Raw genomic sequence first — 72,089 nt, forward strand, 5'->3', positions numbered from 1 at the left:
TTTGTTTCATCTTGTGTTCTGGTACATACTCAACCAGCAGTCACTGTTTAGGACATTTCTGTTTCAAGTTCCTTTCTCCACTAATTACTTGACAATCTGTCAACAAAAACTTTAGAAGATGCTACTCAGTCTTCGTGACCTTTTTAAATGTGGGAAATCCATTTGCAGCATTAATTATTTCAGCCTCTAATTTTTCTATTTGCAAACAAGATGCTCAGTTACTGGTGTTTGGTGTTCTGTGAAGTAATATTGAAAGCAGTCCCACAGAGAGAGAAGAGGGAAAGGATAAAGGTCCAGAAATATGTACGCAATTTATCTCCCCCTCCCACCCCTCCATGATATATTTCTATAAGATCCCCGACAGTCCTAGGAGTTTGATAAAGGGGTAAATGAAGCCCTCAATGGTGATAGGCTAGTTCTGACACAACACCCACCGATTGTCACCTGTGGCAGCTGAAGACTGGCTGTGGAAGAGAAGTGAGTGTGTGCGCAAAGTGCCCACCTCTGGAAAGATGGCCAAGGTTAGCCTCTTGGAAGTTGAGTGGAGCTGAAGCACTTGTCACCCTCTCCTTGGACACAACATGGTGTGGTTAGAGGCAAGGGAAGGAGCCAAGGGAGTTAAGAAACTTCTCCACTGATACTCACCCCTTACTGGCTGTGAGGTCTTAGACATGGCCCTTAACTTTTCCCAGATTCGATTTTCCTGTTTTCCAATATGAGGAGACTGGCTACAACTCCCTCGAGGGTCCCACTGAGCCTCCATTCTATAAATGTATGGGTCTGGGAAGGTCTGGGAAGGCAGCCGAGTTCCTCCTTGGGGGATTAATCGTGAGTGGAGGGCATCGATGCTGCATTTGGGCTCAGCTGAAGAGTGTCATCTTGATCAGAGGGATCTGCTGTGGGAAAGATAAGTGACCACAGGGATACAGACAGTTAACCCTGGTTAGCCTGAAGCAGGGAGAGAGATCCTAACACTTACGTGTGAGAATGGCTAATGCACTTGAAGAAGGAGAGAGGGTATGAACTGTTCGAAAATCCTGCACAAGGTGACACTACCTTTAATTCCTACTTTGGCTCCCAGCTTCCCTTACCTCAGCCCCAGACATTGCTATTCCCAAAACTCACCTCATGCTTTCTTGCCTCAAATCATTTGATCTGTAATGGCACACTACTCTCAAATCTCCCAGTGAAATTCAAGGTAATCTTTAGGAAGCATTTTAAATATTACTTTCTCTGTGATCTCTTTCCTAAATCTTTCCAAAAAGATGTGTTTTCCTCTTCTGCTCAACACCCACCCCTTTTTATTTATATGTACTATGAACACTTTTTATGTAATGTTTTGACTTGAATATGTATAAATTATATACTAATCTTAGCATCACATGTACATTCCCTGATGAAAGGAGCTGTTTCACCCTCATCATATATGCATGTGTTTATCATCTACCCCCCTATACTAGCCAAACGCATATTATATCCACTCTATGAATATGGAAAAGCAAATGAATGCCTAAATGAATGAGTGAATGATTTATCAATGAATGAGTTAAACTGAATGATAAACCCACAGTTAGACATTTTGGCTTAACAGTCTGAATCGATGAAGTTTCAAGATGCTTTGTGAACTAGTCCTTCTTTTCAAGTTCAGGTTGATGCTTGTCTTCTCTAAGTAGCTCTTTCTGTTTATCCAACCACATGCATTATCTTTGAAGACCTATGCTGACATCATCCACACCTGTAAGAGGCCCAGCTACCTGTGTGTATGTGTGTGTGTGTGTGTGTGTGTGTGTGTGTGCATGTACAAGGGGGACTTCTTTATAGCCAGCCAAACTACAAGCTTCCCAGGGGCAGAAAGGATGTTGAGGACAGAACTTCTACCCTGGTAAGAACTGGTGCTAGTGAATACACTAGCTAGTTGGTGAGTGGGTGGTCCAATTACTAAAGGAGGATGCTGTTGAGTGAGTGAGTCAGGAAGTGAGTGAAAGAAGGAGGGTGAGTAATGACCTGACAAATTAGCTGACTGCCTAGCTGGTACACTAAAAAACTGACTAACTGTCTGGTTGAGTGGTTGACCAGTTGATTTCCTGATCATTTGGCTGACTGGTTGTCTGATGGCTAATTTGAAAGGCAAATCCTGGTACAGTATAACAAAGAAAGCCCCCTTTGGGACATGGGGTTAATGGTATAGAAAAAAAAGAATGCTCTGGATAGGAGTTCCTAAGAAGTGTATCCTATGAGTTGGACAACCATCTCTTAATTTGCTTGCTTTATATCACTTAGGGGTTCACTGTGATTTCCATCCCTGGTCAACTGAGCTTACTGGACACAGCCTCAAGTGAAGTCCAGACAGAGGCTACCATGGTGGAACAGTAGCTTTCTTCCTGGCAGAAGGTGGTTGGGGCAAAAGGACATTTCCATTTATGGAACTACACACTGAGGAACCTGATTTTTCCCTGAGCTTTGGGCCCTGGGGGCAAGGAGCTGGGGCTCAAATTATCCCTCAGGCCAGAGAAAGGGGTCTCTCAGATGGTGGCTGAGATAGGGAACCAAACCAAACAGACAAATTAGCAGATACCACAAGTTGGGCCACTTTGCCTGGTTGATGCCCTACACTCTGACCGCAGAGAATTTCCTTGAAGAAGTGGCTGAAGAAGGAACAAGCAAGCAAGGGCTGCCAGCCTCAGCTCAGACAGTACCTGGTGATGACTGACACCCCAAGGTAGGACCAGGGCTCACAGAGCTCTGGGCTGCCACCCTGAGCTGTGGCTGGCCTTGCACATACTCAGTAGAATGGTATACAAATACACCACCCTGCCCCAGACATCCCTCCAGAGTGGGAATAAAGGGGAGGGGTGGGACAATACCTCATATCCATAGTAACCAAGCCACTTGGTGCCCAAAGCCTTCAGTAATTTCCCACAGGCTTCAGGATAAAGTCCACAGTTGTTGACATGGTTTCAAAGGGCCTTCACACTCTAGACCCCTGGGAAGGCTTCCAGTCTCATCTCTGCCATCACCCCACCTTCCTTTCTCTCTGTACAAGTGCTCTACTGTTCCAGCCATAAGCCTTGATGAACTACTTAACAGATTGTTTTCTTAACAATGCGCTGTTTTCTCATTCTTCTGCCAATAAGCCACTCCCTTTGCCTGGAGGGCCTATCCCTAATCTGTGCTTGACTAATCTTAGAATCTGACACTAGTTCATTTCTTCTCTGAACATCCCTCATTCTGTGACCTTGGCCGCCTTTGGTGTCAGTGTTTGTACAGGAAGCTCCTGTCTTAGCACCCACTCTGTGGTTTGGGGATAGACTATCCCCTGGTCTGTCCTGTATTAGCTGTGAGACAGTTAAGGGTAGGAACATTCCCTACTTTCCTTCAACTCCTGTTTGTAGTAGTATGGTACTTCATTCATAATAGATACATGATGAATGTGTGTTCAGACAAACCATATGTGGTCAGTCCAGGGTCTATATAGATGTGGGCTCTCCCAGTGTGTGGCTGGGAAGGGCACCAACAGCCTTTGTCTGATGCAGCAGAGCCCAGTCCTTCCACACCATCAGGGCTCGCCCTTCCTGGTGCCTTTCCTCCCCCTTTGCTGGCATATGTCAAGCACGCCTTCCATGTGCTTTGTTTTCAGCTGTGCCTGCTTCCTTGCTGGATCACGAGTCTGTGAATAGCAGGAATCTGTTTTTCTCCATCTTGTTTCCTTCCTCCAGCTCAGGGCCTTAGTCATCCTTTGCATATAGGAGAACTTGATAAAGGTTGGCTTTTCTGGGATGATATTCACAACTCAAAAGAAGACAACATTGGCATCAGTAATTCCAAAGTGTTGAAAGCCAAGAATCACTTTACGTGGGTAGAATAGACTGCACTGTGCTCGTAAAGATTTTGCTGCCTCTGTTCCTCTCCCCCAGGAAGTATCCTACTCTGCCCATTGGTGATAGCAGCTGTGGCCATGGACTTGCTTTGCCCATAAAGTGTAAACTTTAGGAGCTGCAGCTCAGTACACTGTCTTGCCTCTCTGCCGTAAGGACTGACCATGCTCCAGATTGAGGCTGCTCTGTCAGCTTTTTGCATCCCAAAGTCAAATTAATGTGTGGCAGGGCTGTGGCTGACCCTCAATGGACATCTAAGGTGAGGGAGAAGTAAAACTTTGTTGTTTTGAGCCCCTGAGATCGAGGGCTCATTGGTTATTGAAGAGTGACTTGGTCTACCCTGACCAATACACTGGGATATGCAAGAGATGACTTCTTTCTCTTAAGGAGGTTCTATTCCTACTTCTGCTTGACTCTGCCCAAAGAGAAAGTAAATGCTGAAGTATACTAACTGGTAGCCAACACCGTGACTCAGATGTGTGTGGATGTGGATGTGTGTGTGGTGTGTGGTGTGTGTCCACATGTGCATGTGCAAATGTGACTGCAGAGGTAGGATGGAAAAGAACGGAAGGAGAGGGAAATGAAGGAGCAATGTGGGCTTACACAGTACACAACAAGGACTATCTGCTTGTGGGCAACTGATATTTGCCTACAAATGACTTTTTGTCTGCAGTTGGGGAACAAAATAAACCATCTCTTTCCTCACTCTGACCACAGGACCTTGTGCCAAACCACATCCCAAGTCAGCCCCTAGGCAGTTGAGGCAGAGTGCCACCTGCTGGTCCTGCCAAGCTAGTACAACGGTTTCCAATTTCAAGAGTGCCTCCCTCAGGAGGCTGGTACAGACCAGGAAGCAGGGAGACCTCAGATGCAGAGGAGACCTTAGTGATTCCTCCCCCTCACTTTATAGGCGAAAACTCTAAGGACCTCAGCTGGGACTCTTCTCAACCCAGTGGCCTCTCAAGCTGGATCATGCTATCTCCAGAGGGAGAGACCAGCTACTTCCCACTGGAGTCAGTGCCTTTCCAAAGTTCCCTTCCTTGCTGGCTCAAGATGGTGGTGGGGTTTGATGAAGACAGAATGACTGGAGTCAGTGCATGGGAAATGGGGGAAGGACTCAGTGGGATTCAGGGAAGCCAAACTGAATGGAGAGCAAGAGAAACTCTCACTGCAAAGGCTTCCATTTACTGAGCAGCTACTGCATAAAATGCAAGGCTCTCTACATTGTTGCCCCTAATCCCTGCAGGAGGAGAAGCACCACTGGTGTTTGACCGATGAGGAGACTGAAACCCAGAGAGGTTAAGTAACTGGTCCCAAGTCATAAAGCTGGTAAATAGTTGGACCAGAATCCAAGCCTACATCAGTCTGGTTCTAAGACAACTCTGCATGGCATCACGCTGCCTCTTCCCAAACGATATGCTCCCCAAGTCTCCTCAACCCTCCAGCACAGGCCATGTGGACAGGCCACACTATGCAGTTCTTTTAGAGGTCAATAGACTGCAACATGAGGGGTTGCTGAGCAGACATAGACACAATGTTTTGAACAGCAGTACAGCATTGGCTCATGGGGGATTTAGCATCGCCAAGCCCTGTGGTGAACAAACAGGCCATGTGAGGCAGGAAGACTGTTGGCACAATAGAGTGTGACAATCTCGAGGCCCCCAAGTGCAGCACACTAGGGAAACTGTGGGACATTTTAGTCTCCCCTGGGGGTTCACCAGAAGCTTTTGGGCAAAGTGATATCTGAGCAGAGACCCCTGCCATCTTTTCCCTTTTAAGAATCACTAGTCTAACAAACCACTGTTACTGAAGGAGCAGGGGAGATGCTGTGAAGCACAGGCCTAACTTGTGGAAAGCTTGCACATGCTGGAGTGTGTTCCTGGCTGGTGAGGCTGTGCAGCCTCTGCGGCATGGAGGCAGGGCAGGGGCTGGCCAGGGAGGCACTCTCGTAGTGGGACCCATGCTGAGAATGTGAACCAGCTTTATTGAATAGGTAATCTGGTGGCATGCCACCCTGGTGTCTGTTAACCTTTGGTTGTAATCCAGCTGTTAGCACGGTCCTGTCTAAAGGCTGCTCTGGCTTCATTTGAGTAAGAGAGGAGGCCCCAATTAGCAAAGCTCTCCAGATGGAAAGTGAATCTTGAGATATAAGAATTGGGCTGAAGGTCCATACATTCTGTTTCAGGGGTTATTCCCATTGATGACCTCACAGGATTGTCTCTAATTTCAAGTGGTGGAAATTTCTCACAGAGGATGCTTTATTTACCACTCAGCTCCTACTCTTCTTCCTGCAAAAAACTTCTACTGGTCCCCATCCCTAGGGCAGACAGACCCCCTTAGGTCATTTTGGAGTAGGAGGAGCTCATAATTAGCCTGAGTCTGGGCTGCAAGGGCTCCTTTGTTGGCACCTGCAGGAGTCCTGAGTGTGTACGTGGCCTTGCTTACCTCCTTACAAGTTTACCATCCTTGTTCTCTGATCCTGTCCCTATTACTTTCCCATTTTCATGCCACCTGCCCTGCAACCACAGGTTGCCAGCCCCCTAGCATAGCAAAGCAGTCACTATTCTATTAACCGCCCCCAGTCTGTCCTAAGGAGTATTAAAATGAGCATCTCTGGAACGAAGATTCTGCATTTACAACTCTCCTCACAGCAGGCCGTCATAATATAAGACATGAAGGGAGACCAGCAGGAAACTTTATTAAGGTTATGGTGACTGGTGGCACTCTCCTGCCTGTCCACAAAGAGAATAGCATGTATACATGCATGTATGTGTGTGCGCACACACACATTTTGTCTGAAGGGAGACAAGGCACAAGCCACCACCTTGACCCAGTCTCATGCAAGGAATAAAATAAGAATATTCAGTGAAGACTTGCACTTGTGGCTGACAGCTGTTAATCAGTCTTTTTTTTTAAAAGATTTATTTATTTGAGAGAGAGCACGTGCATGAGAAAGCGAGAGAGTGAGCACGAGCAGGCACCAGCAGGCACGAGCAAGCACAACTGGGGTGGGGGAAGGGCAGAGGGAGAGAGACAAGCAGACTCCCTTCTGAGCAGGGAGCCCAACGACAATGCAGGGCTTGATCCCAGGACCCTGAGATCATGACCCGAGCTGAAAGCAGATGCTTAACCGAGTGAGCCACCTAGACGCCCTGTTACTCTGTCTTAAAAATGACAAGTCAATCTCTCTCCCTCTCCCAACAGAGAAGCTCTAGCTCCATGCGCATTTGTCTTGCCATTTCCTCTTTGTTTCCCAAAAGCCATTATAAGCAAGAAAAAGGGCTCCTGGCCAGTTAGTTCCATGGAGGTCAGAAGTTGTGACTTAGCACCCATGAGACGTCATCCAGACTTTTCTTCCACCATGTACCATATGAAATGCAGATGAGAAGAGCTCAGCCCTCACTTGCCCTGCAACAGTTTCTAGCCCAATCATCATGGGAAAGTAGAATGAGTCAAAAAGATGGGCTTGCATGAAAGACAGATCTATATATGAATCCCAGCTCTTCAGCTACTAACTGTGTAGTCTTGGGCAAAGTTTGTTTCCTCCTTGGGAAAATAAGCAAAATAAGAATTGTTATTTTTTATGGTAGTAATGAATATTAATAAGATAAGTGTTTAAATTCTAGTATAGTGCCTTGCTTATAGAAGTAACTCACTCCTTTTAAATATATATGTGTGTATATATGTATATGTGTATATGTATACATATATATAAATCCAAAACTGGCAACAATCTGTGTGTGTTACTGATTTCCTGGAGGGAGGCAGGTTAGTCCTAAGGCTGAGAGATCTTAAAATATAGATGTGGATTTTAGCTAAGCTTGCTCTGTGCCTCCACGATAAAGCCATACAAAGTGATCTGGTACCTGGGTAGCCCCACCCTGTCCCTACCTCCAAGGGTTTTCCGTGATTGTGACTACTTAGAGGATGGGGAGATTAAATAAAGATTGGAGTGAGCGAGTCACCTTCTAGTGACTCAGAACGGGAAGGAAGCTGAAGAAGAATCCAGCAAAGCCCGAGGTGGCCTTGTGCAGGTTAGGAAACTGAGGCCCAGGGATAGGAAATAACTTGCCCAGTAACACACAGAAGGCCAATGGCAGAACCAAGATAGTGACTCGGGTCTCATGACTCTCTGTCCAGCACTCTTTATTTGAAGCTGTAGTGACTCCTAAAATCCACTGAAGGTGAACCTCATGGTCCTATCAGCCCTTTGGGACAGAGGACACTCAAGCCAAAGGGCTGCCTGGAGGGCTGAGAACAAGAAGAATGGTTGCCTTTTTATTTCATCAGAGAACAAGATGGGATCAGTCCATCTGGTGCCTGATAGCTGGCATAAATACTCCATAAGACAGGACTACATGCCAGGAACCAGGAGTCGGGTATCAACAATGACTGTTCTCTGCCCCGGGCAGGACCTCCAGATGACAGTAGTCCTTCACACACACACACACACACACACACACACACACACACACACACACAGGGCCAGACGGCAACAATGACTGTTCTCTGTCCCGGGCAGGACCTCCAGATGACAGTAGCCCTTCACACGCACGCACACACACACACACACACACACACACACACACACATGGCCAGACGGCAACAATGACTGTTCTCTGCCCCGGGCAGGACCTCCAGATGACAGTAGCCCTTCACACGCACACACACACACACACACACACACACACACACACACACAGGGCCAGATGGCAACAATGACTGTTCTCTGCCCCGGGCAGGACCTCCAGATGACAGTAGCCCTTCATGCACACACACACACACACACACACACACACACACAGGGCCAGACGGCAACAATGACTGTTCTCTACCCCGGGCAGGACCTCCAGATGACAGTAGCCCTTCATTCATGCACACACACACACACACACACACACACAGGGCCAGACGGCACCATAGTGACCCAGGAGGAGTTTCAGCAGATTCAGGCACAGGCCATGCCTGCTGTGTCTTCAGTACCAGATGTGTATGATTCTCCCAGGAATGCCAGGCAGCAAGGACACATGTACAAACCTGTAGGAGAAGGTGGAGCAGGCCGCCCTGGGCTGCACCCACAGGCCGGACTCCCACTGAAGGATTCTTGGTGGCTAGAGCTGGAGCCTCACTGCTGAAATCCATCACCAGCCAGGGATACCCTGGTGTACAAAAGCTGGCAGCTGAGAGACGTCTTCACTTTCCCAGGGAGCCTGTGGAGGAAGGGAAGGGCAGACCACCACTGCCTGTCTGTTGGAATTTCTAATTTGGGCCTGGAAGTTTGAGTGGTTCTCATTTTACAGCTTAGAAAAGTTAAGTTGGCCAAAGTTACTCAGTAAGAAACAGAAGGGATTTGAACCCAGGTCTCTCAGGCTTCAAGGTAGGTAGGTGTTCTTTTTCCTATGCCACACCACCTTTCAAGGGATTTCCTTATTTGAAATATATAGCTTTATTCTTCTCTGAGGAAGACACACCCCCTACCAAGCCCTTCCCCCTGGGGTCTCAAGGCGATGGTCAAACATCCCTGCCGGAATGCGGCAGAGGCCGAGAAAAAGCTGAGAGGACAAGCTGCTAGGACATGAGAACAGAGGCTGGACTCCACACTCTGGGGCCAACACGTGAGTGGGAGAGACACCGTGAGCATGTGTGTCTGTGTGTTCAGGTGCCTATGAGTGTGTGTCGGTGTGTGGTCACATCTATGTGATAACAGCATGTGATTATGTGTCAGTGTGTGATCGCTTATGACCTCATGTGAGGGCTTATGAATGTATATGTGTGGGAATATGTGCATGAATGTGCAAGCATGAGTGAGTGTGCAAGAGTGAGTGTGTACAGGGCTGATATTCAACAGGTATATTCCAGCATACACAGGTGTTGCTGACTGAATGGTTGAAATATTAAAACCACTTCTGTAAGAGATAGCAAACAGCCAACACACTAACTTCCCTGCCCACCGGTGCTCCTGCCACCACACTGACTAACCCACAGAGTCCTCTACACCACTGGGAAACTAGGGGGACCGTAACTGTCACAGCAGGGCTTCTGGAATGCTAGTCCAGCTTCTGCTCTCAAAGCTCAATACCAATCTACAAAGTTGTAGAATGTACTTGAATAACAACCACTGTGTGTAATTTGTGTGAGTGCATGAACCCACACGAGTGCTTAATCTTGTGCAAACAAGTCTGACTGTGTGGAGGTTTGTAAACATGCTGACTTTGCCTCACTAATGGATTGATGGGCTCTACGTTCTGGAAAGACAGGATTCAGTCTTTATGCTTCTTCTAGCTACCAGCACAGTCAGGGCACTTGCTGTGTCACAGAGAATGTAAACCAGAGAGCCAGAGTGTCCTGAGTTTGCATCTCAGCTCCACCACTACAGGCTGTTATTACTGCAAGCAAGGAGGGAGCTTCTCTGAACCTCAGTTCTCTATCCCTGTTGGGAGTAGCCATACCTACTTCAGTAGGGTGGTGTCAATGTGTGCAAAAGTTGACACACCTGTGTCAGTCAGTACTTTGCCCCTGTACATGCTTCCTCAGCTTGTCAGCCTCCCTTCTTGCCTCCAGGGAGCATAGCCTGCCTCACAGAGACAGGGCTGACTGTCCCGATGATAGCTGAGAATCACCATGGGCTAGAGCTGCCAGGATTGCCTCAAGAGCAGGATCCATTTTGGGCAGGCGTTAAAACAGGGAAGATTCTGGAAGTAAAGGGCAACCACCAAATGGGATACTTATGACCTAAACTAAATCTTGTTTCCCCCTATGAACACCCACTCTGATCTTTTGCTCTACTTAATTGGTCCTGTCCTTGACCCTGAAATTCGCCCTTCCCCTTTACACCTTTGTATCACTGAAGGTCTGGAGCCCACATCTTCCAATGTGTGGGAATAAGCAAAGGGTGCTGCCTGTAGGCTTGCTGCTCAGTCAGAACTGGAGAATAACAATAAAAGCAACAGCTAACATTTATCAAACTGTTTAGTTACATTCTCATTGGACAACTCCCCCTTCCACCCCAAAAAGCAGCTAATCTTCTCCCCCACCACACAGATGAGAAAAGTGAGCCTAGGGAAGTTCTATAACTCGCTGCAAGTCACACAGTGGAAGAGGGGTGGTTCTGGAATCCAGATTCAGTGTGACGGGGACAAAAGAAAAATCAGCAAGATGGTCCACACACAAGCACATGTGCATGTGTGCTAATTATGGAAATTAGTAAAAAGAAAATTAAATGAAGCCCAGAGAGGTGAAATTCAATCTCATGTTACACTGCAGAGTGAGGAAGGGTAAGGCAAGAGGGGTAAAAGCCCAAATGAGAGAGATGTGGGGGGAAGGTGATGTATGGGGGTGAGGAGGACACATTTGGAGACTGTGCTGAAATGACAGCTCTGAATGTGGGGGTGGTAGTGAGTTCTCATTTTCAAGGTGTTCTCACTCTCTCTATCTCTGAATTCCAAGGTGTGAGGTGTTTGTCAAATGTACCACCCAAGTCATCCCTTAATTGTATGCCACCCTGTCTAAATGTTCTTTGTTTTACGAGGGTCTTCTCCTAGGGACTGTTGGGCCCAGAGGCCCAGAGTCTGTGCTGGTTTCTCTGTTCTTATAGCACCCCTCACCTTCTGCACAAACAGGAATGGAGGTGCTTACTAAGGCTGCAATGATGGATTGACAGGGTGGGGGGACAGATGGATGGGGGATGGATAGAAGGAGGGGAGACAGCTGAAAGGCACAGGAGTCTGATGGAGGAAGAGGAGCCCAGCCTTGCAGGTAAGAAATGCTCAAAACTTCGGTCTTTAGCTAACTCTGCATTCTCCAGGGTCTATAATAATGTGTTGGGGTAATCCAGACTTCTTTTTTTTTTTTAGGTTTTAAAAAATTTATTTTTTAAAAGTTAACATGTGCATAAAAGGAAACTGAAAAACACAAGAAGCAAAGAACAAAGTCATCCATAATCACAAGCAGTTTACAGTTTGACTTCTAGGTCCTATGTGTGTATCTACACAAGTAAGCATTTTAATGTAATTAAGATCGTACAGTTATGTATCATGCTTTTTTATACACCATAAATATCTACCATTTCAAAGTCCCCAAACTATGAGTATTTTGATAACCAAGAATACACTACATCAACTCCATCTGAAAGAAAAAAAATGTAATCCTGCCTTTCTTGGCGACAAAAATTTCATAAAAGACAAAAATGGCAACAGGCCTCTAGATAAAGATATTGGCAGAGTTACAATTAAAAAAAAAGTATTCCGTTAATGTTCAGTTAAAACTGGGACAAAGTAAGAGTACACAACATACAATGCTTCTAAAAGAATTCATTATCCAATCTATACTATTCAAATATTAGCAAGGAGGTATGTTTCCATTGAATCACTTAATGTATTCCTATAATACAGCCAAAGAGATACACACACATTAACAGTTATCATTACAATGTAAATATGAACACATCCGCATACATCTCTCCCTCTATACTTCCTTCTGCCCCTTTCATGATATTTTCCTCTCGGCCTCCTTCTGGGTACTTCTGCTGGCTCTCAGTGACTGCCCTGGAGCCCAGAAGCATGAAAGGGGAGGCAGGTTTAAGAAAGGAGGTTCCAATACCCCAACCTGTGGACTATTTTGTAAGGGAGGGGTTTGGTGGAGAGGGATGGAGTGGGTAGTGGAAACAATAGGAACCAGCAGTTTGGATTACCTGTACCTCTGAATCATTTGGTTACCGCAATCCTCCAGAAATTTGAATTGAAAGTAGTGGGGTTGTGGGGGAAATAGTTCAGGGAAATCCCCAACTGAGAAATAATGGGGGCTGTGATTTTAATCACATATTGATGGTGGATATCATGTGTTGAGTATACAAGGTCTGTATAGATTGTCTCCTTTTTTTAAATTTAAATTCAATTAGCCAACATACAGGAAGTACATCATTAGTTTCAGATGTAGTGTTCAATAATTTATCAGTTGCCTATAACACCCAGTGCTCATCCTCATGACACATTTCGTTAGCTTGAAGAAACTTTTGTCTTCTCTTCACCTATGGGAGAAGTTTTAAGACCTTATTCTCAACTCCTTTGGACCCAGAAGCCCTTGGAGTCTGTTCTCTGAAATATAATTTATTTGCCTCAATCCTTCTCTGCTATGTAGCTCTTGACTGGGGGATTCCCTTGCTCTTTCTCAGCCTGCAGGGATGCTTTCTCTCCCACATGTTCTCCAGATGGGCATCATCTCCCCCTGGTTCCAGTGGTGCTTTCATTTTCCGTGGGTATGGGATGTGTCTCCTCTGTACCCCAGCAGGACCACTGGGAACGACCCGCAGCTCACCAGTGCATCTGTACTGTGCCTGTTCCTCTGCCTGCACCACATGCCCAGCTGCCCTAGGGCTCTGGGGTGGGGGCGGGACAAAAAATCTGCAGGAATGTAACATTGTCCAACAACAGAAGAATCAGACTGAGACATGAGTGCCAGAGGAACTACATTTAATTGTTTGAAAAACAGGAGCAGAGGTGGAGGGTGGTAAGAAAGGTGTTCCGCATGCTGCCCAAGCTTCCCAGAAGCAAACATAGTGATGTAAATACGTCAGTAGAGATGATAAGACAGTTCAGAACCAGATCCTTGTCTGAGGTGGAAATTGCAGTTGCTAATTAATAAGTAGAGATCGAAGAAATCGCCCTCCTGGTGCTGCCTTTTCCTGAAGTGTGGCTGCAGTCAGAAGCTGGGGTGAGTGGCGTTGACAGATGGCTGAGAGAGGGGCAGTGAACTTCACGCTCTCTGTTTTCCTAGGAAGCTTGGCCTCTGGTCGAATGCTGGGGTCTTATTTCTGCTTGGACTTCTGGCACTGTTGAGGGGGTGGACATTTCTGTTGGCACTTGGGGGCACAGGGCTCCTTGCACTTGGGTGGAGGCTGACATGGCTGCTTGGTTTGCTGGGGTTGGGGGCAGCACTGCTGGGGTGGGGGGCAGCACTGCTGGGGGGGACAGCACTGCTGGGGTGGGGGGCAGCACTGCTGGGGTTGGGGGCAGCACTGCTGGGGTGGGGGGCAGCACTGCTGGGGAGGGGGGCAGCACTGCTTCTGCTTCTGCTGAGACATTCTTCGTTGACACACAACTGGAAACAGAAAAACAAAGAAGTGAGGAACGCCTTCACCATAGAGACACTCTGGGCCCAAGGACAGGGCCTGCCGCATTCACATCCTTCTCTGCTTCTACTTTGCCCTGATGGTTTCACAACTTAAGGTCTGTATGTCTGTGTATAAATATCCATGCATGTGTGTGTAAATGTGTGTTGAATATAAGTTGTGGCCAAAAGTTTGTAAGTCATTTCAATTCTTTTCGAGACAGAGAAACATGGAAAGAATGAAGCAAGGAAGGAATGGGAGAAGAAGGGAGAAGGGAGAGAGGGAGAAGGAACGACAAGGAGAGCAAGAACAAAAAGTAATATACTTTTATGCCAAAACTATGGAATCTGGAAGAGGATTGCCTAGGATCTGAGTCCTGGCTAAACTATTAACCTGCTGTGTGACTTTGATCAAGTTACTTAGCCCTCTGTACATGCCTCTCTTAGGGTTGTTATAAGGATTAAATGGGTATATAAAATACATACATATAAACATGCATACATACATGTATGTGTGTGCACACACACACACAACCACACAGGGTAGCTAGCACATGATGAGCACAGTGTAAAGGTTTTGACTTATTAAATAAATTTCTAAAAATTACAAAAGAATGAGAAGGAGCATCTCTTTTCTCTAAGACGATTATAAGAGAAAGGAGTCTAGAGACAAAATGGACTTTTTAGCTTGATTCTTATTTACAGTTGAGGAAAACCAACCTCAGAGAAGGACGTAATTAGTCCCCAGCCACTCAGCACAAGTAGGTAGAAATGGTGGTCCCCAATTCCTAGAGCAGGACCTTCCCCCTATATCACATCATCTTGTCCCTGCTGCTCTGTGCTCCTTGGGGTCTCTGCACCCCAATGCAGTCTTCTTTCTTCCCTCCCTATATTTGACTTTTCTTCAAACCACAACTCTGCCAGGTGCTCTGCCTCATGGCTGGTGCGCCCTCTCCTTCTACTGAATCCCTCTCAGCATCTGACAAGATACAACACCCATAACACACCAGCAGATCCTCAAGACACTGGTCTCTTGGCAGACTTTCCTCTCCCATCTCAGCCCAGCTCCCCACACCCTCGGCTGGATGGCTTGCAGACCACTATTGGTTGGTCCCCAATAATTTGGTAAAGAGAAATGCCCAACTAGATCTTTCTGACCAACCACCCAGAGCTCCAGGCCAACTCCCAGCCAGGTTGGGACCATGTGGAGCAAGGCTGCAAGGAGAGGCACTGCTTTGTCTGACTTACCCAAGTTTGCCAGCGGCTGGAGTGTGGAGATGCCAAGGGGTTTGGGATGCTCTGAGCCTGCCCACCTTTTATACATCTCACATTCCTGCCTAAGGCCATGAGGTGGCCTGGGATTAGAGTGTTGTAATTAGTCCCTAGTCACAATAAGACCCACCTATCCTTCCTCAAATTTCAGGTTTTACTCACCCCCCAGGGCTGGCAGCCTCCCTCGTGGCATGGCAGGACTTGGGGGTGATGGTACCTTCACTCTGGCCTTGGCCCCACCTCCCCATCACTTTACGAGGCTGGCTGCCTTGGATTTCCAAACTCACTCGTGACTTTTGACTTAGAACCTTGGCATCTGGGATGATCCCAAGCAGGCATTCAGGTTTTGAGGGTATGAGGGCAGGGTTCCGGGAAACTCTGGTTGGCAGAGGGGAGGGGGTGGCCTGGGTGGGGTACATAGACAGCATTGTCTTAAGGAAAACTTAACAACTGAGGAGTTGAATGGCTCTCTGGGAGGCTCATTAAACATGCATGACTTTGACTTAACCTAGGCTCAGAGTCACATTCAGCCTGAACTGGTGGAAAGACAGGGCAAATGGCTTTGATTTTATGCCTATTGTTATTTAGGTAATAAATGGGGGCTGTAACCCTCTGTCCTGCCTTCTACTGAGAAAACCATTAGGTTGCATTTAAGGGAACTGGGTGGTTACAGTAGACAGTACTTATCTCTCATCTCTTTATATATGTATAAGTCACCCAGACTCTAGGGTTCCCAGGAAGTGATTATCATAAGGTGGAACGGGTGGGGGAACCAAGCATTGAATTAGAATGAGATCCCAGAGGAGCCACCTCTGCTGGTCTTGGATTCTGAGCTCCCAGGGCCCCATCCCAATTCTTTCTCCCCACTCCTGTTAGAGATTCCAGGACACAGAGGGGTGGCACAGGGCACAAACCAGGATGCCCTCCATATTTGGCAATGGATGGAATATATCTTTGAAACATCCCAAGAAGTGTTTAGAGTGCAGCTCTGACCTTTACCAGTGGGTGACCTTGGGCACTTAAAGTCTTTGAGTCTCAATTTCTTCATCTACTAAGGAGAATAACAACACCACCCTGCATGTTAAAATGGGTTAAAATGGACAACATACATAAAGTATGGGTGTAGTATTTGGCACAGAATGAATGTTCCACAATTACTGGGTACTCCATGGAGTTGGGCTCTGAATACTAGGGCAAGACACACTCTTGGAAGTATGAAATAGTTGCAAAATTTGAAGGTAAGCAGTGGCACTTGCCACCCATGTCCTAATACCTTGGCTGAAAGAAATGAACATAAGCTAGTGTCGAGGGTGGTGTGTCTTAAGTCTCAACATGGAATTTAGCTGTAAGCTCTACTGAAGCCTTAGAATATCCCAAGATCTTGGGAAGTCAGGCTGTAGCACTGAAGACACGGGCTTGGCAATCAATTGTCTCTCTCCTCAACCATGGTCCTGGCAGGCTCGGCACGGGACAAGTAAGTGAGACTGGGAAGAATCCAGGGGGAAAAATCCCTCAGCCTGCTGTCACTCTGACAGAAGCAATCCCAGATAGTCTCGGAAATGGATTTCAGCTCAGGTCCCTAATAGCAGAGAAGAAAGGCTGTGTGGGGCAGTTATCATGGAATGACCACCATTTATTTATCAAGATGGAGTGCCCACAGCACTCTGCCGGCACTGGGCCCGTGGTGCGCAAGAAGGGCTGGGCCCTCGCTGTTCCTCAAGGCAACAGGGCATGGGAAATCTGTGTGGCAGTTCTGCCTCTGTGCACTGGGCCTTTTTACATGGGAAGGAAAAATAAAACTGTTTCATGTCTTCTTCTCTTCCTCCTTCCAAAGTTTATAGATTTTTTTTAATTGAAGTATAGCTGACATACAATGTTATGTTAGTTTCAGGTGTACACCATTCAACAACTCTATATGTTATGTTATGCTGGCCACAAGTGTAGCTACCATTTGCCACCACAAAATGTTGTTATAATGCCATTGACTATATTCCTTATGCTGTACTTTTCATCCGTGTGACTTATTCATTCCATAACTGGAAGCCTGTATCTCCCACTCCCCTTCACCCATTTCGCCCATCCTCCACACCCCTTCCTTCTGGCAACCATTGGTTTGTTTTCTGTATTTATGGACATGTTTCTATCTCTTTTGTTTGTTTTTTGTTTTTTATTTGTTTTGTTTCTTAAATTCCACATGAGTGAAATCATATGGCATTTGTCTTTTTTCGTCTTATTTCACTTAGCATAATTCCCTCTAATTCCATCCATGTTGTTACAAATGGCAAGATTTCATTCTTTTTGATGGCTGAGTAATGTTCCATTGTATATAAGTACCACATCTTCTTTATCCATTCGTCTGTTGATGGAAACTTGGGTTGCTTCCACATCTTGGCTATTGTCAATAATGCTGCAATAAACATAAGGGTGCATATATCTTTTCAAATTAGTGCTTTTGTTTTCTTCGAGTAAATATCCAGTAGTGGAATTGATAGATCATATGATATTTTTTATTTTTAAATTTTTTGAGGAATTTTCATACTGTTTTCCACAGTGGCTGCAAGGTTTTTGATTGCTTGACTTGGATTAGCTGAAGAACTCAAATCCAAATGTCACTGGAGTGATGCCTGCATAGCTAGGGAAAGTATGAACAGCTGCTAATTCACAAGTTTTGGATGTTAAATTCTGTCAATCTTTTCTTGCGCAGGCCCTGACCATGCAGAACAGAATTTTTGTGGTGGATTCAGCTGCCTCAAGAATGTATTACACAGGGGCACCTGGGTCACTCAGTAGGGCTAATGTCTGACTCTTGATCACAGCTCAGGTCTTGATTTCAGTGTCATGAGTTCAAGCCCCATGTTGGGCAACACGATGTATTACACAGTATTGCTTCTACCACCAGGGGACAGAAAAGGAATGGGTAATCTAGAAGCCACCAATAAAACTAGATGCTTATCCTGGGCATTTGGAATGCCATTATTCTCTGGCTTTCATGAGCTCTGCTCTCTGTCTTTCTCGCTCTCCAATCCTCTCTCTCTCTCTCTCTTACACACATACACACAAACACACACACACACACACACACACACACACACACACACATGTTGATCTCTCCCACACTCTAATAGCCCTAAGTGCTTATGGGCCTGTAAGTCCAGTTCTCAGTAAAGTTGATGAGAGAGAAGGTGGTATTTTCCTACCAATTTCCAAAGCATATACACATACTTACTACCTACCATTGGTCTGTATCTAGTAGGCCCATGACCCCTGTTTCTTTACATGGCTCCCATCCTCTAAGGCTCCACATGGCTTTGGAGGACATTTCTCCCCCTATAGGATTTCCTTGGTGTTCATCTCATCCTCATCTCACTTATGTAAACATGCACATGCTGGTGAGGGAGTGCAGATGAGAGGTGTATATGGAGGAAGGAAGTGGGTGGGGAACCTTCCCTCCATGATGTCTCTCTCTGGCTTACAAAAGAACACTCATTTGCTCAGTTTCTAGTGCTGGGCACTCATTAGCACATTCAGCCTGAGAAGAACCAGGACCTAGCTTGGTAGGAGGGCAAGAGGTTGAGATTTGCTGGGACCCAGTCAGTCATCAAGTATATAGGAAGCAGACACCATTCCCAGTTCTCTGGTGGCTGGGGGACAGTAGGACCACAGGCCCAGCCCTCAATGAGTATTTGATCTTGGGAAAATAAGGCCAGCTCACTGTGACAGAGGACCTGAAGCTGGGAGGCAGACAATATGAGTCAGGACCCAAGGGAGGCTATGGAACAAGGGTAGCACGGGATCTTGGAGGAGCTGTCACCCTATGGGCTGGGCCACTGTTGACAGCAAAACATCAAGGAAGATGGGAGAAGCTCCAAGATGGTGGGCTCCTTCAGGGTACAAACACTGTCTTCATCTTTGCAAGCTGGTACCTAGCAAAGCTTCTGGTTCAGATTTGGAGCTATATAAATTTCTGTGAAATGAATGAGGACATTCCAGGTGAGGGAATATAGACTGACTAAATGTTTGAAGGTGGGGAGATGTTATGTGTTTTTTGGGGAAAAGAGACTGCCCTACATGTACTGGGTGATTGGTGCTGATGAGCAGCAGACAGTGACCTTGGGATCAGGCCCATGGAGGGCAGATTCACTAGGACAGCTGGGATTGCTGGGTGGAAAATGCAATGAGACCTGGGCTTTGGCTCTAAACAGTCAAATGTAACACTTTATAGTATACTGTATATATTTTTAAAAATTCTATTGAGTAGCATAAGGAGGTAGAAAGGCATTGGCTTATGTTTAGAAGGCCTGGGTATACTTCCAGTTCTGACAGAAATACGCTGTGTGTTTTTGGACAACTGGCCTCGCCTCTCTGAGGCTCAGATTTTCTACTTTGTGAAACATGATAATTCCAAAAGCTCTTTCCAAACATTAACATGGTATGACTTTCCCATAGGGAACAGAGAGCCAAAGGGCAGACACGTCTGAATGACTAGGTTGGCAGGAGGTGGGAGCAGGGGTGAGAGTGGGGATGATGGAGTCAGGGGCACCAGTTAGAAGAGAAGCAATGATAAGGACCTAGCCTCAGATAGCAGCAGTAGAAGAGGAAAGGGAGGGACACATTTAAAAATGATCTTTAGCTAAGAATACACAGAACTAGAGGGCTGAAAGAATGGAGGCAGACAGGGGAGGAGTCAAATCACACATTACGATCATAAGGGACAAAACCAGGAAATGCAGAAGGTAAGGCTAGGAGCAGGGCAGAGACCAGAGTCCTGTTCAAACATGTTGTGTCTGTGCCCAAAAACTATATGACCATGCACTGCACATACACGGCTGTGCATAAACTGTGTACACACTGCTGGGCAGCAGTACAGGGGCATGATGAGGGACAGAAAGGAAGGAGATTTCACCTATTGGGCCGAGTTTATGCTGGACACTGTGGAGAAGCATGAGAAATGCAGGCAAGGAAGCTCTGGGTCCCAGAGGAGCAATCCTCCTTCCTGTACCAGGGCTTGGTCAGGGAACAGAAAGCATTCCAGACTGAGAGGTGCCAGAGCTGGAAGGACTATTGAGCCGGAAGGAGCCCAATAGTCAGACAAAACATTCCCAATGCTTGGTCCGAGGACTGTGTCAGCACTCGTTGACATTCTTAACAGGCCACCGAAGAATGAGAAAATGTTACCATACTTTGTGGAATTTGGTATAAGGTTGTGGAGCTCCATTTCTTTGGAAGGTCTTTTTTTTTCTGTTTTCTCTTTTGAGACTATACACTTTCTAGAGTCATTAATTTTAAAATTAGCTTTATTTATTGAAGTGATAGTAATTATAAAGGGCTTTTTGCCCTTACTTGGGAAAATTAAAAGTTGGCCCTCTTTACCAATTGTGCTGTTTTTTAAAAAAAAATAATTTTAGTTTTGGTGAACTCCAAAAGCCTGGGTACTATGAATGTGGTCTGTCCAGTTTGTCACTAAGAAATATGGAAAAGGTGAGGTAGACAAAAGAAGGGACTTACTTTAGGTCACATTTTATCAAATGCCCGAGAGAAGACTTGAACACTGGGTACCCGACCAAAACCCAAACCAAATCAAACCAAACCAAACAAAATAAAACGAAAACCAACCAAATGAAACCAGACTTTGGCCAATGTCAAAATCTACGCAGGAAATTCTCTTTCCCTCTTGTGTGCTCCTCAACGCCATCCCCCTTAAAGCCAAGGCTTTGCAATGATGGCAGGACCAGACTTGTGTGGCATCCACACCTGTCTTTTCCCAGACTCTCCAGGACACAATGCAAGGCTCTGGCCCGTCCCTGTTCTCAGGAGACACGCTGTGGCCTGCACTGTGACCTGACTGAGATGGAACCCATTCTTCTTTGCCTTCATCCAGCCTCTCATATCAGAGGGGATTAATCCCTTCAAACCACCTCTTCCTTTCCTGACTCTGAGGAAATTCCTAGTTGTGAGAAGTAATTCACTTTTAAGGTCCCCATGCTGGCTTTTACCCACCAGGCCTTTCCATGCCCAGAACCAATGATTTCATCATCATGATAGGGATGCCCTGGGATGCTTTGCTGCCCTATGGGACTGAGCTTACCTTTGCCCTGTGTGGCCCCAAGATGTAGAATGAAGCCCCTGAAAGGTTGAGGATCCACAAGGATTTGCCTCCAGGCTCTTGGTCTTATTTGGTAGTATTACTCACTCCCATGCTTCTAATTACCACCTTATACTAACGACTAGCAAATCTGTATTTCCAGACCAGGCCTGCTACCTGGTGCTTCAGATCCATGGGATATCCAGTTGCCTCCTCAGTGTCATCATCTGGTTGTCTCAAGGACTTGTTGATCTCAACACTGGTTCCAGAACTGAACTTGTCATTGCTCCTCCTACTCACTCTTCATTTTGGTGAACAGCACCACCATGCACCCCTACCAGCCACCCAACAGACTGGACCAGAAACCTGGCACCACCTCTAACCACATCCCACCACTCACCAAGTCCTGCTGATCTATCACCTAGGTAGGTAATGTATGCCACACATGGTGTATGTGATTTTAAGAAGCCCCTCCCTGGTCTGGTCTTCATCAGATCTTGCTTGATTGCCAAAGAGATCCCTTAACCCATTTCCCTGTCTGCAGTCTCTCTAGTGCAAACCGTCTTATGCAGAGAAGCCAAAATGATCATTGCAAAAGACAAATGTAAAAGAATTTCTTGTCTTTAAGCAATAAATACACTGAAGTGTTTAGGAGCAAAGAGGTATCACATTGGCAATTTACTCTCAAAATGTTCAGGAAAAAGAAAACAAAACATAGATAGATGATAGAAAGATAGATAGATACAGATATACAAACAGATATACAGTTATATAGATAGATATGTATCTATATACATATAGTATATACATGTGAATCTATACATATATATATACATCTCTCTATATATATTTATACATATATATACACACACACACACATATATCTTCTTCCTGAACATACATACATATCTATGTATCGCTCTATAAAAATACATACACACACGTACACAGAGGGGGGTGGAAAAGATATCAACATTTGGGAATTTCAGTGAATCTGTGTGGAGGGTGTCCAGAAATTTTTTGTATTGTTTCGACACTTCTATGTAAGTCTGAAATTGTGTTAAGATAAATAATTTTTAAGTAACGCATTTTAAATGTAAAGAGTCTGTCATTATCTTACATAGAATCCCTCGTTGGTTCCTCATAGCCTCTACCTACAGGACCAAATCTAAATTTTGACACAACACAGCCCGCCCACCTCTCCAGGTTTATCTCACCACTCCCTGGGTCATGCTGCTGCCCCATCAGGAAGGACCTTCTTGTAGTTCCTGGCAGACAACTTACTATTTCTTATTGCAAAGCCTTTGCTCATGTGATCTTTCTGACCATATCCCCAACACCCACCCACCCATTTCTGGCTATGAGGTAAATCAGAGAAATGATTCAAACATATAGAATGGTGGATGGAGCTGGATGAACTTTCCATTTCTCCATACCTTCTTCTTTCTGGATGGCTATGGTTTGTTCCATTTTTTGCTATGTGTGGTTCCCCTCATCCTGGAATACAGATACAAAGGATTCTGAGGCATAGCCTATGATTTTAAGTGGGTTAGAGGCAGGTGCAGAAAACTTGAGTAGTGCCTCTGGGGAGACCAAAGTCTCCTGATAAGACCCTTGAATTGGTGGTTTTTATCTCTTGTCACTCAATCGAGAGGAGAGTTGTCATGAAGTCTGGTCCTGCTCCACTCCTGGTTCTCTTTACAGAGATAAATAAATCTCTAGTCAGTCCCCTGTGAAGTGTGTCAAGCAAATTTAAGCTGGAGCTAGAGGCATTTGTGTGCCTGTACCTGTGTGTTTGCTGGGGTAAGAGGTAGACAAGGTACAACTTTCCTCTGCCAAGGAGTACCCCACCCTTCACCCTGCCTTTAGGGATGCCAACCAGTTATCACATCTAATTTTAAAAAGTAATATTCCCTTATATATATGGGCAACATCTTCTTTATCCATTCATCTGTTGAAGGGCATCTCAGCTCTTTCCACAGTTTGGCGATTGAGGACATTGCTGCTATGAACATTGGGGTGCAGGTGTCCCTGCTTTTCACTACATCTGTATCTTTGGGGTAAATGCCCTAAGTAGTGTAATTGCTGGGTCATAGGGTAGCTCTATTTTTAATTTTTTGAGGAACCTCCACACTGTTTTCCAAAGTGGCTGTACCAACTAGCTTTCCCACCAACAGTGTAAGAGGGTTCCCCTTTTTTCACAACCTCTCCAACATTTGTTGTTTCTTGCATTGTCAATTTTTGCCATTCTAACTGGTGTAGGATGGTATCTCAATGTGGTTTTGATTTGAATTTCCCTGATGCCTAATGATGATGAACATTTTTTCATGCGTCTGTTGCCATTTGTATGTCTTCTTTGGAGAAGTGTCTGTTCATGTCTTCTGCCTATTTTTTTGGACTTGATTGTTTGTTTTTTGGGTGTTGAGTTTGAGAAGTTCTTTATAGATCTTGGATACCAGCCCTTTATCTGTAGTGTCATTTGCAAATATCTTCTCCCATTCTGTGGGTTGCCTCTTTGTTTTGTTGACTGTTTCCTTTGCTGTGCAGAAGCTTTTTATCTTGATGAAGTCCCAAAAGTTCATTTTTGCTTTTGTTTCCCTTGCCTTTGGGGACATGTCTTGAAAGAAGTTGCTGTGGCTGATGTCGAAGAGGTTACTGCCTAAGTTCTCCTCTAGGATTTTGATGAATTCCTGTCTCACATTGAGGTCTTTCATCCATTTAGAGTTTATCTTTGTGTATGGTGTTAGAGAATGGTCGAGTTTCATTCTTCTATATATAGCAGTCCAATTTTCCCAGCACAATTTATTGAAGACTGTCTTTTTCCCATTGCACATTTTTTCCTGCTTTGTCAAAGATTAGTCGACCATGGAGTTGAGGGTCCATATCTGGGCTCTCTATTCTGTTCCACTGATCTTTGTCTGTTTTGGGGCCAATACCATGCTGTCTTGGTGATCACAGCTCTGTAATATAGCTTGAAATATTACTCAGCCATCAGAAAGGATAAATACCCAACTTTTGCATCAACATAGCTGAAACTGGAGGAGATTATGTTAAGTGAAATAAGTCAAGGAGAGAAAGTCAGTGGTTTCACTTATCTGTGGTTTCACTTGTTTGTGGAACTTAAGGAATAGCATGGAGGACATTAGGGGAAGGAAGGGAAAAATGAAGGGGGGCACATCAGAGGAGGAGAAGAACCATGAGAGACTATGGACTCCAGGAAACAAACTGAGGGTTTTAGAGGGGAGGGGGATGGGGGGATGGGTGAGCCCAGTGATGGGTATTAAGGAGGGCACGTATTGCATGGAGCACTGGGTGTTATACACAAACAATGAATCATGGAACACTACATCAAAAACTAATGATGTACTGTATGGTGACTAACATAACATAATAAAAAAATAAAAATAAAATAAAAGTAAAAGACAAAAAGAAATAAAAAAGAGAACTATAGGGCAATATCTCTGATGAACAGACTCTTAACTATAGAAACCAACTGATAGTTACCAGAAGGAAGGTGGGTGGGTGGATGACATAAATAGGTGGTAGGGATATGGAGTGCAATTGTGATTGGCACCAGGTGATGTATGGAATTGTTGAATCACTATATATATTTGTATTATGTTATGTTAGTCACCATACAGTATATTATACTCCTGAAAGTAATATTTCACTGCATGTTAACTAAGTGGAATTTAAATAAAAACTTTTTAAAAAGGAAAAAAAACCAAAATATTAATTTTAAAAAGTACTTGTGAGACATCCCCTTCCCCAAGAAAGAAAGCATTCTGTTAAGATCCCATGGATGGGGAGGAAGGATGTCCACTGGCCTGGAACACCCAGATCTATAGAATACAACAGCCACTTATACATTCTCTGACCTGGTGGGAACCCGTGGAGCTGGAGACTGTTGTTCCTTCAGGAGCGTTTAGGAGGGCATGGTCGTCTCGCTAGCTTTAGGTTTGATGAAGATAAAGGAGAATCATGGTTACAAATCATCTTGCTCCTCCAAACTTGAGCACCCTTACTTGACTTTCTGTATTGTTCAGAATCAGGGAAATAGGCAAGTGAGAGAAACTGAAACTGAACTAGAGAAAACAGAAGGCTAAGTTGATCTCTACATTAAGAAACTGACCATAGAAGAGGGGGGGACAAGAAATGAGTGTGCACACACACTGAATACCTGGTTGGTGGTAAAGATTCTATGCAATTTTAGAAAGGAAGGAAAGATTTTTTTTTTTGAGGCTGATAATTTCTATCTGTGTGATATCTATGTATCTAACTATTCATCATCTATCATCTCTCTATCATATATCTATCTATCATCTATCATCTATCTATTTTTCTATACCTAGATACATAGTGAGAAATGTGATTTAAAGAAGTTTTGCTCTGAGTATTAATGGAAAATTCCCTTGGTATTTTTCTAGTGATCTTAAGCATTTAATTGCTTTCTGAGGTACTTCTTTGATGTGATACAATTCTTTTTTTTTTATTGTTATGTTAATCCCCATACATTACATCATTAGTTTTAGATGTAGTGTTCCATGATTCATTGTTTGTGCATAACACCCAGTGCTCCATGCAGAACGTGCCCTCCTCAATACCCATCACCAGGCTAACCCATCCTCCCACCACCCTCCCCTCTAGAACCCTCAGTTTGTTTTTCAGAGTCCATCGTCTCTCATGGTTCGTCTCCCCCTCCGATTTCCCCCCCTTCATTCTTCCCCTCCTGCTATTTTCTTCTTCTTCTTCTTTTTTTTTTTCTTAACATATATTACATTATTTGTTTCAGAGGTACAGATCTGAGATTCAACAGTCTTGCACAATTCACAGCGCTTACCAGAGCACATACCCTCCCCAGTGTCTATCACCCAGTGATGTGATACAATTCTTAAAGCAGTCACAAAACTGTCTGATTTTATGCAGGTTTCAAAAAATATGTAGCTAAAACATATTTTAATTACAAATATATGGAAATTTATAAATACATGACTGTTTATGTAAAATACATTCTTAAGTGTTAAAATATAGACTCAGTCCCTGGTTCTTAAGATTAAAGAGAAATGCATTAAATAAGCAGTTTGAAATATAGTTCATTTTAGGTAGCAAGGAACCAGGCAAAAGGTCCCCCACCATTTTGGGCATGAGACATGGCAATGCTACAAAAAATGGAAATGCAGAGCCCAAGTGTGGGTCCCAGGAGCCTCTGGTCCCACTACCCGTGGCTCCCTCCTGGGTAACTTCCTTCTGCTCTCAGCAATAAAGCAGGGGCAGGGTAGACAGAGGCAGTGGAGGACCCCCTCCCTGCCTTTTCCTTTTCTATGCACACCCTTCAGCTGGGATAGTGCTGGCAAGTGGGCATGTGGAATCCAGATAAGCAGGTATCATGTTTGCTTTCTGGTAGGGAGAGCAAATGCTGTGTCTGGAATTCTGAGTCATATCAAAGGCTCTGTAAGGTCTATGTCCTGTACTACACACACACATGCACCCTCAGTTGGTCTCCACTACTCTGGGGACTCTCTCTCTCTGTGCAGTGTTCTTTGCTGGGCACTGAGGGAAGTACATATAAATAAAATGCATCCCCAGATGTTTGCTGAAGACCTAGCATGTAGTTAAGACAGAATAGGATACCATAAAAAATGGAAGCAGTATAAAGAGGTCCTGTCTTCAAGTTGCTTAGAGTCTAGCAACAGGCAAAAATGAAAATGAACAAAAGGGGAGCTCAATTTTTATGTAAATATAGAATCCTAGGTTTCCATTGAGAATCAGATTGTGGACAAAGAAATAAGACTCTCTGGGGGAAGACAAGACCCAAAGATTCAGCTCAAGAGAGGAGAATAGAATTGCAGCCAGTTGACATTAACAAAAGAAAGAACAAGAATCATATGATCCTCTCAATAGATGCAGAAAAAGCATTTGACAAAGTACAGCATCCTTTCTTGATCAAAACTCTTCAGAGTATAGGGATAGAGGGTACATACCTCAATATCATAAAGGCCATCTATGAAAAACCTATAGCGAATATCATTCTCAATGGGGAAAAACTGAGAGCTTTCCCCCTATGGTCAGGAACGCGGCAGGGATGTCCACTATCACCACTGCTATTCAACATAGTATTGGAAGTCCTAGCCACAGCAATAAGACAACAAAAAGAAATAAAAGGCATCCAAATCGGCAAAGAAGAAGTCAAACTCTCACTCTTTGCAGATGATATGATACTTTATGTGGAAAATCCCAAAGACTCCACCCCAAAACTGCTAGAACTCATACAGGAATTCAGTCAAGTGGCAGGATATAAAATCAATGCACAGAAGTCAGTGGCATTCCTATACACCAACAACAAGACAGAAGAAAGAGAAATTAAGGAGTCGATCCCATTTACAATTGCACCCAAAACCATAAGATACCTAGGAATAAATCTAACCAAAGAGGCAAAGGATCTGTACTCAGAAAACTATAAAATACTCATGAAAGAAATTGAGGAAGACACAAAGAAATGGAAAAACGTTCCATGCTCATGGATTGGAAGAACAAATATTGTGAAGATGTCAATGCTACCTAGAGCAATCTACACATTCAATGCAATCCCCATCAAAATACCATCCACTTTTTTCAAAGAAATGGAACAAATAATCCTAAAATTTGTATGGAACCAGAAAAGACCCCGCATAGCCAGAGGAATGTTGAAAAAGAAAAGCAAAGCTGGCGGCATCACAATTCCGGACTTCCAGCTCTACTACAAAGCTGTCATCATCAAGATAGTATGGTACTGGCACAAAAACAGACACATAGATCAATGGAACAGAATAGAGAGCCCAGAAATGGACCCTCAACTCTATGGTCAACTCATCTTTGACAAAGCAGGATAGAATGTCCAATGGAAAAAAGACAGTCTCTTCAACAAATGGTGTTGGGAAAATTGGACAGCCACATGCAGAAGAAGGAAACTGGACCATTTACTTACACCACACACAAAAATCGACTCCAAATGGTTGAAAGACCTCAATGTGAGACAGGAGTCCATCAAAATCCTAAAGGAGAACACAGGCAGCAACCTCTTCGACCTCAGCCACACCAACTTCTTCCTAGAAACATCGCCAAAGGCAAGGGAAGCAAGGGCAAAAATGAACTATTGGGACTTCATCAAGATAAAAAGCTTTTGCAAAGCAAAGGAAACAGTCAACAAAACCAAAAGACAACTGACAGAATGGGAGAAGATATTTGCAAATGACATATCAGATAAAGGGCTAGTATCCAAAATCTATAAAGAACTCATCAAACTCAACACCAAAAGAACAAAGAATCCAATCAAGAAATGGGCAGAAGACATGAACAGACATTTTTCCAAAGAAGACATCCAAATGGCCAACAGACACATGAAAAAGTGTTCAATATCGCTCGGCATCAGGGAAATCCAAATCAAAACCTCAATGAGATACCACCTCACACCAGTCAGAATGGCTAAAATTAACAAGTCAGGAAATGACAGATGTTGGCGGGGATGCGGAGAAAGGGGAACCCTCCTACACTGTTGGTGGGAATGCAAGCTGGTGCAGCCACTCTGGAAAACAGTGTGGAGGTTCCTCAAAAAGTTGAAAATAGAGCTACCATATGATCCAGCAATTGCACTACTGGGTATTTACCCCAAAGATACAAAAGTAGGGACCCGAAAGGGTATGTGCACCCCTATGTTTATAGCAGCAATGTCCACAATAGCCAAACTGTGGAAAGAGCCAAGATGTCCATCAACAGATGAATGGATAAAGAAGAAGTGGTATATATATACAATGGAATATTATGCAGCCATCAAAAGGAATGAAATCTTGCCATTTGCAACGACGTGGATGGAACTGGAGGGTATTATGCTGAGCGAAATAAGTCAAACAGAGAAAGACATGTATCATATGACCTCACTGATATGAGGAAGTCTTAATCTCAGAAAACAAACTGAGGGTTGCTGGAGTGGGGGGTGGGGTGGGAGGGATGGGGTAACTGGATGATGGACACTGTGGAAGGTATGTGCTCTGGTAAGCGCTGTGAATTGTGCAAGACTGTTGAATCTCAGATCTGTACCTCTGAAACAAATAATGCAATATATGTTAAGAAAGAAAAAAAGAAGAAGAAGAATGTAGCAGGAGGGGAAGAATGAAGGGGGGGAAATCGGAGGGGGAGAAGAACCATGAGAGACGATGGACTCTGAAAAACAAACTGAGGGTTCTAGAGGGGAGGGGGGTGGGAGGATGGGTTAGCCTGGTGATGGGTATTGAGGAGGGCACGTTCTGCATGGAGCACTGGGTGTTATGCACAAACAATGAATCATGGAACACTATATCTAAAACTAATGATGTAATGTATGGGGATTAACATAACAATAAAAAATTAAAAAAAAAATAAACTTCATAAGAAATATGCAAAAAAAAAAAGAAAAAAGAATTGCAGCCAGTTGGTATGAATGAAGTGGCCAGTGATGCACCTATGTATGTCCCCATCACCACGTAGGTCCAAAAGGAGCAGCAGCAGGGCTATACAGTAGGGCTGACCTTGCTGAGGACCTCATGGGGGCTAATAAGAAGGCCTTACCAGCAATAGAAGACTGGTACAGCCTGGGGGAAGGAGGCAGGTGGTGGAAACCCTAGAGGTTACAAAAGGGATGTGATGGAAGACTCTCCAGAGTCAGTGAGCCCAAAGCTGTAGTGACAGAGAGTACCATCCAGCATGGAGGCCAAAGCTAACCTGAGAAACAAGTTAGGGCTCTTGGAAACAAAACTTAGACATCCCAAGAGGGAGGGGATGAAGATGTAATGAGAAGTTATCTATTTCCATTTTAAATGAGTAGTGTCCGATATTTTGAGATTCCAACAGAGTAGAAAAGAAAAAATACCCTTAAAATATAAAATTCAGGGTGCCTGGGTGGCTCAGTCGGTTGGGCAACTGCCTTCGGCTCAGGTCATGGTCCTGAAGTCCCGGGATCGAGTCCCGCATCGGGCTCCCTGCTCGGCAGGGAGTCTGCTTCTCCCTCTGACCCTCCCCCGTCTCATGCTCTCTCTCTATCTCATGCTCTCTCTCTATCTCATTCTCTCTCAAATGAATAAATAAAATCTTTAAAAAATATATATATATAAAATTCAAATGGTATCTTTTTCATGAAGCCTTTCTTATCCCCAAGAAATGCGTCCTCTCTGTCTAAAGGTAGACACTCTTTCTTATGTCCACTGCTTTTCCCACATCTACTAGGATATGTAGAATATTCCTCTTGTTTCTTGAGACATTTGGGCATCTGATTTGTTAACCTCAATAGTATTAAACACTGAAGGACAGAGCCACAAATGTCTTCCTCAAAACTAGCACAGAGCCAGACTCATAACAAGATCCAAGTAAATGTCCCAGGGACTGAAGTCATGCTGTTCCATGGATGAGACCAGGGGCTGAGGGAGTTGTTGCTTTGGGGGAGAGTAAATAGCAGTCTGAAGGAACAAAGCAACCAGATATCAATTTTCCAAGGTTGCCTACTAGCAAGCTCAAATGAATGTGGGGCTACACACAATAAATATTTGTTGAATAAATGGTCTGAATAGAAGGTTATAGGAGGTTGAGCTGAGAGATAAAGTCATGTAGGCAACAGCTTCTTCACCTTCTATCCCAAAAGGAATGTGTGCAGACACAGACACATACACACACGCCCCAACCCCCACATGCATACTTGTAGACTTAGGTGTGTAAAGAACTTTTGTGTTTACAGATATGTCTGTTTCTCTTCAAGGAAGGGTATAAATAGAATGGTATCTTCATGATGCAAGTTCCAGATTTACCTCTCTGAGCTCCTCCTTTTGTTGTGAGTCTGCTCAGGAACATGGGTCTATGCAAGGGTGTGGTCTTGGATGCCAATGACATTGAGTGGCTGTTTGCATGGTAAGACCACCTCAGGACCACCTTAGGTGTGGTGAGAAACAGAATTCATTCAGGCACACCTAAAAAAAATATATGGACTCAACATTTAGCGAGCACCTACTATGTTCTAGGCACTGAAGTAACACTCAGAGATAAATAAAGGCTTAGTGTCTGCCTCATAAGTCATGAGAACTAGAGCAGGAATCAGACTGTATAAATTATTTCAACAATATATAATAAGTACTTTGGTGGAGTTATTTGGAAGCTGTTGTAGAGGTAGGGAAGGAAATGAACCAGCCAGGAGGTATTAAACACTGAAGGATGAGGGAAGCTCGGCTCAGTATCGTCTTCTCAATGCACTCATGGTGAGTGCAGGCCAAGGATGCCCTCCCTTTTCTCCCAGAAGTTTCCTGATTTGAGGGAGAACTTTATCCATCCCTCTGGCTCAGAGAAGTCTTCCCACCTCTTCTCCACTTCCACCTAACTCTATGGCAAACCATTCCATTGTGCTACCATCATTCTCACAAAAGCCCAAAAGAGACTGAGAATTGGGCATCCGGAAGGAATGTCCAGAAATTAGTCTAAAGCACAGACCAATTTCCAGGATTACAAGCTGTATGATGGGGGCCTGTTCTTGCTACACCTCAAGGGTCTTTGTGAGGCCTAATTAGGTGGAAAGGACTGGAATCATCAAGAACACCCCATAACTGGAAAACTCCATTTACAGAGAGTCAACGTGTCTGCAGCAGCAAATACCACTTAATGAGTACCTACCTTGCATTGGCCATTTTCTGGGCACAGAGAAAACAGGGCACAGCAAAACCCATACAGGCTCTTCTTCCTCAGGTCCAACATCCAGTGGCGGGGTAGGGGCAGAAGATAGATGATAAGCACATACACAATCAAGGAACAAATAAGTGAACAACAGCATCTCAGGGAAGACATGAGGGCTATGAAGAAACTACAACATGGTAATGTTTCATTAGAGTGGTTAAGGAAGGCCTCTGTGAGGCCAGGACATTGGAGATGGGCTCGATGATGGCAAGGTGGTCATACAAAATTTGTGGATAGAGGTAGACCAGGAGCAAGTGCAAAGGCCTGAGACAGGGATGGTTTTGATGTGTTTGATGAGTATTGCAAGACTACAGCATGTTAGATGAAGAGCGGGTGAGTTCAGCATACTGGGCAGTGACCATGTTCCATGGAGTGCAGGGCTGTAGAAGGGTCTGAGCTATTAGTGAACTGATCTGAGTTTTGCTTGAGAAAGGCCACTCTGACCTTGGAAGGCAAGCTGAGCCAAAGCACAAGTCAAGGCTCCTGTCCTCTTATCTTGCATCTGTATCAGAACCCAGGGAGTATATTTTTATTCTAATTTTTTATTTTAAACTTAGCTAGGAAGAAACCAAGTTTCAGTAAGGGAGTAGTGATACACTTACTGATACTAAGTGTAGGTCTCTTTGCACTATATTGCACATCGTGGCTTTTCCTGAAAAGTGTCTTGATTTTGAAAGTATATCTTTGTCCAGCTGAGCACATTCAACCCTATTAGACTGCTGACTCCTATTTGAGGAGGTAGTCATTGTAACAAGTGGCCTCTTGCTGAAGGAACTTCTTCCTACTGCCCTTCTTGCAGGCAGAACCACCATCTCAGATTAGCCCTACTGTACTTGTTAATCTGGCCTTCATCTAGGCCTCCCTTTCTTACCCCTCAGAGTTCTTGGCTACTCTGGGGTGCCCCAGAGTTCAGTAAGAGCCACACAGGGCTGGTGGGCTCTGTTTTTCCAGAACCCACCAGGGTTCTGGGATGGAATTCACACTTCTTATTTCATTTTCAGCCATCCCATGCCTACAGCAGGGGATTCAAGGAAGAACATGGTAGGAAGAACAAAGAACATAGTCTCAAGCCAACCAGCCCTTCCATTTTATTTCTCTCTGCTTCCTACACTCAAGCCAAATTGAACCACTTAATCCCTTCATACCCACAGTGTTTCTCCCCATCACTCCTTCACTCAAGTAGTTCCCTCTGGGGTCCTGCTCCATCCCCTTTTGACACCCATCTCTTGGTACTCATTCTTCAAAACCCAGATCATATGTCATCTCCCCCAGGAAGGTGCTGTGAAAATCCACTAAGCCTCTGTGAGATTTCCTATTGCTAGGAAATCAGAGCATTTGCATGGGCATGGACTCTGGAATCAGAAAACTTTGGGTTTGACTCTTAGTGACTCTCTGAGTACCTTGGGTGTGTGATTTGTCCTCTGAACCTCAGTCTCCTTGTCTCTAAGGTAAGGAGGATAATCACACATACATCATAGCATTGTTGTGCCAAGGAGATGAGATCATGCATGTAAAGACACTGGGACTGACCCCTGCTCACTCTGAATCCTTCAGGGCACAAACTACCCTATTCATCACCATTTCCTTGGAGGTATCTCAAACAGTATGGATACCCAAGATTTGCTTTTTAGAGCCTTCCTGAGGTGGAGTCCTTCTCTTCCAGGCCTGCACTTCTGCATCATGACACTAGAGGGTAGCAAGAGACCACAGGCACTTTGAACACTGGCAGGGCATCTTGGATGTTTTTCTTCTTGGCTATACTATACCAGGTTCAATCCCAATTGTGTCTGTCTCCAATAGACATCTTTTTAACCTCCACAGCGGTACCTTGCCTGGTTAGATTGTTTTATTTATTTATTAATTTGTTTGTTTGTTGTTATGACTATTACCTAGTAGAGTGGTACAAATGGAGAGGGTGAAAAGATGGCAGAGGAGTAGGGGACCCTATTCTAACCAGTCCCGGAATTGAGCTGGATATCTACCAGACCACTCTGAACATCCACAAAATCAGCCTGAGATGTAAGAAGATAGATCTCTACAAACAGAATATGGCAGGCGGTTGGTTTCGAGGTACGAATCGGGGAGCCATGGTTCCACAGGCAGATATCCAAGGATAAATAAAAGGGGGAGGGAGCCTAGCCATGGGGATCCTACACCGCTGGTGAGAGATAGCCTCCCGCACTGGGGACGGAGCACAGACTTGCAGAACGGTAGCAATGGGGAAAGAACTTTAGGGCAGCCCCCAGGACAGAAACCCAGAGCAGGGCCTCATGTGCAAACTGGGGGCAGCTGGTGGTTTTAGAAGCACAAAGGGCAGAGACGTGCCCTGACCTGGTGGCGAGGACTGGGAGCGCTGCTGAGGGGCACACAACCCAGGACGCTGCAGTTTATAGTAGCACAAACAGAAACGGAGATAGTGTGGCCTGGAGAGCTCACTGAAGAACAGACTGTGATCTCTCTGCTCTTAGGCAGAGGGTTAGAAAAGGTCTCTTCTGCTCTGAAGAGACATGGAAAGCCGCCAGGGAAAGCTGCCAGAGAGCAAAAGCCCCAAAAAACCGGTTTTCACTGAGCCCATCCCCCGCCACAGGGGGCAGGGCAACTCTGCCCAAACAAGGTTGCCTGAGTAACAGGGCAGCAGGCACCTCCCTCAGAAGACAGGCTGGAAGAACAAGAGGCCAGCAACCCTAGGTCCCTAGAAAACAGGTGCATCTTGCTTGGGTTCTGGTCAATAATGTGGACTCTATACATTCTCTCAACCACCCCTGAACAGAGTGACTAGGAGGAGGAACCCCCAAAATAGGAAAGACTCAGAGATTATGACTTATGCCACAGATTTACAAGTGGATTCAGATATAACCAAGATGTTGGAGATGGAATTCAGGCTAGCAATTGTGAAGACAATAGCTAGAATGGAGAAACCAATTAATGGCAACATAGAGTCTCTAAGGGCAGAAATGAAAGGTGAACTGGCAGAACTTAAAAATGAAATCCAATCTAATCTAGATAATCTAACAGCTAGGGTAAGTGAGACAGAAGAACAAATTAGTGACCTGGAAGAACATTTAATAGATAAAAAGGGAAAAGAGGAGGCCAGGGAAAAACAACTCAGAATCCATGAAAATAGAATCAGAGAAATAAGTGACACCAGGAAACGTTCCAATGTCAGAATTACTGGAATCCCTGAGGGGGGGAGAGAGAGAGAGGACTAGAAGATATAGTTGAGCAAATCATAGCTGAGAACTTCCCTAATCTGGGGAATGAAACAAACATTTGTGTCCTAGAGGCAGAGAGGACCCCTCCCAAGATCAAGGAAAACAGGCCAACACCCCAATAGTAAGACTCACAAATCTTAGAAACAAGGAAACCATCTTAAGGGCAGTCAGGGGGAAGAGATTCCTTATGTATAGAGGGAGGAATATCAGAATAAAGTCAGACCTATCCACAGAGACCAGGAAAGCCAGAAAGGGCTGGCAAGACATATTCAGGGTACTAAACGAGAATATGCAACCAAGAATACTTTATCTGGCAAGGCTGTCATTTAGAATGGATGGAGAGATGCAGAACCTCCAAGACCGGCAGAAACCGAAAGAATATGTGACCACTAAGCCAGCCCTGAAAGAAATATTAAGGGGGATCCTATAAAAGGAGAAAGACCCCAAGAGTGATATAGAAAAGAAATTTAGAGGGACAATCTATAAAAACAAGGTCTTCACAGGCAAGATGATGACAATAAATTCATATCTTTCAATAATCACTCTCAACATGAACGGCCTAAATGCTCCCATAGAATGGCACAGGGTTGCAGGTTGGATAAAAGGACAGGCCTCATCCATATGCTGTCTACAAGAGACTCATTCTGAACCTAAAGATACATCCAGACTGAAAGTGAAGGGATGGAGATCCATCTTCCATGCCAATGGACCTCAAAAGAAAGCTGGGGTAGCAATTCTTATATCAGACAAATTAGATTTTAAACTAAAGACTGTAGTTAGAGATACAGAAGGACACTATATCATGCTTAAAGGGTCTATCCAACAAGAAGATCTAACAATTGTAAATATCTATGCCCCCAACATGGGAGCAGCCATCTACATAAGCCAACTGTTAACCAAAATAAAGAGTCATATTGATAACAATACGTTAATTGTAGGAGACCTCAATACTCCACTCTCAGCAATAGACAGATCATCTAAGCAGAAAATCAACAAGGAAACAAGAACTTTGAATGACACACTGGAACAGATGGACCTCATAGATATTTACAGAACATTCCACTCTAAAACAACAGAATACTCTTCTTCTCGAGCACACACGGAACTTTCTCCAGAATAGACCACATACTGGGTCACAAATCAGGTCTCAACCGATACCAAAAGATTGAGATTATTCCCTGAATATTCTCAGACCACAATGCTCTAAAACTGGAACTCAATCACAAGAAAAAATTTGGCAGAAATTCAAACACTTGGAAGCTAAAGACCACTCTGCTCAAGAATGTTTGGGTCAACCAGGAAATCAAAGAAGAATTTAAACAATTCATGGAAATCAATGAGAATGAAAACACATCGGTCCAAAACCTATAAGATACTGCAAAGGCGGTCCTAAGGGGGAAATACATAGCCATCCAAGCCTCACTCAAAAATATAGAAAAATCCCAAATTCACCAACTAACTCTACACCTTAAAGAACTAGAGAAAAAGCAACAAACGATGCCTAAGCCACGCATTAGAAGAGATATAATTAAAATTAGAACAGAAATCAATGAATTAGAAACCAGAAACACAGTAGATCAGATCAACGAAACTAGAAGTTGGTTCTTTGAAAGAATTAATAAGATCGATAAACCACTGGCCAGACTTATCCGAAAGAAAAGAGAAAGGACCCAAATTAATAAAATTATGAATGAAAGGGGAGAGATCACGACTAACACCAAGGAAATAGAAACAATTATTAGAAATTATTATCAACAACTATATGCCAATAAACTGAGCAATCTGGATGAAATGGAGGCCTTCCTGGAAACCTATAAGCTGTCAAGACTGAAACAGGAAGAAATTGACAACCTGAATAGGCCAATAACCAGTAACGAGATTGAAGCAGTGATCAAAAACCACCCCCAAAACAAGAGTCCAGGGCCTGATGGATTCCCTGGGGAATACTACCAAACATTCAAAGAAGCAATAGTACCTATTCTCTTGAAGCGTTTCAAAAAATAGAAACAGAAGGAAAGCTTCCAGACTCTTTCTATGAGGCCAACATTACCTTAATCCCTAAACCAGGCAAAGACCCCATCAAAAAGGAGAATTTTAGACCAATATCCCTGATGAATACGGATTCCAAAATCCTCAACAAAATCCTAGCTAATAGGATCCAACAATACATTAAAAGGATCATCCACCACGACCAAGTGGGATTTATCCCCGGGATGCAAGGGTGGTTCAACATTCGCAAATCAATCAATGTGGTAGAACACATTAATAAGAGGAGGAAGAAGAACCATATGGTCCTCTCAATTGACTCAGAAAAAGCATTTGACAAAATATAGTATCCTTTCTTGATTAAAACTCTTCAGAGTGTAGGGGTAGAGGGAACATTCCTCAAGTTCATAAAATCCATCTATAAAAAACCCACAGCGAATATCATCCTCAATGGGGAAAAGCTGAAAGCCTTTCCCTTAAGATCAGGAACACGTCAAGGATGCCCACTCTCACCACTATTGTTCAACATAGTAGTAGAAGTCCTAGCAACAGCAATCAGACAACAAAAAGAAATAAAAGGTATTCAGATTGACCAAGAAGAAGTCAAACTCTTTCTCTTCACAGACGACATGATACTTTATGTGGAAAACCCAAAATACTCCACCCCCAAATTACTAGAACTCATACAGCAATTCAGTAATGTGGCAGGTTACAAAATCAATGCATATAAATCAGTTGCTTTCTTTTATTTATTTATTTATTTATTTATTTATTTATTTATTTATTTATTATGTTATGTTAATCACCTCAGTTGCTTTCTTATACACTAACAATGCAACTGTAGAAAGAGAAATTTGAGAAATGATTCCATTTACAATAGCACCAAAAACCATAAGATAGCTCAGAATAAACCTAACCAAAGAGGTAAAGGATCTATACTCTAGGAACTATACAACACTCATGAAAGAAATTGAAGAAGACACAAAAAGATGGAAAAACATTCCATGCTCATGGATCGGAAGAATAAACACTGTTAACATGTCTATGCTGCCCAGAGCCTTCTATACCTTCAACGCCATTCTGATCAAAATACCAACAGCATTTTTCAAAGGGCTGGAACAAACAATCCTAAAATTTGTATGGAACCAGAAAAGACCCCGAATCGCCAAGGAAATGTTGAAAAAGAAAAACAAAGCTGGGGGCATCATGTTCCCTGATTTCAAGCTATATTACAAAGCTGTGATCATCAAGACAGCATGGTACTGGCACAAAAACAGACACATAGACCAATGGAACAAAATAGAGAGCCCAGATATGGAGTATAAGAGACTCTTAACGATAGAGAACAAACTGAGGGTTGATGGAGGGAGGTGAGTGGGGGATGGGCTAAATGGGTGATGGGTACTAAGGAGGGCACTTGTTTTGATGAGCACTGGATGTTATATGTAAGTGATGAATCACTAAATTCTACTCCTGAAACCAATATTACACTATATGTTAACTAACTAAAATTTAAATAAAAAAAATAAAACAAACAAAAAAATAAATTAAAAGAAAAAGAAAACATGATGAGATATCACCTCACACCCATTAGAATAGCTATTAAAAAAAGTCAAAAGGTAACAACTGTTGGCAAGGATGTGGAGAAAAGGGAAGCACTGTACACTTTTGGTAGAAATGTAAACTGACACAGCCTTTACGGAAAATAATATGGAGGGTCCTCCAAAAATTAAAAATAAAACTACCATATGGTCAAGCAATCCTATTTCTGTGTATATACCCAAAGGAAATGAAATCAGTACCTGAAGAGACATCTGCACTACCATGTTCACTGCAGCATTATTCACAATGACCAAGATATGGAAACAATCTAAATGTCAACAGATGAATGGATAAAAAAAATGTCATATACATTTATATTATATTATTATATTATATTATATCATATTTAGTGATATATAATGTGATGCATAATTATATGTATATTATCTAGCTTAATACATAGTTACTTATTCATGACCAAAAAAGCTGAACTTAGAGAGTAGAATGGTGATTACCAGAGGCTGGCATCTGAGGGGAAAGGAAGGATTTTTTGAAAACACAAAAAGAAGTCATGGGGCAACTGGGTGGCTCAATCTGACTCTTGATTTCACCTCAGGTCATGATCTCAGTGTTGTGAGATCGAGCCCTGCATCAGGTTCTGTGCCGGGCATGGAACCTGCTTAAGATTCTCTCTCTCCCAGATTTTTGCAAATGTTTTGTCAGATAAAGGGTTAGTATCCAAAATCTATAAAGAACTTATCAAACTCAACACCCAAAGAACAAATAATCCAGTCAAGAAATGGGCAGAAGACATGAATAGACATTTCTGCAAAGAAGACATCCAAATGGCCAATAGACAAATGAAAAAATGCTTAACATCACTCAGCATCAGGGAAATACAAATCAAAACCCCACCTCACACCAGTCAGGGTGGCTAAAATTAACAAGTCAGGAAATGACAGATGTTGGTGAGGCTGTGGAGAAAGGGGAACCCTCTTACACTGCTGGTGGGAATGCAAGCTGGTGCAGCCACTCTGGAAAACAGTATGGAGGTACCTCAAGAAGTTGGAAATAGAGCTACCCTAGGACCCAGCAACTGCACTACTAGATATTTACCCCAAAGATACAAATGTAGTGATCCGAAGGGGCACTTTCACCCCAATGTTTATAGCAGCAATGTCCACAATAGCCAAACTTGGAAAGAGCCTAGATGGCCATCAACAGATGAATGGATAAAGAAGAAATATACACAACAGCATAATACTCAGCCATCAAAAAAATGAAATCTTGCCATTTGCAATGATGTGGTTGGAACTAGAGGGTATTATGCTGAGCGAATTAAGTCAATCAGAGAAAGACAATTATCATATGATTTCACTCCTATGTGCAATTTAAGAAACAGAACAGAGGCACATAAAGGAAGGGAGGGAAAAAAAAAACAAGATGAAATCAGAGAGGGAGACAAATCATAAGAGACTCTTTTTTTTATTTTTTTCAGAGTCCATAGTCTCTCATGGTTCGTCTCCCCCTCCGACTTCCCCTCCTTCATTTTTTCCCTTCCTACTATTTTCTTTTCTTTTCTTTTTTTTAAGATATAATGTATTATTTGTTTCAGAGGTACAGGTCTGTGATTCATCAGTCTTACACAATTCACAGCGCTCACCATAGCACATACCCTCCCCAAAGTCGAGAGACTCTTATAGGAAACCAACTGAGGGTTGCCGGAGGGGAGGGGACTGGAAGGATGGGTTAACCCTTTCCCCTCCTCCTCCCATAAAAAGACAAAAAGAAATCAAGAAAGGAGAATGGTGGTTGCCATTGTTGCAATGATACAGAGTTTCGGTTTTGCAAGATGAAAGAGTTCTGGAGATGGGCAGTTGCACAACAAAATAAATGTTCTCGATACTATTTAACTGTATAATTATTAAGATAGTAATTTTTATATTATGTGTATTTTACCATAATAAAAAAGAAAATAAATAAATAACTATTGGATTATAGCCCAAAATATAAAATAAATATTCATGAGTCCACACTGATATAAATAAGTGATTAAACATATAAACAAATAAACAAATAGTGAGAAGGAAGAGACGAATTTCCTATACAGAAAATTCCAGATAATTTATGTTGATACTTCACCCTCAATGACAGGGAGCTTACTCCCCACTTCACACAGTGACCTCCTTCCAAACAACACACTACAGAAAGATGGGAGATGAGGGGTAGGCTGAGGAGCATTTAACTTTACAGTGGGAAAACCTGACACACACTACATCAGTCAGATCAAAGTGATAAATCATGTTAGGAGTATGTACTTTTCATATAATGTGATGACAGTGGAACTTTGCCTCTGTACTTTTTCTCCTAAAAACCCACAACTTCAGTCTAATCATAAGAGAAACATCAGACAAACCCAAATTGAGAGAGTCTACAAAATAGCTCATCTGTACTCCGTCAAAATGGTCAACGTCACCAAAAACAATGGAAGTCTGAGACACTGTCAGTCATGAGGAGCCTAGGAGACAAGATGACTAATTATAGTGGAGTATCTTAGGTGGGATCCTGGAACAGAAAAAGACATTAGGTTAAAACTAAGGAAATTAGAGTAAATCTCGAACCTTAGTTAATATATCAATATTGTTTTGTTAATTGTAATAAATGAACCATATCCACGTAAAGATGTTAATAATATGAGAAACTGGGTGTGGAATATATGGGAACTCTCTGTATTAGCTTCTCAACTTTTTTGTAAATCCAAAGCTGTTCTAAAAAATAAGGTCTATTTAAAAACACACACACACACATCAAAACCTAACTCTCCAAAGAAAATGAGGGCATACTGTGAGTTTTTCTGGTTACTTCTCCCTTTGCCTGTGGACATCTCAACAAGGATGCCCCAGGCATATCCTCATGGCTGTAGTAAAATAGCTTTAGGTGGCTTGAGACAACTTGCCTAAAATGATAAGGTTAATAGTTAAAGGCAGGTGGTTTGAAGCATTAAAGGCAGAGTTTGTCCCAGGAAGGAGAGAGCCCCAAGTCCTGGTGTGATTGATGCCAGTAAAGGCTACAGAAATGTCAGGGAGGGTAATGGCTACAGTGGCCTTGGATCTGTATTTCTCCAACCTACTGAGCACTCTCATGATTCCAGTGGGCCCAACCTTTATTTTCTTTAGTGCTTTAGTAACACTGTCACTGTCACTGATTGGGACCAGTCTTGGGACTCTCCTCTTCCCACCTTGCTCAATTCTGCTTCTGTCACTTTTCTAAAGTTTTCCTTAGCCAAGTAGACTTAACAGTCCATAAGACTCTTAGAATCTATTCTACAGAGAGAACATCCAGGAAGGGACCAGAACCCAGCCAAAGCCCCAAAGCCTCGTATCTTCCCAGAGCCATCCCCAAAGTGAGGAAATGAGAGGAGCTCGGAGGTGTCGGACTGAGCTTGGCCAGAGGCTAGGATTGGGCCTGGTGTGTGGTGTAAGGCAGTGCTGGACTGAGGTGGACAGATCCTCCTTCCTCCAACCAGATTAACTTGTCCCTGCTCATGATCAGCAATTGACAAGCTTTACTTTCAGGTGCAAGAGTGAAGTTGTTTTGGTTTGGTATTGGTTTGGTTTCCTTTTAAGGAGCTGGTGAATACATTGGGTGGTTTGGGGAGCAGGGTTAAAGATGTCTTTCCTCCTTTGGGAATTGGCCAAGAGAGTCTGTTGCAACCATTGACCCACACACAGGTTTTTATATGGTGAGAGACAGAGGAGAAAAGACAAAGAGAATACAGGATCCAAGGACTTCCAGGATTTATTCTGTATTATTGTACACACTCGCAGATTCAACTATAATACTGGGGATGAAGTCAGAGTTAGTATGGTAACTGTCTCCTTAGGCAGAGGATTTGGCCACCTGAGGTTGGGGCCGAGTTCATTAGGGGTGGTTGCTGAACAATAACTTCCCCTTCCCCCAGCCCCATCAAAGAAACAGAAGGACAGAGTCAGGCAGGTTCACAGATGAGGCAGGCCACCCAGGCTGGGGACCTGAAATTAGTGAGGCCACTGGCTCTCTCTTCACTTGTGTGGGATGGCCTGAGAGCCTCTGGGATACTGGGGGTGCTTACTTATGTTTTGGGTGGCCATACAGCTCCTGCTTCTGCTGTTGCTGCTCTGTGAGGGGTAAGACTTCTCCCTTCAGTGACTGAACTGGCTGGGTCTCTTGGACCTGGCCAGGAGCTGGGACAAATGCAGGCCACTCCACCTGCCCCTCCTGCTGCTCTGCTGGCTCTGGTGGCTGCTCCTGCTGTTCCAGCGGCTGCTCCTGCTGTTCCAGCAGCTGCTCTTCTTTCTTTTCCAATTGCTCATTTCTCTTTGCTAACTCTTGATCCAGTTGCTGGTCCAAGAGCTTCTTTTCCTGTTCCAGCTGTTCCTTTTGCTGCTGCTCCCTTTGTGCTTTCACCTGCTCCAGCTGCTGCTCCAGATTTTTTGCTTCCTGATGTTCCTCACACTGCTCCTCTTGCTGCTGCTGCTGTATTTTCTGCTCCTTTGGCTCCTCCTTCTGCTGTTCCAGATGCTGTCCCAAGTGCAGTTCCTGCTCCTGTAGCTCCTGCTGCTGCTGCTGTTCCAGATGCAGTTCCTGCTCCTGTGACTCTTGCTGCTGCTGTTCCAGATGCTGTTCCTGCTCCTGTAGCTCCTGCTGCTGCTGTTCCAGATGCTGTTCCAGGCACAGTTCCTGCTCCTGTGATTCTTGTTGCTGCTGCTGTTGTTGCTGTTCCAGGCACAGTTCCTGCTCCTGTGATTCTTTTTGCTGCTGCTGTTGCTGCTGTTCCAGATGCTGTTCCTGCTGCTGTGGCTCACATTGTTGCTCGGGAACCTCCTTCACAAGAGTTGTGTGTTTCTCCCCATGCTCCAAAGGAACCTCCCCCAGGAGCTTGGAGGGCATCTTCTGGCACAGGGCTGGTAGTGAAGTTGGTTGCTTCACTTGCTCCTGCTGGGTATCGATGGGAGAAGAAACAGGCTTGAGGGGTTCCTGATTGAGGGCAGAAGGCAGGGTCACTGGCAAAGTGTGTTGCTGGGACATCCTGGAAGGTGCTTTAGATCAACCTGAAAAACAGAAGGGATCAGAAGGGTGACTGAAGGCAGAGGGAGTGGATGAATCCCCAGAATCTGCAGAAGGGCCTGGTTTCTCAGCATCCTTTCTCTTTCCTTGGGTTGGGGCTCTCCTACCCACTCTGGGCTGTGTTCCCCAGATGCAGCAGAGTGAAGGGGAGGAACCTTTTGTTCCTAGAAAGAGCCAACAAAGAGGTCTGTCTTCAGAGTTACTGGGTGCCATTTCTTGCCTAATCCTTGCCTCTGCCCCTAACTCTGACCTCTACTGACCAAGAAGGAGAGATGAGTTCTGGGGTTATGATGGGAAGAGGTGAAGCCCTAGGAAAAGAGGAGTACTCCTGGAGGGCTCCTGAGTCCTAGAAAATCAGTGGTCCATGGCACATACCCTGGACTACTCACACAACATAGTATCAGCTTAAGTTGTCCCACTGAAAGGTTGTATGTTTCTGAGCAGGTCACTTAATCCTGCTGGGCCTCAGATTTCTCCTCTATAAAATTAGCAGATTGGCTTGTTCAACTCCAGGGGTTTCTTTCATGACCTTCAGAGGTTTAGCTGCAGCCCTAGCACTTGGGGGATGGGGTGGGGGGAGGGGCTGGAAGGTTGCTGGGGAGCGGAGCCAGTTCTTTCAAGTCTTGCACTTCTAAGTTGGATTTTCCAGCTTCTGCTTTGCCTGGGTTTCTCCAAATAGAAGATTTTCCCCATTTTGCCATTCTCCCTTCTGCAGTACAACAAGAGTTACATGCATTTCCCTCAAACCCCTGCCCCCCTAAAGAAGGCACAATCATGGTCAGCCCAAATCAAACAGTTTCAGGGAAGAAATTGACTGTACTCCCCCTCATCCCCATCTTACCTCTTCTCTCTCTCTCCCTCTCTCTCTCTCTCCCTCTCTCTCTCTCACACACACACACACACACACACACACTCCAAAACATCAAACCAAGGAAAGATGGGACAGGAGGGGAGGGGATTGCTCTCTCTTCTGTGTTTCCATGCCATGATATATGTCCTTCAGCACAGTGACCTGAGCCCTCCTAGAAAGACAGGTAGTCCAGTTGAATCCAGCCTGAGAGTGATCCATGCACCTGCCCAGGCTGGCCACCCTAGCCACATTCTAGTGTGCTGGATGCCCCTGGTGCCAGCCCCAGTCCTCCCAGCTAATACTTACCAGACTCAAGTGGAGACGGCTGCAGAGGCCTCTAGTGGAGTTCTGAGCTGAACAGGGGCCAGGGTGCCCTTTATATTGTTCCCCAGCCCAACCTCCTTCCCTGGTTGAAGGAGATGGACTGGTTTCACCACTCAAGTTGGTCAACTTCCTTCAGCCCCTTTCTGACTCATCACAGGCACCTGAAGCAGAAAACCCTTCAAGGCCCCTTTTCATGGAGACACACAGAGAGCTCTGGGGGCTCCATCACTCCTGTGATACTCATCTGACCTGGGCATGGGAAGGTGAGGGAAGCATCTTGGGAAACTTGTCCTCTTTTCCTATTGCTTTGTGACCTCAGCCAAGCCTTCTCTCTGAATCTTAATTTCTTCACTTGTAAAACAAGGTCATCCTGATAATTAGGCCTGGAGATTCATTTCCAAGGGCATGGAATGGAAAGTTATGTGTTTCTATGGGATGTTCAGGCTGGGGTATGTGGTGTCAAGGTGGGAAGAATCACATCTCATGAAGGGATGGGGTTGCTGGGGATTCTTGTGGCCACTAGCCCACAGTCCATCTGCTCTCAGGACATATCTATAACTCCATTCTGTATGGAAATAAATCCTGTCCTGAGGGGGTCAGACTTTAGACCAGAAGGGTCAAGTAGAAGGCTTATAGGGGTCTTCTGCTGTGAGCTAGGGCTGCCTAGGTCCCATGCCCAAGTTTGTAGTTACAGAAGTTCTCAAGAAAGCCATGCTCATAAATATTCCAAAGCATGGACCACTCACACAAAGAAACAGGTATTAAATATAAAATATATAATATAATAAATATTGCTTTTTATTGCTTTTTTCTATAATTTTCTTAGAGTGCATAAAGGTATAAAGATCAAAACCAAATCATCCATTGCTTTCTCCAAATCATTCTCTAAAAATAGCTTAAGCAGCTCTACAGGGTGGGGGTTGGAGCTTATCCCTCTTCAATGCCAAAAGTGACCAAGCTCATCTGGAATCCAAATTCACTGCCATAGTTTCAAAGACCCTCACTAGGTTTCCTCAGTTCCTAGGACAAGTCCAGGGTTTCCCACCTCAGGGCTTGGTGTCTGCTCTCTCTTGGCCGATTGGCTTCTGCAGGGTTCCTGGCTCTCTGTATCTTTTGGCTTCCGATAAGTGCTGGGGTCTGCCGGAGAGCCTTCCTTGACTCCTTACCTAGAGGCTTATCTTCTGGTTCTCTTCATTGCACTGATAACAGTTGAGAGCCCTTTTTGTATTTGTTCACTTGTTTCTTTTTTGTCTTTGGAAAATAAGCTCCATAAGGAGGGGTTTTGCCTGCTGTGTTTTCTACCATGTTCCCAGAATTTATCATAACCACCACATATACAAAGTGCTCTATAAATATTAGTTGAAGGAATGAATGAATGGTGAATCTCAGCACCTGGAGATAATATACTATTAAACCTTTTAGCATTGTGCATGTGCACGTGTATATGAACAAAATCAAATTGTGACTTTGCCTTTCTTTTTAATGATTGGGTAATAGCTTATTTTGTAGACATCATTTATTTAAACTCTCTTCTTTACAACCTAATCAAAAGGAAATTTTAGAATAATATGAAGGCAAATACTCATTTCTGGGGCTAATTTTGAGGAGTGTCCTGATTCCCAATGGTTTCCTGATAGGCACCTCCCTCCCAGCCCCAAATAGATCTATTTATAGTGTTAATTTTGTCATATGCCTGGGGCCCAGTCTGAAAAGACAGGAGCATTCCCTCCTCTGGAATACTACCCTCTACCCTTGTCCAATCTGTTCCCTGAACCCACCCAGGACCTCACACTGCCCTCCCTGTAGCACAGGAATAAGCTATCTTCTGAGGTAGGGAAAGCCCTCTTCACACCCTCTGCTTTCCCCCTCCCCCATGAAGAACTAACCAAGCATCCTCACATGGGCACCCATGACTTGCACTCAGATGCTGACCTCACATGGGAGGAATCTGCCTCTCCCCAGCCCATGACAGTCAGTCCCAGGGCAGCAGGCCCTGCTCAAGGAAGTCACACCGGTCTTACGGGTTTCTAGGGGCTCTTATCTGCCAGATCTGCCTCCCACCCTCTGATTCACAGCATAATGAGAGCTTTGGGGGGAAGACAGTGTGTGTGAACCTTTGGCCACTCGGCAAATCTAGGGTGTGGGGAGAAGGGTGGAGCGGGGAGCTGAGGTTGTATGTGTGTGCAGGGGAGGGGTTGGAGAAGCCCCAGCATTTTAGGGGCTCAGAGGCCCCATGCTCTGCCCTCAGATTGCCCCATTTAGGGGACACAGATGCATGTATATGGGGGAGATTCTCTCAATGTCTGTGTGAGTGATCTCATAGGCCCCGGGTGCACATGATGAGTCTGGGTAACTGTCCAGCCCCCGCCCAGTGTAATGAGGATGAGCTCATATCCCATGACACATGGCAGAGGTCTTGACCCTAGCTCTTCCCTAACCCAGGGAGGCCCTGGATATTTCTCTTGCAGAGGCAGAAACTGGCTGGGTTCTCTTTTTCTCCGAGTGAGACAATCCATTTGAACTATTGCCTAGATGTGGGGGGGGAGCATTGGTTACTGCATTTCACTGCCTTGCAGGGAGGATGTCAAGGATAGCTCTTAGTAAGCTGGCAGTATGGGGTAATGGCAGAGGGTCCTAGGAAGGTGACTTGGACCAGGAGGTCCTGTGTTCCCATCTTAGGTATCCATGCCTAAACTGTTTCTTGGTGAGGCAATGCCCCCACTCTCTGAAGCCATTAACTTGTCCTTCCTCCCCATAGGCCTCCTCCTCTGACCAGGTCACTGCCACTGACATCATCTCCCAATCTGCAACCCTCAGTGATAGGCTCCCCACATGCCCTGAATCCTCCTTGTTCACCTTCACAGCCTCCTGAACCTGACCTCCACTCCTCATTCACCTCTTGAGCCCATCTGCTGCTCTGGGAGGGAATAAGGCAAGGAAGGGAGATAAGACCAACAAAGGGCCAAGAGGCTGATTCTTCCTCCCTGGGCTTCTGGATTGGTTAGGGTGATGTGTTCCATTTGCCTCTGTTTGTCTTCCTCTGGCTTCCCCTCTTTGTCCTGTGGGATTGCTGGTTCCCACGTTCAGTCCCCAGTGCTGATTGCTGTAGAAAACCAGTCACAGCTCTGCTCTTGGAACAGCAAGAGGAGCAAAGGCATGAAAGGCTATCAGTAGTGGAGGAAAGGAGATGCTCAGTGCCCTCCCCCTCCAGGTGACAGGGTGTCCTCCCCCCTGGGCTCACTATTTGGGCAATCACATTCTTTGTAGTTGAATCTCTGCACCAGAATGCAGCAGCATGCCTGAACTGAGGGGACTTAATGCATGGGGAAGGCCTTATCTAGTGCCTGGTGCATAGGAGCTTCCTAACACAGCCTGGTGCTTGCAAGGCGTCCAAGCCCCTGTAGTGACAGGTGGGCACTGAAGTCTGGAGAGGAGATATGAGTTGCCCAAGGACCTACAGAAAGTCTGCAATTGAGCTGAGCTGGAAACCACATGATCCTGATCTCCATGCAGTGGACTCTCTTCCCCAGCAGGCTGCCTCCCCTGGTGCCCGAGTGTCTCATGGCGGTGACACGTTGCATGAGATAACCTCAGATATCTTCCAACTCCATGAGTCAGCCATTTAGTGACTGACCCCATTGTGGTCAGTTCTAGGTTTTCTGGAAGAAGGGCTAGTCTTCTCTGGCTAGATTCAGCCAAAATGTGCTTGGGTTGACCCTCATTAGTCCTGGGAATAGAAAACTCTACTTTCTGGCTGGTGCTGGTGTTTATTTTAGCTTAATCCAACCAGGAGGATGTTACTGTTCAAGGTTGGGCACTGGCCTTGGAATAAGACAGGCCCAGGTTTGAATCTTACTGTACCTCTTGTTATCTGGACAAGTCACATTAACTCTATGGTCCTTAGTTTCTTTGTTTATAAAATGGGGATACAAATACCTCCTTCTATTCCTGTTAGGATTTGGTGAGGTAATACATGTGGTTAGCACATAGACTGTACTCAAACTGACTTTTTTATTGTTGAGAGTCATGGCCAATATTTGCTGATGGAATGGAGTGTGTTACTGGCCTACATAGAGAGTTTAAAGGATGCAACGTATTCAAAAACCTTCAGCTTTAAGTTTCTCATTTTGCCAATGGGAAGCCTGAAGCCCCAAAGTCCCATAGTACATGGGAGTAGAGTGGAGACAGAAGCCAGATCTGATTCCCCATTTACTCCTTCTGGATGGCCTGCTCCTGAGCCTCAGGCGGTACTTCAGCTCAGCCTAGGAGACTGTCTCCCTTGTGCACATGAGGCCCCGTGAAGACTGATTGTGTTCCCTCATGCTTGGCTCACTGAGGAATCCAAATGGGATTGCATTCCTAAGGCATGATGGCTCCTGGAGGGGCCTGGGGCCCCATGTGGGCAGGAGAGAGGCAGCCATTTGAGTCTAACCTTGATGTGGACAAAAAAGGAATCCAGGTGACAGTTGAGGAGTATACAGACAGCCCCATGGGGCCAGAGATGGATGCCAAGGTCTCTGCCCACCACAGAGAATGCAGACGATGGGCAAAAACACTTGGGGTAAGACTTCACCCAGGCTGTGTGCAAGATCTGAAGGCAGTGGCTAGAAGAGCACAACTGGTAGAAGGCAGACAAGAAGAGTGACAAGGCCATGGGTGGAGGGAATAGGGAGGGACATCACAGAGCAGAGACAAGAGGCAGGTGCAGAACAAAAAGGGAGAGAGGGACAAAGTCCAGCTGTGCAGTCTACCAAGAAGGGTTGCCAGTGGTCAGACAAGTCAAAGGAGGCAGGGACACCTCAGGACTTGGCCAACCTCCTGGTTTTACACTCTCCATCCCTCTGTCTCCCCTGCTAATTAGGGAGTGGTGGGGGGTGGGGACACCTGACCCTACATCAGCTGCCTCCTGAGAGGAGTATTTGTTCTTAAAATGACTTTTGAACTGGTTTACGTGCATATTGAGTACATGCATGCACATGTGTGTGTGTAGGAGTGTGTGTGAGTGTGTGCAGTTTTGTGTGGTGGGGGTGACCTGGTAACATATCTGGTCCTGAAGGAGAGGCTTTCACCAGGAAGAGTTAGTGCTTGCATTTCCTTGCCTCTCTTGGGTCCTACTGAGCTCCTGTGAGCAACCCCAGCATGGCCTCTTTCTAACCTCCTTTATAATCTGTGTTTGTGGACAGTTTGTCGTGAAGCTGTCCAGCTGCTTTAGGCCTCCAGATGGGTTGGTGTGGTCCAGACTATAAAACAGTGCCCAGTCTGTCCTCCCTGAAATGTGCCTACCTGCTTCCTATCTCCAGCAAACCAGGCCACGGTGCAGAGTCAGGGCAAGTGATGGCATCTGGGGCCCCAGATGGGCCAGTGTACCGGTGAGAGCCTTGGCTTGCCCCCCGACCCTCCCAGTCAGTCAGGAAGATACAACTGGTGACCTCAGCAAACCCTAGGTTTAGGGGGAACTTCCTGCTTCTGCTCTCAGGAAAGTCCCATCTGATGGAGCAACAGGTATAGAAACTGAGAGATAGGTGTTCTTCGATGCCATGCCATGTGAGCACTCACCTGGCCTGTGCATGGATGCAAGTGAGAACAGAGCAGGGCTGCAAGAGTCTCCCTGGGGAGAATGCAAAGGAAACAAACCTGCAAAGCCTGCTGCTTATGAGACATAGTGCTAAATACTCCTCATCTTCTAACTTAATCCTCTGCACGACACAGATGAGGGACTGAGACAGAGTAGTGTAACAACTGACCAGTGGTTCCGCAGCCAGCAAGGGCACCAAGCAGGGAGTCTCTGTTCCCAGGCCAACTTCTCTCTCCACCACTGATGACAGAGATGCCCATTGAATGGGATAGATATGGGAGTCCTGTTGCATCCCCACGGTTGTCACAGAGGAAGGCCAGAGAGCTGCAAAGTGTAGACAGGGAAGATGGAAACTGCAGGAGTGTTATTTTCCTGCCACTCAGGTTTTACTAGAAAGCCTGCTTGGCGTGGGATGGGGGCAGGAAGGGGAGAGAGAGGTCAGAGGGCTTTGGGCGAGAAAAGCAGGTCCAGGGCTTCTCCTTTCAGGCAAGTTCTTGCTTGCTGGGCTTCAGCCTTGCCCTCCTCTTTCCCCTGTGCCCTGGCCTCTGCTGCTTCTCCCAGGAGCCTCTGGCCTCTGTCACCCCAGAGCCACCTCCCTCCCCAGTGAAGGATCCAGGTCTAAGAGATCTGGTGCTGGAGGGGCCTTCACAGTCAGTGAGTCCAGCCCTGGTTTGGAAAGAATGACACAGTCTAGAGAGAGGCAGGATCATACTGGGGGGTCAGTGGCAGGGTTGGGACAGGCCCAGCTCTCCTGAGTTCACTTTTACTCATCTTTATGCCTTTGTGCATTCCATTCTCTCTGCTGATATACCTTTTTCACCTTCTGCCTTATTGTTTTTTTCATCCAACTGCTATTTATTGAGAGCTTCCCATGAGCCCATGTTCTATGTACCAGGGTCACAGCATTGAACAAAACAGGTGAATATCCCCACCCTCCTAAAGCTGTCATTCCAGTGCAAGAGGCAGACAAGGAAAATAAACATATACCCAGAAAATAAAGCATGTTAGAAATACTGTGTAGAAAAATAGGGCAAGAAAGAGGTGTGTGGAGCACTAGGGGAGGGGATATGGTTTATTTTAAATGGAGTAATCAGGAGAGACTCACAGCAAGAACCTGAGGAAAATGACATCAGTGTGAGGGTAAGTGGGGAGAGGGAACAGCAGGGGCCATGTCCCTGAGGCAGGAGTTTGCCTGGCATGTTCTGGAACCAGTATCTGGCAGGTCTGTATCTGGGCATGTGTGAACAAGGGACAGAGAGGTAAGAGATGAGGGTGCAGGAGTGGGTGATGGTGGGTAATGCCGGAAATCATGCAGCAGCTTGGGCTTTCATGGTGAATGAGATGAAAAGCCACAGGAGAGTGCTGTACAGAGCAATGGCATCATCTGGCTTACTTTGAAAGCGGTCTCCCTGGTAAGGATGGGAGCAGGTAGAACTATGAGGCAGTTGTATTAATTTAGTAATGGCTTGGAACTAGGGGGATAGCAGTAGAGGCAGGGAGAAGTGGTCAGATTACAGATGTGTTTTAACAGTGGAATCAGTAAGATTCTCTAACAAATTAGATAAAAGGTACAGATGCGGGGCACCTGGGTGGCTCAGTTGGTTAAGTGTCTGCCTTCAACTCAGGTCATGATCCTAGAGTCCTGGGATTGAGTTCTGCATCAAGCTCCACATCGGGCTCCCTGCTCAGTGGGGAGCCTGTTTCTCCCTCTGCCTGCCGCTCCCCCTGCTTATGCGTGTGCTCTCTCTCTCTCTGTCAAATAAATAAAAAAAGGTACAGATGGGAACAAACAGTGACTCAAAAGTTCTTAGTCTGAATGACTGTAAGGATGGAGCTGTCATTCACAGTGATAGGGAAAACCACACGTTTTGTGGAAAAGATTGATAGTGAGCGCTTTGGGGCATGTCAAGTTTGGGATGCCCATTAGACATCCAAGTAGACAGATATACCAGTCTTGAGTTCAGAACAAGGGTTCATGCAATGGTTGTAAGTTTGGAATCACCAGCGTATAAATGGCATTTAAATCATGAGCGAGGATGAGCTCATCATGGGAATGAATACAGACAGAAAAGAGGAGAGGCTCAAGGACAGTCCCCTGAATCATTCCAATATTAAGTGGTCAGATGAGAAGGAACAAGTGAAGAAGACTGAAGAAAACTGGGGAAGAGTGGCCAGTGGAGTAAGACATGTGCCAGGAGAATGGGATCTGCCCATTCCCCATGTGGAGATGTGACCATGGAGGGGAATGGATACCTGGGGAAATGCTGTACAAATGAGGACTGAGAATGCCCACAGAGCTGGGCAACATGGAGTCTGTTGGCAACCTTGACAAGGCAGCCACAGGCAGCAGTGAGGATGAAAGCCAGATTGCAGTGGCTTCAAGAGCAAAGGAGAAGAGGGAGCTTGAGAACAGTGAGCATAGACAGTATTTCCAAAAAATGTTGTAGTGAGGAGAAGATGAATGGGGTACCAGCCAGTGCTGACTCCCTTCCTCCAGCTTCTAAACCCCATGCCTGACTTTACCCTTCCTCTGCTGGGGAGCTGTCACTCACAGACGACAGTCCATGAGGCCCTGGCTGTGCTACAGCCCATGTTCATTTCAGCCCTTCACCCACTCCCCAATTCCTACTTGTGGAGGGCTTGCGTGGAGTCTGGGACTTTCCCACTTGCTCCCTATTCCTGAGGACCTCTTCTGCAGATGTCCCCACAACCTACTTCTACCTCTACTCAAAATATCACCTCCCTGAGAAAGCGCCTCCTACTCTACCTAAAAGAGATCACTCAGGGCACCATACTATCTGTCTCATTACAGCTCTCATTGTTTTTTGAACTTACACTATTATCTATGTGCTTGTTTCACTAAAATGCAAGTTCAGGAGAGTGGGGCTCCTGACTGTGTGGGCTTTCCAATTTCTCCAGCACCTAGGACCATGCTTGGTGCACAGTCCCACATGTCCATCACCTTCCTAAATACTTCTTGAGAGAATGAATCTACTCATGTTAAAAAGAGGTACATGTACTTTCCCATAAATAAACTTAACATCTAATATCTGCTCACCATTCCTGATGACAGAAAACTTCATGTGTTCAAAATCTGATAAACTAAGGCAAGTCTGGTTTAACCTCAGGCAATGTAGGATCTCCTCCCCCACTCCTGCTCTTACCCATCAGATTTATTTAAGCCTGCTTTCTGGAAGGTATAGGTTTTTAGAAGTCTGCCACAAATCCCAAAAGCTTACTTGGAAACTTAAGAACATTTTTTTTTGAGCCTCTAGCCCTAGACCCTCACCTGGAGTGTGTGCTACCAACCAGAGGAGGTGCTCTGTGGGAGAGAAAGGATGGGGTTGCAACATTCCAAAATTCTGCACCTCCTCCATGCTGTTTCTCCTTTGTTGGGCAGTGCTGGCATTTATTTGGTGCTCAGACAAATGACTGGTAAAATAGAGTAAACTGCCACTTCTGGTGAAGATATGGTAAGAAAGAACAGATTTACCCGTCTACCTTAAAAAGAGTTAAAAAAGAAAAAAAGACACAATACATGAGACAATGGTTTTTAAGATACTAGGCACATCAGGCAATGAAGGAAAAATAAAGACTTTTTCAGAACTTAAAGTTGAAATAATTTAACACCAGCAGACTCTGAACTATGAGAAATGTTAAAGCTTCACGATGAAGGAAAGTTACATAAAATGGAATTATGTATCCACACAGAGGAAGAAAGAGTCCTGTAAATGGTAACTACCTAGATAAAAACAAAAGAGTTTTGCTTACTGTTTAAACCTACTTAAAGAGTAGATGATTATTTAATGCAAAATTGAGAGCAATGCATTATGAGAATATAATATGTATATGAATAACATGTAGAAGAGAAATGTATCACACCACTAGCACAGGGGTCAGAGAGAAAGGGAATCACATTGTTTATAGGTTCTTATACTGCCAGGGGAGGGGTATAATGTGAAGGCAGGCTGTGCTGAGTTAAAGATCCATCCCATAAATTCTAACATAACCACCAAAATCACACAGTGAAGAGTTGTAGAGACTAAATCAACAATGGGGATGAACTGGGATTATGTAAAAGACTCAGTGCAAAAGAAAACAAAAAATAGGTAAAACACAGTAAACAAGTATTGGAACATTAGATTTAAACTCAACCATATCAATAATCACATTACAAGCACTGATCTAAATACTCTGACTAAAAGGCAGAGATTGTCAGATTGAATTTTAAAGACTCGACTATATATGATCTGGAAGGAATCCATTTTAAATATAAAGACACAGATTAAAGGTAAAGTGAGGGGATGGGGTGCCTGGGTGGCTCAGTCATTAAGCTTCTGCCTTCGGCTCAGGTCATGATCCCAGGGTAAAGTGAGGGGAAAGGAAATGTCTGGCTTCTACCAATCAAAAGAAACCTGAAGTGGGCAACTGACTTCAAAGTAGAATTTAGAGCAAAGAATATCATCAGGGATAAAAGGTCATTTTTTAAAAACTAAGAGGCAATTTATGAAGAGGCTATAATAAATCTAAGTGTTTCTGCATCTAACTAGAGATTTTCAAAATATATAAAGTAAAACTGTTAGAATTACAAGAAACAGTAGAGGAATTCAAAATTATGGCCAGAGATCTCAATATGACTCACTTAATACCTGACAAAACAAGGGCTGTAAAATCAGTAGAAATATAGAAGACTTGAATTGCAAATTAACCTAATTGATACTACCAAGCTCTCCATGCAATGAGGGTAGAATGGATTTTCAAGTGGACGTGGAGTATTTATCAAGATGAAGCATATTCTGGTCCATAAAACGTTTTGTTTAAAAGGATTCAAATCATACAAAGGATGTTATTTGACCATAGAGGAATAAAATAAAAAATAACAGAAAGATCTTTTAAAAATCTCCCCAAATCTGGAAAATAATAATTTAAAACAGTTATAACTAACTCATGGATCAAAGGATAAATAAAAAAGGAAATTAGGAAGTCTTTTGAACCATAAAATAAAAACAACATAACAAACATTTTTAAATGTAGCTAAAACAGCACTTAGAGGAGAAATTATAGCATGAAATGCACATATTAGAAGAAGAAAGATTTCTAATTAATGGCCTTGGCCATCAGCTTATGAAACTAGAGAAAAGTGAGGCACCTGGGTGGCTCAGTTGTTGAGTGTCTGCCTTCAGCTTGGGTCATGATCCCGGGGTCCTGGGACCGAGCCCTGCATCGGGCTCCCTGCTCAGCTGGGAGCCTGCTTCTCCCTCTCCCGCTCCCCCTGCTTGTGTTCCCTCTCTAGCTGTCTCTCTCTGTGTCAAATAAATAAATAAAATCTTAAAAAAAAAAACTAGAGAAAAGAAAAACTAATTAAACTCAGAGTAAGCAGAAGAAAGGAAATGATACAGATGAGATCAGGCATCAGTAAAATAAAAACTGAAAGCAACATAGAAGACAAATGAAACAAAAAACTGGTTCTTTAAGAAGAGTGATAAAAATCAATGAAGATACTAGACAGACTGAGTAGGAAAAAAAGAGAGAAGACATAAATGACCAATACTAGGAACAAAAGAGGGCACCTTATTACAAATTCTATAGGTATTAAAAAATAATAAGGGTATACGATCAACAACTTTACTCCAATAAATAAAAACAGATAAAATATATTTCTTAAGAGACAAAAACTAACAAAATTCATTCAAAAGGGAATAGATAATCTAAAACACTCTAAATCAGTTAAAGAAGTTGTATTTTTAATTAAAAACCTTCCCACAAAGAAACCTCCAGGCACAGATGGTGAATTCTACCAAATATCTAACAAAGGAGGGGCACCTGACTGCTCAGTCAGTTAAGTGTCTGCCTTCAGCTCAGGTCATGATCCCAGGGTTCCCCACTGGGCTCCCTGCTCAGCGGGGAGCCTGCTTCTTCCTCTCCCTCTGCTGCTCTCCCTGCTTGTGCTGTCTGTCTGTCTCTCTGTCAAATAAATAAAATCTTTTAAAAAATCTAAGGAAAGAATTAAACTAATTCTCTCATAAGCTGCTCTAGAAACTGAAGGAAAGTGACTATTTCTCATTTTATAAGAAAAAAACTATAGACCAATAATCCTCTAGCATAGAGGCAAAACGTAAAATTTTAGCAAATCAAAGAACATGTAAGAAGGATTAAACAACCCAAATGGGGTTTATCTCAGAAAAGCAAGATTGGAGGAGGAGGAGCAAGATGGCTGAGGAGTAGGAGACCTAAATTGCATCTGGTCCCAGGAATTCAGCTAGATAGGGATCAAACCATTCTGAACACCTATGAACTCAACAGGAGATTGAAGAAAAGAATAGCAGCAATTCTATGAACAGAAAAGCGACCACTTTCTGGAAGGTAGGACATGTGGAGAAGTGAATACGAGGCGATATTCAGGAAGATAGACCATGGGGGAGGGAGCCTCCATCAGCCCGCTGCTGGCAAGTGATAGAGCAGCGGAGCACAAAATCGGAACTTTTAGAAGTCGGCTCTGCTGAGGGATGTCGCTCCAGTGGCTAAGCGGGGGATGGAACACTCGCAGGGACAGTGTGGACTCAGGACCCTCGGGGTAACAGAAAGACTGAGGCTGCCTGAGTGTGGCAGAGCTCCCAGGTATCGGAGTGGGGAAGCCACCTGCAAAGACGAAGCCGAGGAGTGGGCTCTCAGCTCTGGTTGCCATAAACCATGATCCGCGGCACAGTCCGGCCACTAATATTCCAGCAGGGACCCAACAAGAGGCAGATCCAGGGAGACTCCCCTTCCTCCCCTGGGAGGAGTGGCGTGGGAGCGCACCGCAGGAATCTATTGGGTTTGGAGACTCCACATGGGGTCGTGTGCCAGAGATAGAAACGCTCGGTCACTGGCCCACTGAGCACAGAGTGCGGCCAGAGACTGGGGAGATGGGAGTGATTGACTGCTTTTCTCTGGGGGCACACTGAGGAGTGGGGCCACGAGTTCACCACTCCTCCGCGGCAGAGATTGGGAGGCCGCCATTTTCACTCTCGTCCTCTAAAGCTGGACGGAAAGCTTGCAGGGAACAAAAACTTCTGAGAGCAAACCCGAGCAGATTACTTAGCTGGGCCCCAGCAGGGGCAGAGCAATTCCGCCTCGGGCAAAGACATTTGAAAACCACTGCAACAGGTCCCTCCCCCAGAAGATCAGCAAGAACAGCCAGCAAAGAAGAAGTCAAACTCTCACTCTTTGGAGATGATATGATACTTTATGTGGAAAACCCAAAAGACTCCACCCCAAACCCGCTAGAACTCATACCGGAATTCAGTAAATTGGCAGGATATAAAATCAATGCACAGAAATCAGTTGCATTTCTATACACCAACAACAAGACAGAAGAAAGAGAAATTATGGAGTCGATCCCATTTACAATTGCACCCAAAACCATAAGATACCTAGGAATAAATCTAATCAAAGAGGCAAAGAATCTGTACTCAGAAAACTCTAAAATACTCATGAAAGAAATTGAGGAAGACACAAAGAAATGGAAAAACGTTCCATGCTCATGGATGGAAGAACAAATATTGTGAAGATGTCAATGCTACCTAGAACAATCTACACATTCAATGCAATCCCTATCAAAATACCATCCACTTTTTTCAAAGAAATGGAGCAAATAATCCTAAAATTTGTATGGAACCAGAAAAGACCCTGAATAGTCAGAAGAATGTTGAAAAAGAAAAGCAAAGCTGGTGGCATTACAATTCCAGACTTCAAGCTCTATTACAAAGCTGTCATCATCAAGACAGTATGGTACTGGCACAAAAACAGACACATAGATCAATGGAACAGAATAGAGAGCCCAGAAATGGACCCTCAACTTTATGGTCAACTAATCTTCTACAAAGCAGGAAAGAATGTCCAATGGAAAAAAGTCTCTTCAACAAATGATGTTGGGAAAATTGGACAGCCACATGCAGAAGGATGAAACTGGACCATTTCCTTACACCACACAAAAAAATAGACTAAAAATGGATGAAAGACCTCAATGAGAGACAGGAATCCATCAAAATCTTAGAGGAGAATAGAGGCGGCAACCTCTTTGACCTCAGCCACACCAACTTCTTCCTACAAATACTGCCAAAAGTAAGGGAAGCAAGGGCAAAAATGAACTATTGGGACTTCATCAAGATAAAAAGCTTTTGCACAACAAAGGAAACAGTCAACAAAACCAAAAGACAACCAACAGAATGGGAGAAGATATTTGCAAATGACATATCAGATAAAGGGCTAGTATCCAAAATCTATAAAGAACTTATTAAACTCAACACCCAAAGAACAAATGATCCAATCAAGAAATGAGCAGAAGACACGAACAGACATTTTTCCAAAGAAGACATCCAAATGGCCAACAGACACATGAAAAGGTGTTCAACATTGCTCGGCATCAGGGAAATCCAAATCAAAACCTCAATGAGATACCACCTCATACCAGTCAGAATGGCTAAAATTAACAAGTCAGGAAATGACAGATGTTGGCGAGGATGTGGAGAAAGGGGAACCCTCCTACACTGTTGGTGGGAATGCAAGCTGGTGCAGCCACTCTGGAAAACAGTGTGGAGGTTCCTCAAAAAGGTGAAAATAGAGCTACCCTATGACCCAGCAATTGCACTACTGGGAATTTACCCCAAAGATACAAATGTAAGTATCCGAAAGGGTATGTCCACCCTGATGTTTATAGCAGTAATGTCCACAATAGCCAAATTATGGAAAGAGCCAAGATGTCCACCGACAGATGAATGAATAAAGATGTGGTATATATATATATATATATATATATATATATATATATATATATATATATATGATGGATTTTTATGCAGCCATCAAAAGGAATGAAATCTTGCCATTTGCAATGACATGGATGGAACTGGAGGGTATTATGCTGAGCGAAATAAGTCAAACAGAGAAAGACATGTATCATATGACCTCACTGATATGAGGAATTCTTAATCTCAGGAAACAAACTGAGCGTTGCTGGAGTGGTGGAGGGTGGGAGGGATGGGGTGGCTGGGTGATAGACATTAGGGAGGGTATGTGCTATGGTGAGCGTGGTGAATTGTGTAAGACTGTTGAATTACAGACCTGTACCTATGAAACAAATAATACATTATATGTTTAAAAAAAAAAAAAAAGAAAAAGAAGAAGAAGAAGATAGCTGGAAGGGAAAAGTGAAGTGGGGGAAATTGGAAGGGGAGACAAAGCATGAGAGACTGTGGGCACTGAGAAACAAACTGACGGTTCTAGAGGGGAGTGGGTGGGGGGATGGGTTAGCCTGGTGATGGGTATTAAAGAAGGCATGTACTGCATGGAGCACTGGGTGTTATACACAAACAATGACTCATGGAACACTACATCAAAAACTAATGAGGGAAACTGTGGTGATTAACATAACATGATAAAAATAATTTCATTAATTAATTAAAAAAAAAAAAAAGAACAGCCAGCCAAGACCAAGTTTACCGATCAATGAGAACAGCAGAACTCCAGCACTAGGGGAATACAGCACACAGAATTCGTGGCTTTTTTCCCCCTGATTCTTTAATCTTTCAAAGTTAATTATTTTTAATTTTCTTCTTTTTCTTTCTCTTTTTTTTTTTTGAATTTTTCTTTTTCCTTTTCCACCAACATCTTATCAATCCTTTTTAAAAATCATTTTTATTCTTCATTTTTAGAGTCATATTCTATCCCTTCATAGTGGTTAACCTTATTTTTGGTATATATATAAGTTTTTCTCTCTTTAAAATTTTGAGATACAGTTGCATCTAACAGACCAAAATATACCCTAAATCTCTAGGGTATGGCTTTGTTCTAGTTTCCTGCCTGATCACATTCTCTCTCTCTCTCTTTTTTTTTAATTTCTCTTCTTTCTTTTTTCAACCAACTTCTTATCTTATCAATTCCTTTTATAAAATCTTTTATAATTTTCATCATTGCAATCATATTCCATCCCTTTACCATATTTACCCTTATTTTTCTACATATGTAAGTTTTTTATTCTTTAAAATTTTGGGAGGCAGTTTCTTCTAACAGACCAAAATACATCCAAAATCTAGTTTGTGGCACTGATCTATTCACCAGCCTGATCATATTTGATCATATTCTTTTTCTTTAATCTTTTCTTTTGCTTTTTTCTTTCTTTCCTTTTTTTTTCCCCCAGTTTCAGGTCTCTTCTGATTTGTTTAGTGAATATTTTTCTGGGGTCATTGTTACCCTGTTAACATTTTGTTCTCTCATTCATCTATTCTCCTCTGGACAAAATGAGAAGGCAGAAAAAAATCACCTCAAAAAAAAGAACAAGAGGCAGTACTGACTGCCAGGGACCTAATCAATACAGACATTACTAAGATGTCAGAACTAGAGTTTAGAATGACGATTATAAAGATATTAGCTGGGCTTGAAAAAAGCATGGAAGATACTAGAGAAACCCTTTCTGGAGAAATAAAAGAATTAAAATCTAACCAAGTTGGAATCAAAAAGGCTATTAATGATGTGCAATCAAAAATGGAGTCTCTAACTGCTAGGATAAATGAAGCAGAAGAGAGAATTAGTGATATAGAAGACCAAATGATGAAGAATAAAGAAGTTGAGAAAAAGAGAGATAAACAACTACCGGATCATGAGGGCAGAATTCGAGAGAAAAGTGATACCATAAGAGGAAACAATATTAAAATAATTGGGATCCCAGAAGAAGAAGAAAGAAAGAGAAGAAGAAAGAAAGTTTTTTAAAGAATAAAAAACTTACATATGTAGAAAAATAAGGGTAAATATGATGAAGGGATGGAATATGACTGCAATGATGAAAATTATAAAAGATTTTATAAAAGGAATTGATAAGATATATTGGAGCAAATTATAGCAGAGAACTTAGCTAATTTGGGGAAAGAAACAGGCATCAAAACACAGGAGGCACAGAGAGCCCCCCTCAAAATCAGTAAAAATAGGTCAACACCCCGACATCTAATAGTAAAACTTACGAGTCTCAGAGACAAAAAGAAAATCCTGAAAGCAGCTCAGGACAAGAGGTTTGTAACCTACAAAGGTAGAAACATTAGATTGACAACAGACCTATCCACAGAGACCTGACAGGCCAGAAAGGACTGGCAGGATATATTCAGAGCACTAAATGAGAAAAATATGCAGCCAAGAATACTATATCCAGCTAGGCTGTCATTGAAAATAGAAGGAGAGATAAAAAGCTTCTAGGACAAACAAAAACTGAAGGAACTTGCAAACACAAAACCAGCCCTACAAGAAATACTGAAAGGGGTCCTCTAAGCAAAGAGAGAGCCTAAAAGTAACATAGACCAGAAAGGAACACAGAAAATATATAGTAACAGTCACCTTACAGGCAATACAATGGCACTAAATTCATATCTTTTAATAGTTACCCTGAATGTAAATGGGCTAAATGCCCCAATCAAAAGACACAGGGTATCAGATTGGATAAAAAACAAGACCCATCGATATGCTGTCTGCAAGAGACTCATTTTAGACCCAAAGCCACCTCCAGATTGAAAGTGATGGGGTGGAAAACAATTAACCATGATAATGGACACCAAAAGAATGCTGGGGTGGCAATCCTTATATCAGACAAATTAGATTTTAAACCAAAGACAATAATAAGAGATGAGGAAGGACACTATATCCTACTTAAAGGGTCTATCCAACAAGATCTAACAATTGTAAATATTTATGCTACTAACATGGGAGCAGCCAATTATATAAGGCAATTAAAAACCAAAGCAAAGAAACACATCGACAACAATGTGTTAACACCACCCTCACAGAAATGGACAGATCATCTAAGCAAAAGATCAACAAGGACATAAAGACTTTAAATGACACACTAGACCGAATGGACTTCACAGATATATTCAGAACATTCCATCCCAAAACAACAGAATACACATTCTTCTCTAGTGCCCATGGAACATTCTCCAGGATAGATCACATCCTGGGTCACAAATCAGGTCTCAACTGGTACCAAAAGATTGGGATCATTCCCTGCATATTTTCAGACCACAATACTTTGAAACTAGAATTTAATCACGAGGAAAGTCGGAAAGAACTCAAATCCATGGAGGCTAAAGAGCATCCTACTAAAGAATGAATGGGTCAACCAGGAAATCAAAGAAGAATTAAAAAAACTCATGGAAACAAATGAAAATGAAAACACAACTGTTCAAAATCTTTGGGATGCAGCAAAGACGGTGCTAAGAGGAAAGTATATAACAATACAAGCCTTTCTCAAGAAACAAGAAAGGTCTCAAATACACAACCTAACTCTACACCTAAAGGAGCTGGAGAAAAAACAGCAAATAAAGCCTAAACCCAGCAGGAGAAGAGAAATAATAAAGATCAGAGCAGAAATCAATGAAATAGAAACCAAAAGAACAGTAGAACAGATCAATGAAACTAGGAGCTGGTTCTTTGAAAGAATTAATAAGATTGACTGGCCAGACTTATCAAAAAGAAAAGAAAAATGACCCAAATGAACAAAATCATGAATGAAAGAGGAGAGATCACAACCAACACCAAAGAAATACAAAAAATTATAAGAATATATATGAGCAACTGTATGCCAGCTAATTAGATAATCTGGAAGAAATGGATGCATTCCTAGAGATGTATCAACTACCAAAACTGAACCAGGAAGAAATAGAAAACCTGAACAGACCTATAACCACTAAGGAAATTGAAGCAGTCATCAAAAATCTCCCAACAAACAAGAGGCCAGGGCCAGACAGCTGCCCAGGGGAATTCTACCAAACATTTAAAGAAGAATTAATAGCTATTCTTTGGAAACTGTTCCAAAAAATAGAAATGGAAGGAAAACTTCCAAACTCATTTTATGAGGCCAGTATTACCTTGATACCAAAATCAGACAAAGACCCCATCAAAAAGAGGAATTACAGACCAATATCCCTGATGAATATGGATGCAAAAATTCTCACCAAAACACTAGCCAATAGGATCCAACAGTACATTAAAAGGATTATTCATCACGACCAAGTGGGATTTATCCCTGGGCTGCAAGATTGGCTCAACATCCTCAAATCAATCAACGTGATACAATACATTAATAAAAGAAAGAACAAGAACCATATGATCCTCTCAATAGATACAGAAAAAGCATTTGACATAGTATAGCATCCTTTCTTGATCAAAACTCTTCAGAGTGTAGGGATAGAGTGTACATACCTCAATATCATAAAAGCCATCTATGAAAAACCCACTGCAAATATCATTTTCAATGGAGAAAAACTGAGAGCTTTCCCACTAAGGTCAGGAACATGGCAGGGATGTTCACTACCACCACTGCTATTCAACATAGTATTAGAAGTCCTAGCCACAGCAATAAGACAACAAAAAGAAATAAAAGTCATCCATATCAGAAAAGAAGAAGTCAAACTCTCACTCTTTGCAGATGATATGATACTTTATGTGGAAAACCCAAAAGACTCCACCCCAAAACTGCTAGAACTCATACAGGAATTCAGTAAAATGGCAGGATATAAAATCAATGCACAGAAATCAGTGGCATTCCTCTACACCAACAAAAAGACAGAAGAAAGAGAAATTAAGGAGTCGATCCCATTTACAATTGCACCCAAAACCATAAGATACCTAGGAGGCAAAGAATCTGTACTCAGAAAATTATAAAATACTCATGAAAGAAATTGAGGAAGACCCCAAAAAATGGAAAAACATTCCATGCTCATGGATTGGAAGAACAAATATTGTGAAGATGTCAATGCTACCTAGAACAATCTACACATTTAATGCAATCCCCATCAAAATACCACCCACTTTTTTCAAAGAAATGGAGCAAATAATCCTAAAATTTGTATGGAACCAGAAAAGGCCCTGAATAGCCAGAGGAATGTTGAAAAAGAAAAGCAAAGCTGGTGGCATCACAATTCCGGACTTCAAACTCTATTACAAAGCTGTCATCATCAAGACAGTATGGTACTGGCACAGAAACAGACACATAGATCAATGGAACAGGATAGAGAGCCCAGAAATGGACCCTCAACTTTATGGTCAACTAATCTTCTACAAAGCAGGAAAGAATGTCCAATGGAAAAAAGATAGTCTCTTCAATAAACGGTGTTGGGAAAATTGTACAGCCACATGCAGAAGAATGAAACTGAACCATTTCCTTACACCACACACAAAAATAGACTCAAAATGGATGAAAGACCTCAATGTGAGACAGGAGTCCATCAAAATCCTATAGAAGAACACAGGCAGCAACCTCTTTGACCTCAGCCGCAGCAACATCTTCCTAGAAACATCGCCAAAGGCAAGAGAAGCAAGGGCAAAAATGAACTATTGGGACTTCATCAAGATAAAAAGCTTTTGTACAGCAAAGGAAACAGTCAACAAAACCAAAAGACAACCGACAGAATGGGAGAAGATATTTGCAAATGACATATCAGATAAAGGGCTAGTATCCAAAATCTATAAAGAACTTATCAAACTCAACACCCAAAGAACAAATGATCCAATCAAGAAATGGGCAGAAGACATGAACAGACATTTTTCCAAAGAAGACATCCAAATGGCCAACAGACACATGAAAAGGTGCTCAACATCACTCGGCATCAGGGAAATCCAAATCAAAACCTCAATGAGATACCACCTCACACCAGTCAGAATGGCTAAAATTAACAAGTCAGGAAAGGACAGATGTTGGTGAGGATGTGGAGAAAGGGGAACCCTCCTACACTGTTGGTGGGAATGCAAGCTGGTGCAGCCACTCTGGAAAACAGTGTGGAGGTTCCTCAAAAAGGTGAAAATAGAGCTACCCTATGACACAGGAATGGGTATTGCTGGATATTTACCCCAAAGGTACAAATGTAGTGATCCGAAGGGCTACGTGCACCCCAATGTTTATAGCAGTAATGTCCACAATAGCCAAACTATGGAAAGAGCCCTCATATCCATCAACAGATGAATGGATAAAGAAGATGTGGTATATATACACAATGGAATATTATGCAACCATCAAAAAAAACAAAATCTTGTTTGTGATGACGTAGATGGAACTGGAGGGTGTTATGCTAAGCAAAATAAGTCAATCAGAGAAGGACATGTATCATATGATCTCACTGATATGAGGAATTCTTAATCTCAGGAAACAAACTGAGGGTTGCTGGAGTGGTGGGGGTGGGAGGGACGGGGTGGCTGGGTGATGGACATTGGGGAGGGTATGTGCTAAGGTGAGCGCTGTGAATTGTGAATTGTGTAAGACTGTTAAATCACAGACCTGTACCTCTGAAACAAATAATACATTATGTGTTAAAAAAAAAAAAAAGTTAGTAGGAAGGGAAAAATGAAGGGGGGAAAATCGGAGGGGAAGACTATGGACTCTGAGAAACAATCTGAGGGTTCTAGAGGGGAGGGTGTTGGGGGGAGTGGTTAGCCTGGTGATGGGTATTAAAGAGGGCATGTATTGAATGGAGCACTTGGTGTTATACGCAAACAATGAATCATGGAACACTACATCAAAAAGTAATAATAAAATGTACGGTGAGTAACATAACATAATAAAATAAAATTAAAAAAAGAAAAGAAAAGCAAGATTGTTTTAACACTCAAAAATCAATCAATATAATTCACCATATTAATGGACTAAAGAAAAAACTATATAATCATCTCAACAATTGCAGAATTTTTTTCAAAATCCATCATTTATTTTTGCTAAAACCTCTTAGTGGAGTAGGAAGAAATGAACACCCTCAAGTGACAGAAAAAAATAGATAAAATGTATCCAAAACTCTATGGCATTTACATGAAACTATTAAGACTAATAAGCAGAATGCAAGATTAATCTACAAAAATAATTGTGCTTTTATATATGAACAGTGAATAATCAGAAACTGAAGATAAAAAATACAATTTGATCAAAGCATATGAAATATGTAGGGAAAATATGATAAAATATGTGCAAAACTTGTTCACGGAAAGCTACAAAACTTAAAGATGACCTAATAAATGGAGAGATAATTTAATATTTATGAACTGAAACACTCAATAGAGTTAAGATGTCCATTCCTCTCCAATTTAATCTATAGATTTAACTCAATCCCAGTCAAAATTTCAACAGGCTTTTCTTTTCTCTTTTCTTGGCTTTTCATTTTGTAGAAATTGACAAGTTTTTTCTAAAATTCATATGGAAGTGCAAAGGACCTAGAATAGCTAAAACAACTTTGAAAAAGAACAAAATTAGAAGACTTACATTATCTGAACTTCAAGACTTACTATACAGTAAATAAGACAATAGTGGCAGGATAGACAAATAGATTAATGGAACAAGATAAGAATTCAGAGATAAATGCAAGCAAATATGGCCAGTTGACTTTTGACAAAGATGCACAGGCAACTGAGTAGAGAAAGGGTAGTCTGGAACAACTGTATATCCATATGCTGTCCTCCACACTCCCTCCTCCCACCCCCACAGAGAACCTCTTTGTCCATACCATTCACTGTATACAAAAATTAACTTATAGAAGAAAACATAGGAAAAAAAAAAATCTTTGTGTCCTAGGATTAGGCAACGATTTCTTAGATGTGACACTAAAAAACAAGAGTCATAGAGGAAAAAAAATTGTTTCATTCGATTTTATCAAAACTAAAAACTCTTTGAAACTGTTTGAGAATGAAGAGATAAGCCTCAGACTGGGGAAAATGTGTGCAGATAACTTATCTGATAAAGGACTTGTATCAAGAATATATATATTTCAAAAACCACTCAGAATTCAGTAATAAGAAACCAAAATTCAGTAAATAATAGAGGCAATATTTGAAAAATTATTCACTAAAGAAGATACATGGAGGCAAATGAGCGATTAGACAGATGCTCAATATCATTAGCCATTAAGGAAATGTAAATTAAAGTCACAATGAAATAGCACTACGTATATATTAGAATGTCTAAGACTAGAAAAACTGAACATACAAAATATTGGCAAAGATGTGCAGCGGCTGACATTCTCACGTAGTTCTGGTGGGAATGTAAAATAGCACAACCATTTTGGAAAATAGTTGTTTTTTTTTTTTTTAAGATTGTATTTATTTATTTGAGAAAGAGAGAGAAAGCACGAGCAGAGGGGAGGGGCAGAGGGAGAGGGAGAAGCAGACTCCCTGCTGAGCAGGGAGCACAAGGAGAGGCTCAATCCCAGGACCTTGGGTGTTTTCTTAAAAAGTAAAACATACACCTACTAATGACATAGTCATTTTACTCCTACAGCTTTACCCAAGAGACATGAAAGTATATGTCCATCCAAAGGCTTGTCATGAATGTTCATAGCAGCTTTATTTGTAATAGCCAGACCTGGAAACAATCCAAATGCCCATCAATAGATTAATGGATTAAAAACGTGTGGTGTATCCATAAAATGAGGGCATTCACAACTCAGCAATAAAAAAGAATGAATAATTGATACATGCAACAACTTGTTTGAATTTCAAAGTAGTTTTGCTGAGTGAGAGAAGCCAAACATAAAAGAGTACATACTAGATGATTCCATTTATAGAAAATTCTTGGAAGAGCAAACTGATTTATGGGGACCAAGTGCAGATCAGTTGCTTTCTGGGGATTGGTGGGCAGGCACAGTCATGAGGGAGGAAACACAAAGGAGCATTAGAAAAAGTTTAGAGGTGGTGGATATGTCAATTATATACCAAAAATGTGGTTAACACTGAAGTTTACAAGTATTGTGAATAAGGCTGGCTTCTCTATTTCTACCTGCCCACCTAGATTAATGGAGGTGTGTTTTGGGGACAGATTACTGGAACATGGTGTGTTCTTTGCAGGGAAGTCAGGACCTGGTGGCAAAGAGAGAAGTTTGAGGAGAACCATGTATTGTGTATTCACGATGTATCCAACCCTATGTTAAGCACTTTAAAGGAATTATCCCATTTAATTCTCATAAAATCTCTATGAGGTAGTAGCATTACTCTCATTTTACAGATAAGGAAATGGAGCCTGAGAGGTTGAACCATGTGCTCTAGGTCCAGAGAGCCAGCACTGATGCCTCAAGACTGAACTTCCTGTGCCACCATGCAGTTTGCCTGGCAGCCTTACCTCTTCCTAAAATCTCTGGGATGGGGGAGGGGAATCACTCCCGGGCACATGCTCTTGCTTGCTCTGGCCTCCAACATGGTACTCAGGGACCCAGGGGTACGGGTATTCTTGCACCAAGGGTGGCCGACTGCCCCACTGTGCCTGGGACTGGAAGGGTCCCTGGAATGCAAGATTTTCATTTGAAAACCAGGATGAGTCAGTCACCCTAACTCAGGTTCCACAGAGGCCTGTGCTTCCAGGCTCTGGTTTTCTGGCCCTTGTTTTCATGACATGTCCAGAACATTTTCTTGGACTAAGGCCAGATGGGTGAGATGGTTTCACAGATTAAGGAGAAAGGGAGGCAACATTCTTTTTAATGCTCTTTTATTTTTGTGTTTTCTAATGTCAGGATCACTAGGAAAGATGATTCCAGTCTCTTCAGCCTTCCATTTCCAGTTAGGGGCCTCCCTACACTGGGGGGCTGTGAAGGTAAATGGGGCTTCTGCTTATACTATGTGGTTGTCACTGAGAGACAGCTTTTCTAAATGTAGGTGTAGCCTGACCCCACTGAGTGATGGGCATGGCCCCTCTACTTGTTTGGCTTCTTTTGCCCCAAGTTACCTAGGTTGGGCCCCTGTTTTGGACTTAGGGGCTGCTGTTGGGCTTGGGAGCTCTTGTTCTGAGTTTGGGGTGATGTGGGCTCAGACTTCTTACTAAGGCAAGTGCATTCAGGCTTGGGCTCCAGACAGCAGCACTTGGCCTGAATGTAGCACGGGGGCTTCTGCGGGGAGCACGGGGGCTTCTGCGGGGAGCACGGGGGCTTCTGCGGGCAGCACGGGGGTTTCTGCGGGCAGCAAGGAGATTTTGGCGGGGAGCACGGGGATTTTGGCTGGTCACACATCTTCTGGAGTTTTGAAGATCCTAGAAAAAAAAAAAAGAACATTCTCAAAAGGAAAGCTGGCTGCCTGCTTTCATTCCCCCTTCTCTTACCCCTAAGTGCATCCATCGTCAGAACAAAAATTGAGACCGGGCTGAGAGGGCAGGGTTGGACGCCTCAGAGGGCACAAGCCAGTCCCTCAGGTCCATGCCTTTCCATGTGTCAGTGCACCGGTTCCTCATCAGGTGACCATTTTCCAGATGGAAACAGAAAGACCAGAACATGTAAGAAAATTGCCTAAGGTCTCTTAGCTAATTAGGAACAGTGTGATGCTTAGTAGCCTGAGTTTGATTCTAGTGTCAGGCACCTCACAAACATTGTCTCATGAATGACCACAGCCAGCCTAAGAGGTCAGTGTTTTTGCCCATTTTCCATAGGAGGACAACAGGGGCTCAGAGGTCTATGCCAGGTGCTGTAAGGGGATCCAAGCCAGGTTCCATCCCAACTCAGAGCCTATGCGTGGTCTGGTGTCAAATGCAGCACCCAGAGACCCAGGGGCATCAGGAGTCTCACACCTCGTGTGACCACCCATCAGGCCCTTCCCAAAGACACCCCCTTGTTCCCCATCCCTGAGCTTGTGGGAAGTCAGCTGCTGGGGGGCCTTCAGCAACAGGCCTTCCAAAACCCCTGGGTCCTGGGGCAGCAGCAGCTCACTTCACCTCTGGGCTTTATCGCTTGGTCTATATAGGGTCAGTGCCAGTGGTGAGGAGGCCGAACAAGACTTTATAGGAGTCCTCAAACGCCAACATTCAGGACCTGTGTAATTTCCTGATTCTTCTAGGAGTGGGAAAATCCAAGACAACTCGGTCTTTGCAACCCACCTTCCTCTCGCTCAGGAAATCCAAGTGCCCTGGGCCAGCTCCCTAAGCCTCAGCCCTAATATGTGGCCCTGGGGCAGCTCCCCTGCCCCCACCATTGCCCTCCATGGTTTCTGCCCTGTTTCCCCAATGGCATGTGATAAAAGCTGCTGTCAAGGCCTCAGAGCGGGACAGAGATTCTGTAAGTGGCCAGGAGTCAGCAGGCAGAGGGACCTGGGGAGTCATCTAGCCCTGGGGCAGACATAGAAGGAGGGGAAATGAGCATGTACCCCCAGCTGGGTACATCCCACAGGCCACACAGCCACACTGGGAGGTGCCAGGCCTGTTAGAGCTGTTACCCAGGTGGAGGAAGACAGGTAGCAACCGACAGCAGACAACTGTTGAGGTAAAGCTGCCACCACCCTCTAACCTCCAGCACCCACAGAGGAGCCTCTGACCCGAGCTGGTTTTTTCAGCTGAGCCAATTACTGCTGCGCGCTTTCCGCTCGGCACACCCCGTGCATACCTGGTGCGTGCGCCTCTGCTCGCACCTGTAGTGCGCTTGTGCCTGACCTTGCAGAAACACAGGCGTGAGGAAGGCAGGACTTGAGGTTTCTGACAATGGCCATGCGGCTGGACCAAGCAGAGACTTCTGTGGACGTGTTCATTATACTCTAACGCCAGAGCACACGTGACCAGCTCGCAAGGTGCTTGTTTCTGCACTGGCCTCAGTACTTCCTGCCCACAGCGTTCTGCATTTCATTCCTGCCCTGCTATCCTGCCACTCCCTCCCAGCCCTGCTCCAAACACTCCACCTGATGCTTAGAAAGCCGTATCTTTCATCTGTGTTCTGAGGATGGGGTGACTCCGTCTCCCTAAAAATCCCCCTCACACCAAAGACTTCCTGAGGGTTACCAGAGTGGGACAGAAAGCTGTATCATCCCCTCCCTGCCATAGAAGCCTGCTTCTGTTCACTGAAGATGTGCAAGATTCTCAAATCAGGTGGTTCCTGAAGGATACCTGTCAGACGACCTCCTTGGCTACAAACCCAGGGCCTTGGCTGCCTCGGATGCTAGGTGTCAGGCTCTCAGCCTCAGCTCTTTACATCTGCAGATCCACTTCAGTCAGCTCATATGTGTAAGCCATATCCCACTGAGCCAGGAGTGGCTGACACCTCCACCCACTGAAAACAGTAACTTTCAAAGTGACAAGCTGTGTGCTGCCCCAGCCCAAGCTCTCAGCACCTCAACTTTCAGAACCAGCAGAGCCTCATCTTGAGGTTTCTCTGTGGGAAAGAGCCCCTGGCATATACCTGAGGAGTCTGTCACTATGCTCCTTGCTGCTGTCTGAGGGACAGACTGTGATCACTTGTCTTTGGGGTCCACCATGTTGTGAATCTCCTGAACTAGAGCAACAGGAGTGAAAGAAATTTGAGGACGATCACCTAGCTAGGACCCCTGCCGCTGGGTCTATACCCTCCACACTCCCAAGTCCTTGGCTGTTTGGCTATAGCATGAACTGTGTCAGCAGCAGGTTCTCACCTGCTCAGGGAAAGTGACTGCTGGGGTAGGGTGTTGACCTCAATTCATTTGTGACTCTATGCCTGCCAGTCAC

The 72,089-nt window shown here is 43.8% G+C and overlaps 1 protein-coding gene and 1 long non-coding RNA gene across 2 annotated transcripts; both read right to left on the reverse strand.

The window, feature by feature from the left end:
* Window positions 1–13,325: 13,325 nt before the first annotated feature.
* On the reverse strand, window positions 13,326–15,264 carry LOC118526161 (uncharacterized). The gene is made up of 2 exons (XR_004912487.2): window positions 15,228–15,264; window positions 13,326–13,970 (listed from the first exon to the last, which is right to left on the reverse strand). It is a non-coding gene; the product is annotated as an uncharacterized LOC118526161 (long non-coding RNA).
* Window positions 15,265–42,575: 27,311 nt separating this feature from the next.
* IVL (involucrin) lies at window positions 42,576–45,095 on the reverse strand. The gene is made up of 2 exons (XM_036077176.2): window positions 45,058–45,095; window positions 42,576–43,885 (listed from the first exon to the last, which is right to left on the reverse strand). Exon 2 carries the CDS (start codon window positions 43,860–43,862, stop codon window positions 42,903–42,905), a length of 960 nt encoding a protein of 319 aa, XP_035933069.1. The 5' UTR covers window positions 43,863–43,885; window positions 45,058–45,095; the 3' UTR covers window positions 42,576–42,902.
* Between the last annotated feature and the right edge of the window lie 26,994 nt (window positions 45,096–72,089).

Source organism: Halichoerus grypus, chromosome 5 (assembly GCF_964656455.1).
Source record: "Halichoerus grypus chromosome 5, mHalGry1.hap1.1, whole genome shotgun sequence".
In the NCBI taxonomy this organism is placed as follows: Eukaryota; Metazoa; Chordata; class Mammalia; order Carnivora; family Phocidae; genus Halichoerus; species Halichoerus grypus.

Coding starts and splice junctions, on each gene's coding strand:
- IVL (XM_036077176.2), bottom strand. CDS start 43,862: ATGTCCCAGCAACACACTTTGCCAGTGACCCTGCCTTCTGCCCTCAAT.